Here is a 72,089-nt window from a genome sequence, read left to right as displayed (position 1 = left end):
TATTATTTTTCAAATAAAGAACTAAGAAACTCCTATGTTTTCCCCAGAAAATGCAAGGACAAACCGGTATCAATAACTATGTTAATCCCTCCCCCCTGCTACCTCTCCACCATGTACTAACATGCTTCATACTTCCTATTCCTACCCTTAAATGTGTGATGTAATTTTTGAATGGCCTAGTAAAAGGGATTTACAGTCGTTTTTTGAATATACGTTTTTGCATGCATGCATACGACAAATGATTATCCCTGGATTTGATAGCGTTTGCTTTATAGATTCGAATGAATGTGGCTTTTGCGGAAATTTGAGTATTGAAGTGTTATTTCATACGAAAACGTTGCTTTTTTGGCACTCCACATAATAACTCCACAGATATAAGAGATAGAAATAAGCTTACATAACAAAAATTGTGTATTTTTTTATGCCGAATAACATCTTAGAACATTTTAAAATTCTAAAAAATCACCCTGAAAAGTTATTTTGAAAAACGTAATTTTCAGGGGTGCATCATAGAAAACTCCACAAATGACTATTAAAATCAAAATATAGTCTCTACAGCAAAGTTATTTCTTATTATATTCCCTACAACTAGGCTGAATACAGTTTTTTATTATTTTCATAAATGACCAAACAAAAATTTGCTTCTCAGGTTTAGGGGGATTAATCACCAAACTAATACTTTAATAAGATGGGGAATATTTTACAGACAAACTTTGCTGAAGACACAATAACTCAAAAATCGTTTTTTTCATGGTCAAAACAATTTCGATCACGTTTTGCCTTTCTCAATATTCGCCTATTTAGAAACACTGTGCACCAGGGGAATTTCTTGTTTAGATTCGATTGTTTCGAATATAGTGGACGCATAGCTGTTCCAATCAATAGGCACACTAATTGAGATCGACTACAATACTAAATCCAACACGCTTGGCCGCGGTGGTGGAGTGGTCATAATCATATTGAAATTGTTGCGAAGATCATGCAGATAGATCGGTTATCAACGTGAAAACAATCCTATGGTACACCGTGGGAGTTGAAGTCTTTTAGAACCAGCTGAGGTGCGATATACACTAAAGTTTTTTTTTATGTGGGAGATACGTACCGCATAAAAAATCCGCATAAAAAAACTGCATAATTTTGAAAATCCGCATAAAAAAACACATAAGGTGTGAAATATTTTTCAATATTAAGAGCCATAGTACTCAAGGAAGAGCAAGGATTTGAAGAAAGAAAGTTTAGAGAAAAGCGAGGAGTAGGGTCATATGAGCAAGCTTAGAGTTTCCCGGCTACTTAAATCTTTTTCTTCTGCAACGCAGGAGTCAGGATCTATTGGCATTAAATGCAAATCACCTGAGTCTGCGGCATGTCCAGACAAGCGTAAAGTCACTTAATGACTTATGCTGTCGGAACCGTTACTCCCCGGAATCGCAAGACTAACCTCGGCATCTAACTGACCAGCATCGAGATAACGATATCGAGAGAAATTTCAACGTCGGGAAATTTCTCCGTCGGAGTAGACTAGGCCCACCGCCGGGGACTAGTAGAATAGATCGGGAAGTAGCTCCGGCAGATGCTCGGTGAGGCGCCTGTCAACTGGAAGTCACGCTCCACCCAGAATCGCAGGACCGACCTCGGCATCTGCTCGGGTAGAATCGGTTTCGGAAGATCTTCCACTGCCAGGGAACTCTTCGTCGGAGTAGGAAAGATCCACCGTCGGGGACTATTTCGAGTAGTCCGTAGCGAATCGCCGGCTTGAATCATCGGGGCGCCAGTGAACCGGACGCAATCCACCGGGAATCGCATTCTGCTGGACTGCATCTAAGGAAGAATAACGTGTCCGTCAACGGTTGCAGGAGACATTCTTTCGTCGGGGAACTCTCCGCCGAGGTAGTCTAGCTCCACTGTCGGGAACTACGCCGAGTAGCACCGAACGCGACAAACCAGTGAACCGGAAGCCACCCTCCAACCGAAATCGCCAGATCAACCACGGTATCCAACTGATCAACGTAGAGAGGAAGGCATGTAGAATATCATGCCGTGCAGGACTGACACGACCAGCTAGACCTGGAATCAAGTGAAGTGCATTCACGCCTCCCCCCAAAGTAGTCATTTCAAATGTAATCCGGGGGATCAGGCAAATGTCGGACTTTTTGGTGGAGTTTAGAGGAATAGGGTTCAGAGTTATCTTCTCTGTTCAGGGTCCCTCACTCTGGCACACGATGGACGAAATCGGTAGTATGGTCTAACTACTGAACGTGTGCCGGGTCGGCGTAAAAGCTTTATCACCAAGTAAAAAAAATACACGCTCAGAGATTTTTTCCGATCTCGCCGAACTGATTCAAATGGTATAAGAGATTCGGCTCTGCGGGCCTCGGATAAAAAGTCGAAATTCCGACCGATTGCATAAGTTTTATTATGAGAAAGGTAAAAAGGTATTCAGTCATTTTCTGTTTTTATTTTCACTGCATCAAGAATGCTTCTCATATCCTTAATCCAAAGACTAGTAATTTATAACCTAAATTAAAAATATGAACATTTTATGTCTTTTGTTTAAGCATGTGCATTCACGAGGATCTATCTTTCGATAAAGCTTCAGGTGATGCCCTAGAAATTAAACGGAAGCTGCATAAAAAGAATCGCATAACTTTGAAAATTCGCATAAAAAACCGCATAACTTTGAAAATCCGCATTAAAAAAAACCGCGTAACTTTGAAAATCCGCATAAAAAAACCTCATAACTTTGAAAATCCGCATAAAAAAGTCGCATAAAAAAACTGCATAAAAAAGACTTCAGTGTATAGTGGAACAATGTCTGCCATTGATTCAGACTTGTCAACTGACAACTTCAATATCTGGTACCGAGGATTAATTCGGCCCTGACGAATAATGTTGAAATTGTGGAAGATCTACGTCGGAAGTTAACTAAATATTTCGTGGTAAACCTAGGAAAATAATGAGAGTGGAATATAGGAACACTCTCAGTCCTTTACGAGGCAGCATTTGAACTTGTTCCCTCGATCGGATTGTCAGACTCTCGCTCTTTAGTGGACAAGGGAGCGTCGAAATTAGCCGTGGTTTCTACGTTTCTACATTGGGTAGCTGTATGGCCGAATTGTTCGCAATAACGGCAAGCCCTGAGTCACAAAAAGTCAAACAGGTAGACGAGCCCCGTTCAAAAGAACAAAGTTTGGAACAGTAGATCCGGCGAAAAGCTCGCCATGAGACTGATTAAAAATAAATTCCTATGCTCCTTGATTTACGCTGAACGCGTTGCTTGCAATGCGTTCTGGAAGGAGCCAACCCTATAGTTCGCAATTAAGGCCTCTGTTGGAGACTACACCATCAATTTTTACTTCCCAGGCGGGTACGTCGAAAAGATACTTCTTCGTACACAGCCGAATGTTGTTTGATTAGTTTACTCGATATATCGATGATCTTAAATAGGTTGTATTCGGATCGGAAGTATTTTTTTTATTTCAATTATAGAGGTGTTAACCTTAAGGTCATTCGCCTCTTCGGGTTAGAAAAATCTCTTAGGAAAAATTTCTAACCCTATGTGCGGGGTCGGGACTCGAACCCAGGTGCGCTGCGTACAAGGCAATCGATTTACCAATACGCTACGCCCACTCCCCTTGATCGGAAGTAGACCTTCCAGGGGCCTGTTGTATTAGCTGAATATAATTTGAATCGAAAAGCAAATTTATCGGCATTACTTTGCCGTTGTATAAATATTCGAATCGACCTCCATTGAGCCAGACGGACTGTCTCTTGTCGGAGATACCTTCCCATTAGTCAACAGTATCATGCGGGCTTCAGTACCCACGCAAAGAAGGTTTTATCGGAGGAAACAGAAAATTGATGCTACAAAATTTAAAACAATAGAGTTTTTGGTACTTGGCCGTGGAATATTTGTAGTATCAGTAATCAACAAACACATTTTCGCTGAGTCATCGATCACACAGCCCATTAACAAAAGGTATTTCCAAATAGCCACCTGGTATTATCAGGAAATTTTCACTTTCACTTACACTTACAATTCGGACATGTACTGAACTTTCGTCACCACGAGTAGAAATCACTCCGAATCTTACTACCCATTCGCAAAAAAAGTGTTTCGCCGGCGCTGTTTTTGTTTCAAATACTTAATATGACATCCCAGGTACCTTTAGAGTCTGGCAGATTCTTTAATAAGTTCAATTTAATGCTGTCGGCCCTAGGGCTTTATTCTTACACAATAAGAGGGCAAGTGAAAACTCCACCATCGATGTTTCGTTCGCGTTATCGTGAAAAGACGCAGCGCAGTAGATCTTCTATGCCGGGTCGGAATTCGGACAAACCTTCTTGACGAAATCGAATATACAACGGTTTGAAGGTTCCACGCTCTCGTTAGTAGGGGACGGTAGGGAGTTGTGAACATAGATTTGTCTTCGGGGTATAACTACCATAAACATCCGTCGATTATCAATAATTCAACTGGTATTTGTACAGAACACCTTAATACATCCACAAGCTAAACCAATTTAAAATAATCGTAATTGTGTTTAAGATATGGCAGATTACGTGAAATGCATGGAATCGGCATTTTTTATTTTGGTGGGTTGGTTGTGAACCATCGCAAAAAATGAAATATTCATCTTAGTTTTTTGTGCAAGAAAAGGCAATTGTCCAACGAATGTTTTACACCGAATTACGTAGAAAACGGCTGCAAAACTGGACACTGCATAGCACAAATACATATGAGTAAAAAAAACTTTTTACGTGGTATTTTTGATCGCCAATTACTCAAGCATGAAGAGCATAAGTTGATGCAACATTTGTCAATAGAACAATAGACAGTAGTCACTAAAGTTTTATCATTTAAAGATTAACGGGTATGGACGGTGTTCCCAATTCCCAACCGTCCACTAGTGTTTCGGTTTCGTAGGTGCCGAGCCGCCCCAAAAAGTGCTCATCTATGTTTCTCTCGTTAACCAGTCAACGAACCGGCGCTAGTAACTACGTTTCGTGGCTTACGCCAAACTCCTCATTGGCGTTTCTAACATTACGTACTGTCGATAGTCACACTTTCTTTTTTTACGTTTTAACGACGTTCAACAAGCTAGAGATTACTAAATAGGGAAAGTTATGAAAATTTAGAGTCATAGTACTCAAGTGAAAGCAAGGATGTGAAATATACAATTCGGAATACTAGAAGAGGCAAGGTCATTAGAAACAGGTTTAATATCTTACGGACTAATCTTTTGTCTTCTACTGGCAGGAGTCGAGTTTAGGTAGTGTTACTAAGAATCGGTCAAGTCCACCAACATGTCTCACGGCAAAGACAGACTTGTTCCTCTTTACCATGAAACCCGACTATTGTTGATAACTAGCGGGTAGCTCATCGTCCCAGAAGGTCTTATACGCGGCGGCCAGTTGATTGATATACATACTCTGTACTCCTTCGTAAAGGGTCAGCAATATCGTTTGCTAGACTCAAACTATTTACCACCACCCGAAGCTAATTAGTGCGAATTTTGGATATTTCTGTCAAAACCGAATATCGTTCCGCCAGAACGCGAGAAAACTGCAATAGATTCAAAAACTTTTAGTCTTTGACCCGAATGAAGATCACGTAAGGCCCAGTGTTGTTTCGACTTTAATTTCTCACCTCAAGTGAACTATTGTCATTTTTGTACGGGCTGAATGCAAGTTTATATGATAGACAATAATTGGATTTGTAATATTATAACGGCACTTAACTTGTGATTAACGGTTTCCAGACGGCTTACTAGAAAAAAACACTGCTTCACTGCTCACTTGCCGGATAATGTTAAATTCACAGAAACATAAAAGAACGGAAAATACTGAAACCTCGAAGAAGCGGAAAATGCGCAAGATAACTTTTGCAGCGGATTGGCACTATTCTTTTTATCGTTATACTGCAAGGACTGGAAAGATAGATCAATCGGTCCGAAAGTCACAGAACGAGAGACTTTTGGAAAATTTTAGTTAAAAGCATGTTGATCGACATTTCAAACACATTTAAAAATGAAAATATAGTTTCATTTGTCAACTTGTATGAAATTTAAGAACATGTTAAAAAAAATTCCATTGTGCAATTACATTTAAAATGTTTCTTTCCTCTTTATGATTTCGTTGACAAACTATAAACAAACTAAAAAATGTTTACGTAAAAAATGTCGAAACTTCTTTTTCAGTGTATATTCTTCCGTGCATAAGAATTCAATTCCTTGAACCTTTTTCTCGGATAGTTTTGCTGCATTTAATATGGCTATCCGGCAATTTTTTTTTTTTTTTGAAAACATGCTGTAAAAACTTCAGCGCTCTCAAAAAAATTGCTCTCGTTGATTGTGAAAAATGTGTTCCATATCGGTGAAACGTGTAAAGTTTCATCGGAATCGAAGATGTTCGTTCAGGATTTTGAAAATTTTCGAGCGTATCTTGGTGGAATCCCTCTTATCCAAAAATAATAATTGTTTACCTCAACGCAAGCCTGTGGCTAATGGTGTTCTCTTATCGGCCCCTCGAAAAAAAAAACCACCATCGAGCAAACTCAAGGCTGCCTTTAGTAGACTGTTTTAACTTTGCCGGGTGCGCTAATTAGCACTGCAAATGTTTCTACTGCTGTACGTCGCATCGGTAAGAGCAAAACATTTCCAAACAAATGAGAGCAGAACCAGTCGACCGTCGAGATCGCCGCCCAAGAAGCTTCCTTAGTCATATTGCGGATAAAGGGCTTCCGGGCGCCCGCGTCGCCCGACGGTTATAGCGCCGTTTGGTGCCCTCTATCTTGATGCTAGTTTCTCGTATGCTTTTATAGCTATATACCTAACCATACCGGCAGAGCCACCGAGTGTCATCGGGTTGAATAATTGCTTAACTAAAAGGTTATTTTAGTTATAAATTAAGCTGGCTGACGGTTCAACGGTTCGGTGAATATACAAATGTGAGAAAGCAGCGGGGGAACGGGGGGTTCAAAGTCTGGGAGGCACTGATTTTGAACGTATGTAAAAAGTTATGTATGCAATGTTTAACAGTGCAGTTGTAGGCTGACGTGGCGGTTCATAGTGTACGACATGATTTTTATAAGCCGGTCGTCGTAAATTCGAATTAAAATCAGGAAGGAAACAAATATCGCTAGCAGAGTCAGAACAGTATTTGAGAGGCTGAGGGCAAGAGTGGGTTACAAATTCACTCTGAGTAGATTTCGATTTACGTGTAATTAAGAGCAAAACCGGTTTAAACACCAGTAAGGACAAAAGTGGACTAAAAACCTTGAAGCTAAAATGGGTTGTATAAATATAATCTTTTTATCCTGAGATAAGAAATATTCAATTATACCATAAAAATAGATTCAGAATTGATTACCCAAAAAATTCCGAAAATCATCATTGATATTTTAAAAAGGATGTACTTTATATATCGCAAATTGTTCATTGACGTAACCAACCAATATGGCGACTTCCAACTACCACAAAGCAGGCGTAGACCATTATCAATATGGGTAACTTTTGGAAGATGGTGGTTATTTGTTGTGTGTCCAACAAACAAACACCTTTTACAGATCGACAAAAGTACCCGGGTACCCGCAAATTAAAATGCTCATAACTATGGCTTTCTTTTAGACACTTTCAGTTGTTTTGGCTTTGGGAAGGACCACCTTTTGATTCTGTCAAATTGAACCGGATGAAAGTACCTGGTTCATGGTAATCCGGATTTTCCAGAGTAATGATACGACGCACTCAGAGTTCGACATTGAATTAATTTCATCCAAATTTCAACAAAATATAAAGTTATAGCAAAGTGAAAGTGATGCAAATTGATTCCGTGCACCCTTTATATGCGCGAGATATGTTCGTGATGTTCGATGTTCGTTGTCAAATTAGTGCGGCGCTTATAAAAAAATCTCACTTCGCGGCGGTCGTAATGCGCAGCTTCAGATAGCCGCGTGACATCCGCCTATTCATTTCACGCTTGTTTTTGTTTTGATTGCGATGAGCTGCTTTGAACAATTGTTTTTGATTTAATGGCATACATTTTTGTTTCACATCATTATCGCAAATCTAATTAGTACTATTTGACGTTGTTTAGGATATATTTTCTTCCGTTATTTGACAAACAAGTACGAGATCCGTTTCACTGTCCAAAACTGAGTATAGCAATGACCGACATCCGACAGAAAGTTTTTCATCGGCATGCTTCCTGCAATACAGTGTATCATTACTTATATGGATACTACTATTCGGGCTTAACCAAAATACAGCTTGCTCAAATATATGCCAAACACCGAACCACCATTTCTAAATGGATACGCCTTTATGAAACGGATGTTTTTAGCAGAAAAGAACAAGAAAAGGTATATCTTCGATTTGGAACGACTGAAAGATCTTGGCTAGTTAATTTGTATAAAAATTGCCCTATCCTTTACGTGGATGAAGCCAAGGAAAGGTTTGAAAGAGTGTTTCATAAGCCAATCAGTACTGCTTCTGTGAGCCGAATTCTTCACGCAGAATGGTTCTCATGGAAAGTCTTGGAACGACGAGCCATACAGCTAAGACAGCAAGACGTTTATAAATTTTTTTCTAACATGTCCACTGTTTCATGAGATATACATAATCTGGCCTTTTTAGACGAGGTGTCGTGTGATAATCGAGCAATGCTTCGAAATAACGGATATGTACCAATTGGTGATATACTAGTATACAGAGGGGAGTTTACAAGACGTCCACGTAGTTCACTTTAGCCTTTTTATAGGCTTCAATGGAGTACTAGAAACATTTGCGACTGAAAACACCTTCACGCGAATAAAATTCTTTGAATGCGTACGAACATTTGCAACTTCCAGACAAGTAGAACGATATCCAGGAGAATATTCTGTTTGGGTGATGGACGGCGCTAGAATACACTGCCACCCTTCAATAATTAATTACTTACGTTCTTTGGGTATTGTTATTATTTTTCTTCCGGCATATGCTCCTTTTTATAATCCAATTGAATATCTGTTCGGCTACCTAAAAAAATATCTGAAACACGCTTACGTAGAAAAGAGTCGAAAAGATGTAACAATATGTGTAGCAGAAGGATTAAGACGTTTTCATAATTTTGATTGCACGAATATTTACAAAAACTACGTTACCCGGTGAATTGTTCGATCCAAGTAAAGGGCTGGGACAAAACATGAAAATTTTTGGTTTTAAAACATAGTATTTTAATTTCGTCTTGTATGATCATTTTTCTTTAAAACGTTATGTTAACAAATTACCAATAAAAAACAGTTGATTTCGGTATAACTTCGAAATTTTTTATAACACAAAACATTCGTGATCAACATCAATGCAATCTACAACAGATTGTGCCAGCTCTATTGAGAATTTGTTCTCCTTTGCGGCTACGGAGCTGCTCATTGCTCTCAACAATTCGCCGTATTCTTCTTGTTTCTGCTCCAACAACGAAATCCTATGCCCCATTATCGCAGTGATGTTTACCAGCTGCTGATGGTCTTTTTTTAAAGCTTCAAGTAGGGTTCGTCGCGGTTGCGGTAATTACCGCAACCGCGCGGTATTTACCGCACCCGCACCGCAAAATCTGCGGTGCGGTGAGACACTTTTTCCCGCAGATGCGGTGCGGGAAAGAGCTTTTACCGCGCGGTTTTACCGCAACCGAACCGCAAAAAAATAATTGATAAAGTGATAATTTTGATTATTCTAAATTGATAAACATACTGCTATAATGAAAGAAAATCTAGCTGTGTCCGAAATATGTTGATGCTATTATTTTTACGACATATTTTGGACTAGTTATTTTATACTTCTAAGTAAAACTTCACAAACTAACCATTTCAAATACATAAAATGCAAGATCGAAATAGAGACAAAATTATTAGATCATTCAAAAACAATAAATTTTTACTCTTAAATATAATTTAAAAGCGCATCACTTCTCTCAATTTCTGTTGGAAATCGTGGAGTTATGAATCGTTTTCGATATCAATTTTTCAACTGTGAATTTCCACTAATTTAAAGGAATTATAGATGAATTAATTATGCTGGGACTTAAACACAACCCAAAGAATATAATTATCTTCATCAAACCAAACGAATTTGGAGTAATTGGCAGTAAAGGATACAAATGTATGAAAGCGTCCAAAATAAGGCGGGGTCCAAATTAGGATGATTATTCTATTATTCGTTCATCAATATTGTGTTTCTATCTTCTCTGATTGCTGTGTATATTCAATGTGAATTTTTCTGCAGTCAATTTTATGGGATTCTTTCTCAAAAAGTATGCTACATAACTTTTTTTCGCGTACTTACATTCAAATTTACTATAATTTTCTACCATATAAAGTCCTAATATTTTTCAGTTAAGACTATTTTGTAGCTTTTTTTTGCCAAATACCACATAGTTTGACTCCCGTTCACTTCAATTGATGTTTTTGCCATTGGCTCTTTGGGAAAATATTATAGGAAAATACGTTAAATGCTAGAACTTTCGAACTAGCCTTTAGAAAATTACACTTCATACATTTTTGAAGGGAGAAATCTTAGTTTTTGAATGATAATACATCTGCTTTTTGAAGAATGCGGAAGTTAGAGTTTTGTGATATTTTGTCCGTAAAACCCCCTATTTTTAAAAATCATTTCTGCTGTATGCTACAAATCATACATTTTTTGCAGTTTTTTTAATATTCATTAATTCTGTACCGGTTGAGACCGGACTCCTGATTAGATGTAATGTATAGAGCAATTTTATTGATGAAATACAAAATGTTTTTATTTCACTGTATTGGAATATATGCGCTACTATATAGAAGTATTGGTATTTCGACTTTAATTTTTACATTTCTTATAAAAGAAATGTATAGAATTCGCTCAAACTTTCAAGATTTTTTCCGAGGCCCGGAGGGCCGAGTCTTATATACCATTCGACTCAGCTCGACGATTTGGGACAATGCCTGTGTGTGTGTGTGTGTGTCTGTGTGTGTGTATGTAACGGACAAATTCTCATTCGTGTTTCTCAGCAATGACTGAACCGATCTTATCCAAACCAATTTTAAATGAAAGAACTAAAAAACAGTATGAACGCTATTAATTTGTTTTTGATTCTGATGTTTAGTTTCCAAGATATGAATGTTTGAATGCGTAAAAATGGCATTTTTTGCAGTTTTTTTAAATTATCTGCCGAAATTGACAATATAGATTAACAATTTATATGTTTTTAGACAGCTTTAACGAATACCTTTCGAACAAGCTATAGATTGTTGAAATCGGACTATTATCAAAAGAGATATTTATAATTAAATGCGGACGAAAGATTTTTATCATTTCCCATTGCCAGAAATATGACCAAAAACATGTACTCTATTATTAACGCCAAAACGGCTTATTTTAGGTCAATAGTATCTTCGGAGAATTTAATGGAGGCAATATGCCCTTTCTTTCGGTATTATGCTTTTGCTGATTAATCCCCCTATGAGTGAGATATTTTCACAAATTTTCTTGGAAGTGATTATATCGAAATGATGTCTTCAGCAAATTTGTAGCTCATATTTTTGCGAATAACTTTACTGAAGTCCTTAAATATCTATTTTGAATACTTTAAAAGTTATGGCTTGTTGTTTGTTGATTACTCTTTGTCGCCTATTTATTTTTCAATATAGTAATAATCCATTGAAATAAGCTAAACATTATTTCGATAAAATGAATTTTGTATTTCATTTTACTATCTACAACCGCTAGAAATAATCACCGAACACTTCCAAGTTGTCTGGAAGGAACTTGATAACTTATCAATACAAAAATGTTCATTTGTGCGAACCTTCTGACTGCAATTTTTCTAACTTATAACCATCGGATCGATCTGAAACATATCGGAAAATGAAAAGCGAAATAAATAACTCCAAGCAACGGCGTAGCCAAGAGAAGGTTTCGGGATTTAACACCATACAACCAAGAGAGACATTTATGAAAAATGACGATTTCCATTCGACTCTAGCAGGTTCTGATCGATTTTGATGTGCATTTGATTTTTGTTGTATGACCAATTATATGTATAGGTCAAATGTTTAAAAACAGTAATTTAAGGTCAAGATAGCATCATTTTGAAACCAATTTCGGAGGTTTGGTATCTTCGATGAGTTTTACAAACGTTAAAAGGCGCATCATTTGATAAAATAATTTTGACGGTATGTCGTCCAAGAAGTATTTATGGTAAATTTTCTCAGGTTAATATTCATGACTACAATAAAGTCTCAACAAATTCGCTAAAGACACGAACTGTGCTACTATTTTCTGAAAAATTAATTCTGCATAATTTTAAAACTTCAAAAATTACGGTTTCGGAATTATGCCGTTTGGACAGTAAGATCGATTTTCACCAAACCGAATTTCTGGCTACGCCGCTGATTTCAAATAAGTAGAAACAAAGTCGTTCTACACTCGTTCAAAAGAAACTTCTTCGAATGCTGAATATCTATTATAACACATTGAAACCCCGATTTTATCAGCCAAATATGAACATATGTTTGATGGGCTCTAGCAGACGAACAAGACTGAATTTGAGTAAATCCTTTCTTGAGCATATTTTCCTTATCATGAAGATATGCGAAATATGCGAAAATAAAAAAGTTCATCATAATCAGAGATAGTTATCAGACTACATCAAGGGACGAGAAAAATATTGTAACAGCTTCAGTTTATTATAAAGAAAAAAATTACCCGATTTAGTCAATGTCCTCATTTTTTCTGCCTATAATACATCATGAGACTTATAAAAATGGGTCTATTGTATGTATTATTCACTGTGTTTCACATGAATAGGTACATTTCATTTTTGGGGATTTTTTTATTGCATCGAAGTACAACAATTTTTAGGTAGTTTTCAAGGGGTTATTTTATAGACTTCTTCCAAAATTTGGCGAACCTATTCCAATTCGTATACCAATTAATTGGTATACTTAAGGGTTTATATGTTGCAGATAGAGAAAATACTGAAATTTTCAGCTTTTTTCCTACACAATATTACGAAAGCTTATTAAACAATTTTTCCTAATAAGTTTGTGAAAATTATAAACTATTTGAAATTTTTTAATAGTTTTATTTTTTATTTAACCGTGATTTTTTAATAAATAATTACCATCGCTTCACAACGTAGTCTATTTTTCATGGCTTGCGGTGAGCACGATTTCTCGAATTGCTGGACTGAAAATTGTGGAATAGAAATTAATTTTTAGTATTCTTTACAGAGCCGCTGGTGCCCTAAGACGATTTCGCTAGATTTTCAGAGCACTGTGCACCCAGTGCATTAATGCAAGTGACGGAAGGTTATCGAAAAATTTCGTGAAAATGAAAATTGCAGTATTGATGATGATTTTCCCAAACGGTTCGTTTTCGTTAGGTTTTTATTTGTTCTTTGGCATTAGGATTAGCGATAATAATTCAAATCAAGGATACTACTGGGAAGTCACCTTTAGAAAAAGTCGATGTCGAAGTAAAATTTGGAACTATGCACGCATGCACTTCAGAGATAGCGTGATATCAGGAGCTGCGATATTTCATTTCAACGCTTTTTTGTGAAAAGGGCGATACTTACAAATGTAAACATATGGCTTTTTTCATACATGCGAATGAGGGCTTTGAAATGCAACAAATTAACCTAAAAATTTGGATTCTATGATATTGCTTTCTTAAACTACAGCAAAAAATACAACGGGCGAAACTGTATTTTTTGTTTGTTTATTTAAAGGTTCGCCCTCCACGCTCCATGCAAAAAAACAGGGCGATACTTTTTTTGCTACCAGTTTAGAGGCGAAACTGTTTTTTTTTCGTATTTTTTTAGGATTATCAAGCTGATACCAGCTGTAAATAGTAACAATGATCTCTATTGAAAAAAACACGGACGAAATCGGTGGTGTTGAACGGTAGTTATTGTAAAAAAACGTAAGGGCGATACTTTAATGCTGATAGGTGGGACCGAAAAAGTAAACAATCGCCAAAGAAGCGATAATATCATTTTGTCAATTTCAATAGCAAAAACAAATTTTAATTTAATAATTTCAAATACTTTATGAAGTTTTGGGTTTCGATCACTGAATCATGCAATCTAGGATGTAAAAAAAACACAATAGTTCTTAAATAGGAAATGAAACTAAGTCTGGAAATATTCACTGTTGATTTTCTTTGAATGGTATCACTGCTAGTATCGCCCTTTTCAAGAAAAAGTGTTGATTTCTTAGTTCTCAGTCGCGTTGGAAATTTGATTAAAGTATAAACTTCAAACCGACTCAAAAAAAAAATTCGATTTTTTGGCTCAGTACAATATATAACCCCTTTAGGAAAATTCAGTTTTCCCACCACAATATAGATATTTTATTAACAGAGCATTAACAATAATTCGTTGGTATGTCTATTTTATGGGCCATTTTTTCGCTTTCCCATTGATTTGGTTTGAGATTTTTAGCACTGATGTTGTCCTATGCTGATTTGAGCGATTCTCTGAGTCCTTCCACTATCCCATGTAGTATGTGTTATCAAAAACATCGCGAAGCATCAAGTTCTAAATGTTCTCAAACGATATAATATCCGAAGAGTGATAAGAGTTATAAGAAATGTCTCATCACACTGTTAGGTGGATTAAAAACGTTCTTTTTTGGTAAAATTCCTTTAAGAATGAAAGGTGGTTAACTACGTAAATGCGAAAATCATCCATTTCATTTTCATATGTCAAAAGCATTGAAAATATGAAAATTTAAAGAAAAAAATATGCAACTTCATTTCTTATTACATTTTTATTCCACATTTTTCAATTAACTGAAGGGTTGCTAAAATTAAAGTTTTCCTATTACTGCAGTAGAACGTTTTTGAATGTATAATGTTTGCCTTAAAATGTACGGAATTTTATTAATAGAAAAAGTAAAAGTTGATTTTTTTCATGAACTTTACATTCTGAAAAGTCTGTTAAAGTTAAATTTCGTGTGAATAAGAATAACATTTTATTATATATGGTTACACAAATATACAATTTTTCAACACTATTTTTAAAAATATAAAAATTTTACCGCATTTACCGCATTACCGCGCGGTGCGGTGCGGTAAATAAAGTGCGGTTGCGGTAAGCGGTGCGGTTTTATTATTTTTTTGCGGTTGCGGGGCGGACAATCCATTTACCGCCCACATCCGCACCGCGACGAACCCTAGCTTCAAGTATTCGACTATAAGCGTTGTTAACGGTGTTTGCCACTTGAAAATCAATCCTTGCCTTATTGAGTAATGTATCACTATGCACCGTATCAGAAGTAAATAAGCTAATGAGATGCTCCGGTGGCGTTTGATTTTGGAAATCGTCACGTGTATCTTGTGGCTTACTACAAATCCAACTCGCCCAGCATCCTCAGATCACATCATCAGCGCACAGGTATTTTCTATGTGGAGCCTTAAGCTCATCTTTCATTAAGTTCACTGAAGCGATCGATTCCGCACCTGCACGATTTCTTGCTAAAAGTCGAATAAGCTGACTTTCCATCATGTTCCATTGCTGTAAATTTGTTACTGAATTCGAATATTTGAAGACTACCACTGTTACTTCTTTTGTTAGTCAACTTTGTAGCATACTGTTGTCTACTTTCGAATGACGAAAGCTCCGTTTACTAGTTTTATCGTGAAACACTAAAAATTTATCTCGACCAGAAAACTCAGGTTGTGCATCATCCAATGAAATCTCAGGCTTAATATTTGGGATCCACGAGAAAACAATGGTCCGATAGATAAACTTCACGCAAAATTTTTCGCATAATTTCATCACTGGGGGCACACCCAGTGACAGAAACATCTCCACATCTGTGAAATGTTTTTTGGCTTTTGAATTTTTTCTCGTAAACCGTTGCACTGAATCTTAGAATCGCATCATCACCAACCTGAGCGTTCGTTCTATCAGAGAAATCGGCATCGAAAAGGTGGCTTTCATGCACCGGTGGAGAAGCAGTGCGTCGCTGTGATTATAAGAAATCAGAATTCAATGTAAAACTCATTAAATTATATCGATTGTTAGCGTACCTTTTTCTTTCTCCATTTGCCGGGTTTGTAGAACATTGCGACGAAGAATTTGAGTTTTCAAGCTCCGCTTCTGGATCCAAATCGCTTTTCAAATGAAGTATCTCATAATCTAGTTCTAACTCTTCCAAACTCTCCGATATTAAAGATTCAGTATCGAAATGATCCGAAATTTATTTTTCGATCATTTTTGCGATTTATGGTGTCGGATAGCTAAGATTTTTTCAATTTAATTTTTGCACTTCCGTCGCCAAAAAAAGGTAAACAAAGTTGAAGTAAGCCAAACGTTTTGGAGTCCCTCTATTTTCATGCAGTATGATAGCCAATTTTGTTCGCATGTTCGTCATACTCTCCCTTCAAGAGACCCAAATGCACCTAACCTGTCGTTGCGGCAATTTTTCGCCAAATCAAACGTCAACTGATTTCAATCGCATTTCGAGTTTTTATCTTGCAAGACCCAATATATGTTCGTTCAAAATTCCGAGTGGGTGATAACCCACTCGAATATTTTCGAGTGGGTTGTATTATCCATAGTACTAATGCCATCCGCCGGCTCTGGATAAGTAGAGACTGAACTAGATCCGTTGTATCCCTTGATATGAGCGTACTTGCTAAATATTGTTTTCGGCAAAATTGTTTGTTTTGATATTTACAACTTTTGGTTCGAGGACTCAATAAGAATAATTAGCTTTGATTGACAAACAGTACAAGTTTTAAATGTCATTGGACCAATCTTGCTCATTTCCGGTACCACGCACCAGTGATAATCCAATAAGCTATAGGCACCCTCTCATTACAGTCGTTCCCATTCTTCAATGACTCTAATCGAACCGGGTGTCTAAATTCCCACTCCATCAGCTGTTAGTGATACACATTAGTACTGGGACTATTATCGTAATTCTAGGTCCCCCTTATTTGGTTTACACGCACATAAATGACTCATGATAAACATAAAATCATGGGACACGCCGGAAAACTCACACAAAATTGATGAATGATTGTTGCTTTTCCTAGCGTGAGTCACACTCAAATATAAAACCTCCAGCACTCCGACAGTTGGGTTATGTTAAGACGATAATAAAAGAAAATTGTACCAATCTTCCTATTAGTGTTTTGTAATCCATTTATGTAGAATCATGTACAAGAAGGATTCGATGTTAAAGACAATTCAGTGTCTTGATCGGTACTAACGTTACAAGAAGTGATCAAATAATAATTTAGACCAATAGTGAATGTTCGTTCAAGTTAATCCCTTCATGCCCATGTTGTTTATAAACAACAACGTTTCAAAATAGCTGTAACTTTAAGTTTAGGAAAGATTTACTCATAGACACAGGTTGGGCAAATAACGGAGACTGTTATCTTTCATGTGAGCATTGACAGTTATAAGAACTATTCGCAGAACTGCAGTTATTGCAATTGATCTGAATGAATTCCACTATAGTAGTGATGCTAGGGATATTTCCAATTAACGGAGAAAAATGAAATTTTGATGTATTTTTGTTGTCATGCAATATTATTGAAAACTAATTAATGCTATCAATTTAGATTGTCCCTGATTATCTTTTCCACGTAATAGGACTATTATAGATATTTAAAAAAAAACTTCTGGCACTGCGAAAGAAGCACATATCTTGCTAAAACAGTTTTTATTAGAAAAACTCTAGAAAGAGAACTGCGGAGACTCCATTTTGGATCGATTGGATTCGCGTTTAGCTGTCAAAAAATGAATCCAATCGAACATTGCCTATCCTTATAACATTGGATGTGTTGCCATACAATGCCGGGGCATACGTTGCCAAAACTGCTGTTTTCTCTCTTCGCAGTTCTCTTACTAGAGTTTTTCTAGTTTTTATGTGTTTTTTACCTCAACCATCTTAAGGAAAATAGTATTCGCACCCTACAGTGACCGAAATTCCTATAAGCGCAAAGCAAATTTTCAGCCACAAGCTCGATTAAAAAATCAAACGACGTCAATAATTACTGTATGCGGTATGTATCTGTAATATATGATGTTTGAAGTAGTAAATATTTATTTTTATTTATCAATGCTTGGATTGAAGAAATAAAACATACTTTGTGCACAGAAATTCCTATAAGCGCAGCTTTAATTTTATTTAATATTAATGTAATAAAAACAATAAATCTCAACTTTAATATTTTGTTTGTTTTCCATTTTTCAGAATTGTTTCGTAAATTCGTTTCGGCATAGAATCCAACATATTTATTGGAATTTTTTGCCACTCCTCTCTGATAGCCAATTGAAGCTCTCTGACTGTTCCACACTGGCGTCCACCACTGTATACTCGTCTTGCCAGGATACCCCAAAGGTTCTCAATGGGATTCAGATCAGGACTTTTCAGGACTGAAAAATGAACTCATTGTTCATTACATCTTCAGTAAATGGTATTAAAACACTGTCTAATAAATCAACGTAGCTTTCAGAGTTCATTCTCGTAGAAATAGCTGCCATCGGTGTCTTTCCTTTGCGTGAAAATGCGGCCCACACCATTAGACTACCACCTCCGAAATTTCTGCCAAGTTTTACCTCCGAATTCTTCCGTAGATCGTGCTAATAATATGCACAGCTGTCGGGACCCTCGAGGTTGAATTTCTTTTCATCAGAAAATATTACGTTGTCCCATTCTGTCTTCCAAGACATACAATTTTTGGCGAAATCCAACCTTGCCTGAATGTGTGTTGGCGTCAGACTGGTTTTTTTGGTTTTTTTTTTGTGTACACCATATGTCCAGAGCCAGGTAACATTTGACAAACTCTTCTGTTTGTGATAAGAAGTTCCAGTTCTTCCTTTATTCCTGAAGAATTGAATTTTCCTGTCTCACCCAACTGAATAATTCGGTTGCGTTCCCGGTTGGTAATTTTGGAATTACCTCTATTTTTCTTCCGGATGCCGTATTTTTCACCTTTCATCAGGAAATTTCGTACTACGGTCTCACCTATACCGATCCTCTTCGCTACTACACGGTTGCTTAAGCCGACATCCTTTAGTTCAAGGATTAATCTCCGTTCAGTTTCATCTAAAAATGTCGCTTTAGGCATCTTGACACCTAAAAAACAATCCCGCCTCGGACACGTTGGTTATGTTCAGCAAGCACTCACTTACAACTGATACACAATATAATGACAGATTTTAAAGGTGTGTGTGAATACAACTCAATAAGTGTTTCCAAAATGGGGGTGTGCTTATAGGAATTTCTTGTTCAAATAAAGATATTCTGTCACAATAAATCGAAAAAGCAACCATACGAATTCAACAACACACAACTACAATGTCATGACTCATGTAATGTTTTGACAAAACAGCGATGTACTTATATGCAATCATTAGTTCAATATTATAGAAAATGAACGTGCGCTTATAGGAATTTCTGCCACTGTATAAGCACCTGAAACAAGTTGGGCATGAAGGGTTAAATGGACTCGGACGGTACGTATCCTTCACACATCTTGCAAGGGAACATTTCCGAATCATTGTATAACCTTTCTGATTCATGACAAAAGTAACAAGGAAATGCATTATAAACATTCAATGCCCAAAATGGAATCCTTTTGCCAGGAACTGTAGGCCTAGCCTCTAGACTATAGTGAGCAACGTTCTTCTGTTTTCTTTTTCGCTGTCGTGACTAACTGCAACCTCGGTCGGTCGTCGTGCAAGTGCGGGCATGTGTCTTCAAAAGTTGAAGCGTAATTTATCAATTTTTCGAAAAGACTCCCGGTTGGCGTGATTTTCTCGTCAAGGGGTGCGCCTTTTGACGACTTCCGCCTCATTTAAATACACCGCAAGGGGTTCGTTTGTTTGAGTTTTTCTTTTGGGCAAGAGGAAACAAGAAAATTGCTTCAACTTTTTTTTCATTGCAGCCGAATAAGTGTTTTTTTGGGCTTTCAGTTAAACTAGCAAAGAGAGATCATTTGCTGAAACTCTTTTCACTATTTGGCTTCCGGGCATTGAACTTATGTCGACCAAGACGAAGACGGTACGAATTGTAATTATGCGGAGATAAAAGTGTATAAGTTTGCTCGAGGATATTCCTCTTTCGAGATGTTCGTTGCGGCCAACGACACACAAAGGATACTCTCTGGACTGGATGAACTGTGTGGCCCAGTTTCAAGGGACAATTATCGTTAGTTTTTTTTCCGGTCATCTTTCTCTTGTTTCGTGGTACGGAACAACACCGCAATATAATGAAGTGTTGTAACGAAGCTATTCAGATAAACTTGATCCTTTAAAACGTGATGATTATTTTTTGCTTGAAAAATTGTTCTTGAAAACTCTAAAACTGCTCTTTGCATTTTAAATATTTATTGTTGTTTCTAAATTTGAGAACAATCAAGTCGAAACGATGCATTCTGTGCCCGTGCCGCATTCTTTCGTAATTGTCTTTCCACAAACGTGAGATTAAGAGGATAGTTTGAAAAGTTTTTGGCCGCAGGCAGAGATGTGGCTGGTATGGCCACAATGTCATCTTATTAATTGAGAAAAAATCTTCGTACGGCGCTGTGCAAAGTTGCAAACTTCTTTGTTCAATAGATTTGTGGGGGGAAAAGCATACGATTCTTTTTTATGTCACGACGACAATTCGACGGTTTGAACCTGTGCTGAAGATGTACTATTTATCTTACACTAAACAATCTATAAAGAGGCTTTATTTATTTACTTATTTATTTATTTATTTATGTATTTATTTATTTATTTATTTATTTATTTATTTATTTATTTATTTATTTATTTATTTATTTATTTATTTATTTATTTATTTATGAAGTTTAAAATATTGTTGTTGGTGATGCACTGGCAGTATTGTACCGACGGCTAGTCACAAGCAGTGTGCTGTTCGACGTTCCAGTGGCCTTTTTGGCCCAGTATTTGCTTCGGTTCTTGTCGTTTGCACACCTTCGCCTATAGGGGTTTTTCGATACTCTCCTTGCATATCAGTTCGTGAGCCGCATATGGTAGGGTGGTTGTGTATTGCTAGTGATGCACTCGTTTCCGTTGCCGTAGGCTTGCTATGATCAGAGGTGTCGGTCGTGAGGTGCTCTGTGTTAGATCACCCACAGGAGCATTAACAGTCCATGCTTGCCTAGAACTTCCACGTATGGCGAAGACCGGGATGACGTTCAACTGTCGCATTCTACCCTTATCAGTTTCACTGAAGTCTCATCTACCGCTCTTCCGTTTTAAGGACCCTACTTCTCTTTACCACCCTCTAGCATTCTGTGCAGAAATTGTCGTTCTGATTCTGAACCAGGCGGAGCATGTTCCCATCGGACCTGTCGACCTGGGTCCCGTATTGCTTGAGCTCTTCTACATGATGCTATCGGTCAGCGCGTATCGAAAAGCATTCAGCTGTTCATGGCTGACGGTATTCGTAGGGTACCCAACTGGAATGATGGCCATCTAGTTCGACTTTCGATTGAGCTCCACTCAGTTTTTTGTGTCGGTCTTGGATCCTGCCCCTTGATCTTTTTCGTTTGGCGTTTGATCTTTCACCCACTATTGTTCGGCGACTCCGTGTCCGTCGAACGCTATTACTTAGACAGTGCCTTCCCTATTGGGATTTTTACCAACACCAGCGCTTTAGCGGATTTGTGGCCTTTTCACAACAGTGGTAAGCGTGACCGCCACTCATTCCAGTTGGCCTGGGTTCAATTCCAGCCGAGGTCGTTGAAATTTTTCTGAGGTGAAAAAATCTGTGGTCACGTCTTCCTTCGGAAGGGAAGTACAACCGTTGGTCCCCGGTCCATGAAATTGGTGGATCGATATCTAGTCCAGGTAGTGGAATCACCTCTCTGACATCGGTAAAGAAGAAGTAGATCCAACTTCTATACTCTTACTAACAAAAATATTCTTCTCTCGTGATGCTTGTTGAGTGCGCAGTAGTATATACGACCTCGAGGAAAAGCAAGTATCGGGCTAACAATTCCCTCCCTTTCCTTTCGCGATATACGTTCGGGCCTGGCCGGCGCTGGTATTGATCAAAAACACTTTAGGATTACCAGGAGTTGCACATTGAAAGATGTTTCGCTACTCCCAAGCATAATTATCTACTGATTCCCTGTGCAACTTCAGCTAGTCCCGATCGATAACGGAGTAGCAGCCAGGGGTGGTCGCACAAGCTCAAGCTCAAGCTCACAACAGCCACCCATAGTATTTCTTCGCCGCTCCTTCGTTTCGTTTAAGTGACGAGTTCTTCCTATTACTCTTGTTTTATTCTTGGAGCTCTACGACCCACCGGTTGCTCCGCTGGATTGGTCTGCCAACTCCTTGGTCACTGTCCGATCCTCGTCTCTATCTGCAAAGTTGAGAATGGACGAAGTGCAGGACACAACATCCTCCAACGAGCCACTGTTCAGCAGCTCTCCAAGTTTGGAATCTGCACAATTCTTCTCCTCTTCAACCTCCATCGCCGCAATCTCCTCCAAACTTATGTTTACAGTGCTCTTAGTGTTTTCCCTTTTGTTCCCACGAATATCTAGGGAAAGAAAGTCAACCCTGTCAAAGCCCCGCTTGGCAAGGGAAGGGCAAAAATACTGTATCGGTGCGCTCTGGTACCTCAAAGGCTCCGTGCTTGGCTTCGAATTTGCCATCACTTCGGGTTCCAGTCCTAATTTTACAGTAGAGTTGGTGTTCGAAGTGTTTATGACCCCTCCTCCACGATTAATTCTTCGGCGTGGGTAGCGTAACACCTTGAATTGGAGCATAAATTTTACAACGGGTACGCCCGTTGACACCCTCTCATTCCGCTGCTATAGCAGAAGGCCCTAGTTGGTCAAATAAATACTAAACAAACAAAAAGAATAGATTAGGGATCATTCATAAATGGCGTAGCATTATATGGGGGAGGGGGAGTTTTGTATTTTGCAATTATGTGTGACGGCATGGGGTCATGTCATGCTACGTAGCTTTTTTGAAGGGGAATAACTAATATCGTTTTTCATTTTTTTTTAATTTTACGGGGACAAGGGGGGAGAGCTACCGACAATTACCAGGGGGTATTTAGAGGTTTATGACGAAATGCTACGATGGGGGAGGGGGATATTAAAAATCACTCAAAAATGCTACGTCATTTATGGATGGTCCCTTACTCAGTTCAAAGAAATGTCAGCTCGATTGGCATCACCGCCGGATACGCATCCCCTTACAACACCATCAAATTTAATAAATGGACTTTAGACAGGATTAATGTTATCTAGAATTTTAAACGGCTTTTTGCAGTCCTTAATGGATTAAAGCGACTTGCTTGTTTTTAAATCCCAACGTTTCGACTCTTTGTTTGCGCCTTCTTTAGGGAAGAAAAAACTGATTATCGTTCCTCGTTAATATCACTGACATGTAATTGGATGGTCAATATAGGGGGATTTCGCTTCTAGCACATACGTGCAATAAATATTCTTCGTCTATGATCGATCTTGTTTAGAGCAGACGTACAAGATGAGTGAAATATAGTTTACAGAACTTACAATAAGATAATAAGTAAAATAAGACGAAAAATATAGTTGCATAACCAAGGTGGTTCATGTCTAAAAATTTAGACGCAAATAGCTGACCACCGTCCATGCAGGCACCATACACTCTGACAAGCAAATTACACGGTGTGCTATAGAGGACAAGGCAGCCCCAACGGTGTTGACTGGAACTATGGTTAGCAGATAAGATGACCGATGTCGTCGACTTCGGGGTAGCTCTCGCACTAGCAGCTAATATGCGAACGAGAAAGATGCACATGCGGCGGATGTATATACCTATAATCAGACTGATAACAGGTGACCACAGATGGACCAATTCAGTCATGAGAAGCACTTGAAAGCATTATGCTCAAATATAGCAACGACAAACAACGACAACGGGTAATACGATATTCTGTTAGCAGTAAAGTAAATCCATAAATCTTATGACTCGCATGCAAAATTTTTGTTTTTTGCATAACTAGTTTTTTGAAGATTATTGTGATATCACGGTTGTATATCATAATGACCCTGCCAAAAAAATAAACTGAGACGAACTCTATGAACAGATTCCCGACGAAATCATTCTTTTTCACTACCGACTTTCTCCGTATGCAATACGCAATTTAATTTTGTCGATGTCAATCCAGCGAGTTTTTTGTAAAATTTTGTGGTAATAATGTGTATTTTTGTATAATAAAAAGCCCTGAAGAAGAGCCAAATCTCGGATCCAACGTTGGAGTAGGTTAAAAAATATCGACGCTATAGTGTTTACTGCGGAGCTGAAACATTTCCGTCTCGAGTAGATAATAAATATTGATTTGTATCAGATTACGTGGGAGGTAGGCGTAGCGTAGTTGGTAAATCGATTACCTTGTACGCAGCGCACCTGGGTTCGCGTCCAGACCCCGCACATAGGGTTAGAAATTTTTCATAAAAAACCCGAAGAGGCGAATGACCTTAAGGTCAAAAACCTCTATAATCAAAATTAAAAAATCAAATTATGTACGTGTAACCGTCTATCCTGATTTTGTATTGTATAATGACCAGTGACGCTATCTGTTGACGAATGGGTGAGAATATGAGCCTACAGAAAAGCGTATAAAATACCCGTTCTTCTTACACAGCCACAGTAAATATCGCCTGTATGAAGTGAAAGCGCTAAAATCAAACGTTGGTCTGGGATGCCACGTGTTTTGGTAAAATGTCTGTAAAAGAATGAATAATTAAAATGTCTGTGAAATTCTGTAGATAGGTAGAGATAGGTACATTAGAATATCGTTATAAAAGCAGATTGAAATAGAATAGTATGTTGAAGGAATGGTTCATATGCGAATACAGTTATTCTAGTTCATTTTTACTAAACACTACAGGCATATCTTTAAATCCGGCATCGCAGGCCTTGGTAAAACATTCCGCTCCGGAACTTGACCTTCAATATCAACAGAATTCGCAGTCAGTCCCAAGTTTACAGGGCAGGGTTAGTGCCACAATCTAAGATGTGAACAAGCATGTTATGCTTATTCTACACCAGTGCTAGATGTGCAGCAATTATTTATTTTATGTTCCAGGTGAGCATTGCACTAGATGATGTCCAAGATTAATAGGTAAGTATATTTTATATAGCGGCTTGCAAAAAAGGCACGCAACGGTATATTTATTTCACCATTGCTTTACCCAGATGGCCATATTAGAGTTATGAAGTATATCGGAGCGCTGCCTATTGGCGATTTGCGGCAAAACCAAAATTAGTCATGCGACACCTATGATTCAACTCATGAACTGGCAAAGTGATACAGTTTGCTTTTTTTCACCCGTAAGTGAGTCGTAGCTTACAACAAAATTTTCATTATCTTCTCGGAAAAAGCTTACCACAGCCAAAATATGAATGAAACGAGTAAGAAATTTAGTTTTATTTGCAATTATTCTGAAATTACAGTCATTTGCAAATTTTTGACTCATACATTTCTTCGAAATGTAATCGGGGTATTATTGTGGTTATAAAAAATCGTTCCATAAATAAAGTTCCAACTCGAAACCGAGACCCAATCAGTACCAATGTCAAACTCCTTCATATTTTGAACTACGTAGGAGATTCAGTGAAGACTATCGGAGAGAAGGATCGGCTGTGCATGCTACAAAGCTGACACTTTCCTATTAGCCGGATATATTCTTTCCTCGCCTGATCTGGAGAGTTTCATGAATTTACACCATCTCATGAAGATTTAGCTTAACTTAGGACGAATGGGAAATGCTGTTGCGGCGGCTACGGTGCTCAACAAATTACATTTCGAAACAGCGCGCATATAGCTCTGCGAATAATATTAGAAACCACTATGTTTTACACTCTTTTCGCAAGATTACTTATCATCATCTTATAAAATGATGGTTTTCCTTCATTTTCATAAACAATTATCAACAAATTGATCGGTAATTTGGTGTTTAAAAGTCATTTTTTACCAATGTTTACAGAAAATATATGCACTATGACAGAAAAGAATTAAATCAGCAACACTTTCCTTCCAGCGCTATCTGCGAGCGGTTTCAACGTAGAATCGCCAATTGCTTTTCCAAACTAACATCATTGGCTAGTGTGCGTGCAAAATCAATTAATTTATTTGCGTTTGTGCAACTTCCGCTGTGTTAATGCAAATTCCCTACAGGTAAAACCATTCTGCGATCCTGTCGAAGCAGTTACGGCACGCGACATAAAAAAGAGTAGCGATTATAATTTTATGTTCCATTTATGGTAAGCCAAATGCAAACTACTGTCCCCCGCATATTTTGCGCAGCACTCTGCATGCCTAGGAGAGATACCAAAAAATCGTCAAACAAATTTCACTTTATGGTAGTCATTTTTCTGTTACCCGTTGTTACCGTTGTGGATGGAGTCTGAAAATATCCCAGTTAATATAAATATATTCATCGAAACCACGGAAAAATCCCGCCGAGCACCATTGTCCTTCGCGTTCGTTCCATATATTAGCTCGAATTAATGGCGATTTTAAACTACCCGGCGCGAATGTTGCTGATGGGGTCTGGGCCTGCTGCTGCGGTGCGGTAGTTAGGGTAACAGTCGACAGATAGGTAACACGATCGAAGTCGAGTGTGCAATATGTCTTGGGTGTTAATTTTCGGCGACTATCATCAGCCGTCACCAGGCAAAAGCAGCAGCAGCAGCAGCAGGCAGGTCGTCACCGCAGTGGATCATGCCCTGGAGGTTCCTCTCGACTATGCTCCACTGTGCACCACGGGAGGGCCGTTGGGCGGACGCGAGGCGAGGGATTTAGGTCTGTGTCATAAATTTTGGGTTTTATAGTGCCAATAAAGCGAATAGCTAATTTTATTTATGCTTCCCAAGGGTTAACATATTTTTTATTTGAAATCTGTATTAGGTAACGTTTACCAATGAATCTATTGGGCTTTGGTTTTGGCACCCTTGATGAGTCAGGTGATTTGGAATTGGTCGGTTTAGGTTTGGTTCACACGGAAATAACTTTGATAGATTATATTTTATTAAACAATTGTATTGTGTAACAACGTTTTATTAAGCAATATTTTTTTGTTTCTTATCTTTCTGTAATTAATCGGTTTAGAATAATGACACTACATAACTTCACTACTACGTTGGATTCGAGCGTAGTATCAATGTACACATTAGGAATCTGGCGGAACAATTTTCGGCGCACACCCAGACAATATGTTCGATATCATGATAATAGTCGCCAAAAGTGCAAGTACCGCTATTCGCGAATCCAGTTACGTCAAAAATGAGCATCTAACGTGTTGTAATTGAACGTAAGCCGGGATATCACATAAATGAAAGTCCTACTCAAAACCATTGCTCTGAACTAAGGTTATGTTGATACCGTCAGAATAATAGAATGCAACCATCATTCTATTACTCTCCATTGCTCCACGTTATCTGCCAACTTTTAGCGTCCTTATACTCTGTGCTCCTCCGTAAGGTCCGTAGCCATCAATATCATTTGTCTGCTTCAAACTATTTACCACCACCCGAAACATATCAGGGCGAACTTTCGTTAATTCTGCCACGGTCGAATGTCGCTCCGTCAGAACTCGAGAAATCTGCAATAGATTCAATCAATTTTTGTCTTTGGTCCGGACAAACATCACGAAAGGCCCGTTGGAAGATGATGGGTACAATTTCAGACCGGTAGCTGATTTTATTTCGACATATCACCTTGAGGCAGATCATTTTTAGGGTAAATCATTTTTGAATGGGCCTATTGCCCAATGCAAGATGGTAAGTAATCAAGAATGTACAATAATTTCGATACTTAACTTGCAGGCCCGTACGCAGAAAATTCTCAAGGGGAGGGTTTCAATTTTTTTACGTTTCTTATAAATAAATGTTATAAAAACCCTCAAACTTTGAAGATTTTTGTCAAGGCCTGGAGGGCCCAATCTTGGGTACCAATCGACGCAGCTGAACAAATTAAGTAAATGTCTATTATCGTAAAAGGTTATTCAATAGATACCGCTGCTGTCTGGCTTGTGGTAGTGTCGGATTGATTTGTAGTAGTTAAGCCTATTGACTAAACCTAGGGTTACCATATGAGGCGAATAAAAAACCAGGACTGTCGAGGACTGCCTCCCCCGATACCTCACAATCGACTGTGCCTTCTCCACAGGGTTTCGGCAGTTTCAAAATTCTTGGGTCGGGCAGGCAGAGCTTCGACAGTAAAAAGTTCTGTGGCTCTACTAGAAAATTTTTCTAGCTCTACCAGAAAATTTTTCGTGGGAATTCGAACGCCGTCCTTTTTCGGATTTACCGCATCGATGAAAGCAACGGTGCTTTATTGTTCACACTGGTTTGGAACAACTGTTATTTTTGCTGGCGCGGTACATATAGACAGCAGACTGTATGTAGAAGCATTCGTTTGATTCACTCCACCGTTAACAAGCTGAGCGATTTTCATAATCACCAGCTCAATAGAGCACTCAATGAAGTTATTCTACGATAGTTATTGATGTTTCGCAATTTTCCTATTTATGAAATGGATTTCCACCAAGACACTAACAAAGGAACTCTAGAAGAAGCAGAGTCACCAAAACTTCGATGTGTCCTCTCAGAGGTACCAAAAGAAATTTTTCTGATCCCAGATTGAAAGACGATTTAAGCTAAGAAGAAACTCTAGTAATGATTGTTTCATCGACATTAATAGTGACCAGAGTTTGGTCCACAACTGAAATTGATTCGATTTGTTCGGTTGCCAAATTTTCTTGCAAACAGACTACAGCTCGAACTCCTCTTTCTCTTTTCAATTTCCATGTAAAAAGAGTAAGTTGTAAAAAGAAATAAAGTGGTACTACCGAGAGATTAATAAAGGCATCGGATGGTACAAGTGGGAGACTCGAGTGTATTAAGTTTTGTTTGTCGCACTCTGGAGCAGAATGAAAAAAGCGAAAACTCAATAATTTGAAATGAAACGTGTGTTCAATAAAAAAATGAGAATGATTTCAATACCTTTCCGTAATTAAAGTAAAGAGCGTAATTTTTTTTCTCTTCAAGAGAATTGCTCTCTTGATTCCCTAAAAATGGATGGCATGTTTCTTTTTGCTCGGGTGATGTCAGTTCAATCGAAGATGGCGTCGAAACAGCAAGCACTCCGCGAGCGTGTTGTACGGTTTTACGAAACACATTGCCATCGTGAAAAAAAAGTTTACGGTAGACCACTTTCGAGACGGAAACGTGCCCGTGAGTATAGTTTACCGGATCCTGGTAACTCTGAGCGTGGAGCGAACGGCCGGTAGCGGCCGTCCGGCGAAGATAATGACGAAAAAGAGGAAGAAGAAGAAGGAAGCGTTGAAAAAGCTGTTCGACAACAAGGACGGAGCGAGTTTACGTGACGCCGACCGAAAATATCCTTGCTCCCATATCTAGATTCACTGAACCCTCAAGATGCAGGACATCATCTGTCGGAAGAAGACAGTCCCCCGAGTACACGAACGAGCAGATAGCGATCGTGTAACCGCAGTGCCGGTGGATGACGAAGAACTATCGCGAGACGTCGTTCGTACTGGACGACGAAAGTTAATTTCCGCTCTCGAAGACCCACATTCCAGGAAATAACAGCCACCATTCCAACGACAAATCGGCCACACACCCGAAGTATAATATAAGTTTAAGCATAAATTTTTAAAAAAAGTTATGCTGTGCATCGCCATATCGGACAGAAGGTTTTCAAAACCGTGGTTCAAGCCGAGCGGTCTGGCCATCAATCAACAAGTGAACCAGGAGGAGTGTCTTGAGAAAATTCTTCTGCCGTTCTTAAACGATTATCATTCGGATGGGAAGTACATCTTCTGGCCGGACAAGGCATCTTCCTATTACGCCAAGAAGACGCTGGAGTATCTTGAGCAGAAAAAGATACCGTACGTGCTGAAAGGAAGGAACGCGACAAACTTGCTCCAGCGTCGTCCCATTGGGGATTCTTTCGGCTCCCTCAGTGATTTAGTGTACAAAAATAATTGGCGGGTCAAGGATACGAAGCAGTTGACCACCAGAATCCGGAAGATGGACGCCAGTGCCGTCCAGCGCTCTTGTGCAAGCATCGCGACTAAGTTGCGTCGTACGGCCCCTTCTCCAATGTTCATTAACGTTTTTTGAAGAATAAACATTATGTGTTTAATAATACATGCTGAATTCGTTGATTTTTTTTGTTTTTTAACTACATGACTGAAAAAATTCTCATTTTTTATTGAACACCCATTAGGCTTATAGGAGAAAAACCAGGATAAATCAAGCTATTTCCTCGATTTCCCAGGACACCAGGACAGTCAATGAAAAACCAGAACATGTCCTGGGAAACCAGGACGTATGGTTACCCTACTAAACCTAAATCTCTAGTATCTCGCAATCCTCATTCATCCAGGACAATTGTGTTACTACTTCAGTAGGGATTGTGCTCTTGCTTTTTTATTTTGTGTTAATCGTTCATTTTTTCCATTGCTTCATTTTTTTTGCTTGCTTGCATAATGATTTACATCTTTACAACCAACTTCGTATGGTTTCTTACCCTTCTTGGCACTACTCATTCCTATGTATCTGCTAGCTAGTGCTGAGAGTTCCTCGGCAGTGGTATTTCACCGATGCCCTTTTTAGCGAGCCATTTAGCTGTTAGCCGCTCCGAGCCATTTAGCTGTTAGCCGGAAAGATCAGCGTCGATAAAATTTCTCCAGACTACGATATCCAGAATTCCTCCGACTTCATGTTTATCCTGCTTAGTTACTGCTGACTAATATCGAAACTTGTCGAAACGTGAACCGGCCCAGCGAAGCCGACCAACTTGACTTACAGCCCTTTCCAGCCACCCCCGCAAGGTTTCTTTCTTGATTTTTTCAATGACTTGTTTCTAGAGTGACCGAACTCAAATGACATTTTGTGTCAACACAGCTCGCTGTATATTATTTTCCTAAACAGGAAGTTAATACATTTTTAAAAATAATTCAAAACCCTCATGGGAGGGGTTTGAACCCCTAAAACCCTCTCCTTGTGCACGGGCCTGTTAACTTGTATAACGCTATTCAGGCATCTCGCAAGACAGTGGCGAAGCAAGAAAATTGGGGGGGGGGGTGTTGGAATAGACCGTGGGTCTATCCTACTCCGAGGAAGAGTTCCCCTGCGAGACAAGTTTGAAAACAAGCCAACCAGCCAGGTGCCGAGGTCAGTCCGGCGGTTCCGGTGGAGTAGGACGTCCTGTTTGCTGGAGCCCCGGAGCGACTGATGGTGTCTCGTCGCGGTCTACTCAGTCTAGTTCCCGGCGATGAATCTGACTGTACACTGACGACGAAGAGTTCCCCAGCGAAAGATGTTCTCCCTATACCGATTCTTTTATGGTTTCAGTACCACAGCTTCTTGAGCCCTTTAGCTCCATGTCCGGTGCCATTTATCACCGCAACTCCTTTAAGCCCTTTAGTTCTCTTCTTGTGGCATTTAGCACTACTTCCTTGATGAGCCATTCAGCTACCCGACTCCGGTGTTGGTGAGCTTTTTGCAGTTGATCCCGTGGATCTCGATCGCGTCTATTGTCTCCGTCACTGACAGCTCCACTTCTCTCATCACCATTAGTGACACGTCGTCCGCGGAACGCACGATTTTTACTTTCCCGGACAGCCGCAGTTTTAAGACCCTATCGCACAACCCGTCCCAAAGAGTTGGACCGAGAATGTAGCCCTAAGGAACGCCCGTTGCGACTCGCATTGACTTTTGCCCTTCGTTTGTCTCGTACAGCAGTATGTACTCTATTCTGGAAGTAGCTCTTCAGGATCTTGCTCATTCTTCTGTGCAGCGCTGCGGCATTGGCCTATACGAGGTTGGATGACCCGGTGACTTCCGTGACTTTGGCAGCAACACCAGCTTCTGTACCTTCCACATTTTGGGGAAATTGCCATCATCTAAACACTTCTGCAGTAGCATCCTGAACATGGCCGGATATGGCAGGATCGCAGCGTTCAGCGCCACGTTTGGTATTCCATCCGGACGGGGAGGTTTTTTTGATTTCAGTCGCATCGACGTTTCTTTGAGCTCGTCATTAGTCGCTTACCACTCGGCTGTGTTAGCTCCTTCTTCTTCGTCGAACGGTGTCAGTGATCAAGTAGTGTAATCGTGATTCGGGAAGAGACCCTCAACGATTATCTTTAGCTTACCAGGCCATATTTCAGCTGGTGTCGACGGGCCCTCATCTTCGTCATGACGACTCAGCGTCCCCCAGAGATTGGCGTCTACTTCTCAGCACTACTACTTATGGCAAACTGGCTTGCTAAGCTTGATCTTTCGTTTTAAAGCGTCCCTACTTCTCGAAACGTCGCTTGCGCTACTCTCTCACACTCCGTTCTTGCTCTCTGAGCTCGCCTTCTGGCTCTAAGACAAGCATCCTGTAGCGTACTGAGCTACTCATTTACCCAGTAAGCTGCATGCCGTCTACTGAATGGCTCCAGTTTTCGTGCCATTGTAACGTTACAACCCATCACAATTCTTCTTGTTAGGTCAGCCGCATCAACGTATTTGATTCCACTGTCCGCCGAAGTGACTCAACAAAGAGGTTTTTGTTGAAGACCTTCGTCTTCCACTTTAGCTTGTCGGTCGTCCTCCTCCGTACTACAGCAGGGTTCCATTGGCCGATGCGGTAGCGAATCGCCTTGTGGTCGCTAGCGGGATACTTCTCGCACACTCCTCAGTCCATGTCCGCCGTCAGTGAAGGACTACAGAATGTGGCGGAATTTCTCTCGATACTGATGTCGTGAACCAATAAGCTCCCAGTTTGGTCACGATACAAGGAGCCGTTTAGTTTCCCGCTTCGCCGCGATCTACTCGTTGTAGTCTACCTGGCATCCACAACGAGCCGACTGGTAGGTGTCGAGGTCTGTCGCCAATTTTCACTACAAGGAAATAATATCAAAGGCAACTTTTGAAACTTTGAGAATATTATTTAAAATATTAGGTATAGTTTTGTTGAACATATTCAAATTTCTTCAAAATAATTCGAGGGGGTTTAACCGCAACTCCACGTTACTACGCCACTGTGTGTTTCAGTAGAAAAGCATGAGTGAATTATTATGAATTGCTAAATTAATTATTTTGTACTTTGTAGCTTATTAGTTAAATGCTTCTAGATGAATAAAACAGAAAGTAGTAGTCCTTAGTGGCCTGCTTGAGGAACCTTTTAAATTGTATGTGTGTATAATTTACCAAATTCGCCACTCTTCAAGCATGTCAGGAAACGCGTTTCCATAATATGAAATCCCATTTTCCAAATCGCGCTCTAGATATATTTTACTAAGGAAGCCGACCCCCTCCCCCCCCCACCAACGGACTGAAGCCGCCTATGAGCTTTACTACTTTTTGTGAGCAAACCTCTCATAAACCAAAATTTATAGTTGTTTAAAGATGATTTTGTTTATAAACAACATGGGAATGGACGGGTGATTTTTTCATTATTTTTCTTTCTACTTTTCAATAAACAATATACGGTCTCATCCCACTCAAGTTGGTTGTTTTGTCGAAAATACTCTCCAAAAGATCAATTGCCAATTGTTAATGCTGAAGCAGTCCTACAATATACAAAATCATCGGATGTGGCTGGCAACTAAACAAAAAAGTGCAAAATAAAAATATCTCATTTCTAGTGTGGTTTGGAAGCAGGTTTCAAGCAAGGTAATCAACTTTTGGTGTTTTTCGGTAAAAGGATAATAAGCATCGCTCTTCATTGCCAAATAGAAGCTTTGGAGGAAATTGCTTCCCCAAATGTGGAGAACCTTTTGATGATGACCATTTTGTATTCCTGCAAGACGGTGTCTCAGTCCACACAGCGAACATTGTACGAGTCTTGTTTAAATTGGAGAAATTGGACGACAAAAATAAGTTGCATCCCCACAGTGACCCCATGATTTAGCTTAGATTTTGACCAGTTCAAAAAGGCTATCCACACATTTTAGGAGGAAATGCCTAACAAATCCGTTTGTAATCTTGTACAAAAATATTAAAGAAGGCATTTTAACACATTTTGAACTTGTTGAGCACGGTGTAGATCTTACATTCATCCTTAATTTGGTTAGTGATAATAACTACTAAATCAGTATGCCCCCATTGATGTGCTGATTCTAGCCGAGTTAAACATAAAATTTCATCCAAGTTAAAGTAGTGTAGTGAGTATTACACTCATTCTCCAGAGCTCCCCGCGTGCATAGTGTCAACTGAGCGTGAAAGCGCACAGGATTAGAAATTACTATTTCCGACACACACACCGTAGAACATATTCGGGTAATAAAGGCATTTTCGTGTTAGTGGGTGTCATTATTTTCCGGCTGGAACAACCGTTTGCTAGAGCGATTGTTTGTCATGAGTGCTCTTCTCGTGCCAAGCTACATCCTGCGTTTGTTTAGTTTATGGCATACGTAGCGTGAATGCAAAGAACGCAAGCGAGACCGAGACCTTGCACAAAAGATATTTGGTTGAGGGAGACACACCATATGATGGCTGGATCAGGGGTATCGTTTTACGGGGAGATCCACACTGTAGCGAATGAGAAATTTCGTGGAATATACATTTTCAAACATTTTCGCTAACCAAACCATATGGTGCTGATGGTTTGTGAGTTTTCATAGATCAGATTCGTAGAATTAATGGTGCATTTAGAGTATTACTGATGAAATCACGTATCATACGAACCCCTGCTTTAACAAAACAGCGACGTTCAACGATGTCTGAATTTGGGAGTGTGTTCCAAGAATTGACAGGATGTTTCCATGTTTCACAAAAGTAAACAGTTAGCTAAATAGTATGTAGTTATATAAATTTGAGACACCGAGAGCTTCCGAAATGTCAGCTTAAAGTACACAGAAAAAAATATTTTGTAATTTTAAGTTGATTTTCGTGCACATATTTGGAACATGAATATAAATGTAAAATTAAGTTCCACCAAAAATCCACACGACTTGCGGTGCTTTCTTCAACGAATTTTATTATAATTTTACACGTGGATTGAAAATTACAGTTTCTTCAAACGGAAAACCAATGCACTTCAATGTATTTTTACACGCTTATTGCTGTAAAATGAATGACATGTAATATTACACGAATGAAAGTGTAAAATTGTATGCTTTTTGATGCTCCAATTGAGTGCATTGATTTTAACGTAATTTTCAATCAAAGTTTTGATTCAATCTTTGTATGTTTACATTCGTATTGATTTACATGTCGTTTAAATTTCATTAGTTTTTTGTGTGTAGGATCTGTACGATTAGATTAGGAATTCATTGAATTTTTATGTGGTAGCTGATTTGATTACTTATTTGTCATAAATGCGTATTTCGTTACTAAAGATGGAAATCGTATGGTCTACCTATAAGTTTAAGGTGCTCTCTAGTAAGCAAGGAGGAAAATCGCATCATGAACCGGAACCGAAAACTTTGAATTATTCTGCTTGTATAGCAAATGAAGTAAATCAATCTGGTGTCGCAAACGCATGCAAGCCGAAAATGTAACAACAAATAAAGGAGGAAATCAGTTTCGTTTTTCTTTTGAAATTCCCAACATGGATGGATGGATCGTCTGTTCCCCAGTGAGCAGTTTGGACTTAACAATAAAGAGGATATTTGTATTTGTATTTGTATTTGTATTTAAAATTTGTGTTCATCTGACACTAAGTCTTAATGAACTAAACTAAAAATAATTAACCTAATGTAACAGCAAACGGTGACGAAATTGTGATGAATTATAATTGAGGTCAAAGTGCTCGGCAAGCTCGTTGAAGCGACGAACCATCGCCAAAATCAGACTATTAGCAGCATAGTTGGTGTTTCGCATTTCGATGTGTAGTAATGTCCGAGGGCGAAGAACACGGGTTGGGGCGTAGAGGTTGATTTGTCCAAGGAGATCGGGAACATCATACTCAGCCAACAGAAGCTTTGATATGAAAATGGCCTGCGAAGTATGTCTACGTTCTTGCAAAGTATGTAGTCCTAATAGTCTGCAACGGTTCTCATATGGTGGCAGGTTCAACGGATCATTCCAAGGCAATTGACGTAAAGCATATCGTATAAATTTGCGCTGGACAGCTTCAATCCTTTCACTCCACGTTGCATGATAAGGGCACCAGACGATGTTTGCAAATTCCAACAGCGAGCGCACCAGTGAGCAATATAAAGCCTTGAAACACAGAGGATCCCGGAATTCACTAGAAATTTTGAACATAAAACCTAGAAGTCGATTTGCTTTGTCGATGGTCGCTGACAGGTGATTGGTATAAGTTGGCCTTTCATCGAGAATAACACCTAGATCTTTTACGTGGTCAACGCGTTGCAGCTGAGTTCCGGCAATGTTGTAGTTAAAATTAAGCATGTCTCTTGTACGATGAAAACTGATGACAAAACATTTCGTAACACAAAGGATCAACATGTTTCTTTGACACCAATTGTAAATGTATCAATGAGACACTGTAACTCACGGCAATCGGCTTCATTCCTTATCACAAATATCTTCAAGTCATCGGCGAAAAACAGTTTCCCTCCACGCATTAGAACAAAGACCGCATCATTCACGAACAATGAAAATAGTAATGGACCTAGTGTACTACCTTGGGGAACTCCGGAATTATTGCAAAAAGATTCAGACACGTTGTCGCCAATTTGCACGACGCACTCGCGGTGAACAAGGTAGGATCGAAGCCAGTGGCAGAAACTCGAGGTACATCCTAGTTTATCAAGCTTTGCAAGCAGTATCTCATGGTTGACTATGTCGAAAGCGGCCTTAAGATCTGTGTAGACCGTGTCCACCTGGAGTTTCCTGGATATGTTTTCAATGCAAAACGATGTGAAGCTAACTAAATTCGTCTCAACCGATCGACCAGGGAAGAATCCGTGCTGACAAGGGCTTATGTAATGTTTACTAGCAAAAAACAGCACCTCGTTGATAAGCGCTTCGAAGATTTTCGACTCAACTCTCAGCGAAGTGATTCCCCGGTAGTTCACGATGTTGCTTTTGTCGTTTTTCTTGTGAACCGGAAACATAACTGAAAACTTCCAATCATCGGGAAATTTTTGAAGTAGAATACTTCTAACGTTTCAATATGGGGTCCCGTTTCAAAAATTTCAGTTGAGAAATTTTCCCAGGTTTGAAATGCGAGTATCTTCCGTTCTACTGGACGAAATCGCAATATTTTTGCACTATCTGATCGGAAATTTGTGCACGTATATCGTATTAAATTTCGGAATTACTGCGACTACTATAAATAAACCAAAACAAGGATTTTCAGAAAATCCTTCGGAAACAGCGAGGAAAATGCGCAATTTGTCAGCATATCCCACGCAGAGCCGTCAAAAAGGAGCATGTAAGCGTTTCATTACATACGGGAATGTTATATATACAGGTCACGCGAGCTTGTTTTGTATCAGTGGGTGCTCGCTTACCACACGAGCAACATGCTCGTCCGGACGGTACAATGAGCGGTATCATGTTTGCGTTCCCGTACCAAGCGTCATCGCCAGGTTCTTCGTGATAAAATCCAGGGAATCACCAAATCTGCCAGTCGGCGTCTGGCTCGTCGTGGTGATGTAAAATGCATCTCCAATTTAATCTACGAATGCTGATGGTGTGCAGAAAAATGTCATCCGAGATGCCGTGACCTACACTGAACACGCCAAGCGCAAAACCGCAATGAATGTCGTCTATACTCTGAAGCGGCAGGGACGCACTTTGTATGGATTTGGAAGTTGAAAAGGTAGAACTCACTTGTATCATTATAAAAAGGCCCTTTTCAGGGCCACCAAAATCATTTCAAAGAATGAGTTTGCATTTTCTGTTTCATGGACTGTTTCTCCCTGGAGAGCTATTTGGGTTAAACCCTAAATTATGATTTATTTCAGTACGCAAATTGCAAATATGGTCAGAAACAAACTGGAGTGAAGTGAATTTTTACTAGGCGCATTCAAAAAAGGTTTCAATTCTCAAACATTTTACAAAGGTGCCGTATTACATTACTCTCTTTACCCTTAGTGTTCGATAATCTCCGTAGTGGAAACACAATTTCAATTTTGTTCTTTATCAAAAATATGTGGTCGACCAACCAAGGGGTGGAGCTACGACGAACACAAATTGAGGACAACACAAAAAAGGACGAGCTTACGTTGTGCTGTAGTCAGGTATAAAAACTCAGCATGCTGTTGCTTACGCTCAGTTCGTTTCCAGCATCAGCATGCAGCAGTTCGTTTGCAGCATGTTCCGCAAAATTCAAACCGCCGTCCATTTGCTGCTGTCACAGAAGAGTTGGCCAAGCACGCCGTCTTCGATGGCACCAAAACTGTTACCATATACACCAGCACCAAGTAAATTTCGAAAACTGCCCAAAGAAAAGGCCCTTTTCAGGGCCATCAATTTATCGACAAAGAATGAAATTGAAGTTTTGTTATTACAAGCATCAGCTTGTCAAGAGCGTTGGATGGTAAGTGAGCCACTTGTGAACAATACCGTCGCTTTCACGAGAATGGCACAAAATGAAAAGTTATTTGTGACAGTTTAGTGTAATGATTCAATTTACAAAAATCGAACGTTTCAATACAGGGGCTCCGTTTCAAAATTTTCGGCCAGAATGCTGCCTGTTTTTTCAAACGTGAAAATCTGCTGTTGTATTGAATGAAAACCTTCGATTTTTGCGCTGATTGGAAATAGTTGTGACTAATTCTGTAGAATGTACAATTACTGAAAATAACGGATTTTGTGAAAGCAGTGGTTGGTGCATACAATTCGATTCCAAGCCAGACTAGTTTTCGTTGGAAGGTCCACCTCTGACAATAGAAGTAAACTTTTTTACTATGAATTCAACTACAACTTCCTTGAAAACAGCACAGCTAAAAAACTTTTGGGAAAAACGCGCAAACCTAAATTTTTCACTATAATGGAAACTGCCTGTGCCCAGCCGCACAGCATCATCAAGATTGATAGTAATTCAAGCCGGGAGGAAAGAGGTTGTAAGGCAATGGAAAACGAAAATTTCATTTATATCTTACTGGAATATAATTGGCTGGTCCTGAAAAGAACTTGTTGGTTTGTGGTTTATTTTGGGTCACAATTTAGGCCTGCTCGATTGCTGATAGCTGTGAATTTCTCGCAGGGCGACAGTTTCTGTTCAGTAGTGATGAGGCTTCCTAACGCCAACCGTGACTGGGGCACTTTTACGCGGCCTTCGTTGCTTACTGCTTGCGGGGAGGCTTTCCTCCGGTGGACTTACGAGCGGTATGTTTGGTACGGGCCATTTATCAACAAAGAATCGAATTAAAGTTTTGTTATTACAAGCATCCGAAAGTAGCTTGCCAAGAGCGTTCGATGGCAAGTGAGCTACTTGTGAACAATATCGTCGATTTCACGTAGAATGACACAAAAGAAAAAGTTATCTTTTGTTTGTTTGTTTACAGTTTCGTGTTTACTAGGCGCATTCAAAAAAGGTTTCAATTCTCAAACATTTTACCAAGGTGCCGTATTACATTACTCTTTTTACCCTGAGTGTTCGATAACCTCCGTATTGGAAACACAATTTCAATTTTGTTCTTTATCAAAAATATGTGGTCGACCAACGAAGGGGTGGAGCTACGACGAACACATATTGAGGACAACACAAAAAAGGACGAGCTTACATTGTGCTGTAGTCAGGTATAAAAACTCAGCATGCTGTTGTTCACGATCAGTTCGTTTGCAGCATCAGCATGCAGCAGTTCGTTTGCAGCATTTCCCGCAAAATTCAAACCACCGTCCATTTGCTGCTGTCAGAAGAGTTGGCCAAGCACGCCGTCTTCGATGGCACCAAAACTGTTACCATATACACCAGCACCAAGTAAATTTCGAAAACTGCCCAAAGAAAAGGCCCTTTTCAGGGCCATCAATTTATCGACAAAGAATCGAATTGAAATTTTATTACAAGCATCAGAAAGTGGCTTGCCAAGAGCGTTGGATGGTAAGTGAGCCACTTGTGAACAATATCGTCGCTTTCAAGTAGAATGGCACAAAATAAAAAAGTTATTTGTGTGATTTGTAGACAGGTTAGTGTAATGATTCAATTTACAAAAATCGAACGTTTTCTAACATTTCGATATAGGTGCTCCGTTTCAAAATTTTCGGCCAGAATGTTGCCTGTTTTTCTAAAAGTGAAAATCTGCTATTGTACTGAATGAATATCTTCGATTTTTGCGCTGATTGAAAATAGTTGTGACTAGTTGTGTAGAATGTTCAATTATTGAAAATAACAGATTTTGTGAAAGCAGTGGTTGGTCCATACAATTCGATTCCAAGCGAGCCAGACTAGTTTTCGTTGGAAGGTCCATCTCTGACAACAGAAATAAACTATTTTATTTTGAATTCAACTACAACTTCCTTGAAAACAGCACAGCTAAAAAACTTTAGGGAAAAACGCGTAAACCTAAATTTTCCACTATAATAAAAACTAGTGCCCCCGCCGCACAGCATCATCAAGATTGATAGTTATTCAAGCCGGGTGGAAAGGGGGTGGGAGGTTTTAAGGCAATGGAAAATTTCATTTATAATAATAATACTTTATAATTGGCTGGTCCTGAAAACAACTTGTTTGTTTGTGGTTTATTTTGGGTCACAATTTAGGCCCGCTCGATTTCTGATAGCTGTGAATTTTTCGCAGGGCGACTGTTTCTGTTCGGTAGCGATGAGGCTTCTTAACGCTAACCGTGACTGGGGCACTTTTACATGGCCTTCGTTGCCAACCAGCCCCTGTCAAGGACGACGTCTCTGTACAGCCAGCATCACTGCCATGAAAGGCAAAACATTGATTTTGAGCCGAATGATTAGAAGCTGTATTTAGTTACAAAATGTCGATTAAATTAAATTATTAAATCATCCCACAAGATGCAAAACGTCGTGTGAAATGCTTGAATATCGAGCATAGTGCCGAACATAATTCTTTGTTTGGGGCTTTATAGCTATAACGCCCCATATATGTCGGTCGCTGTCAAACTCCATATGATGGTATAGGGTTGCCAGGGAGTTGTTGCCAACTGCTTGCGGGGAGCCTTTCCTCCGGTGGACTTACGGTTTGTTTGGTACAGGTCATGTAGCGAAAAATGCTGATCTGCTACTTCTCTAATGCTGGTAGTAGGACGACGGTCAAACGCTCGTTTGCGTGCCTTCATTCATAAAAGTTCAACAATATTTTCAAAGAATGTTGCAAATTGTCAACTTGATAATTCCAAAAATACTCCAAATAAACTATGAATGTGCTAAAGTCGACAAAATCGCATAGAAATTGCTTATTCCAGAGCAGAATTTACCGGTCTAAAGTGTATTCTACTTCACTCCGGTTATGTCTCTGACATTACCCACCCATCTTTTTCTGCTGAAGCGACATATTGAAAAGGTGCGTCAGTGGGATCGCTAAGATATCGGAACATTTTTTCAGAACAGCAGACGGCATAGCACTTTGTCCTGGAGCATAAGACGATTTTGTTTTCCGTATTGCAGAGAGAACCGATTGTACTGAAATAGTGAATACATCCATATCCACTGCCCCAATGGGAACATCACGGGTCGCGTTTTCGAGCTCGACGGCAGATGGCACATCAGTCGTGAAGACACTTGAAAAGTAGCTGGCAAATAGGGAGCATTTTTCCGCCGTTGTAGTCGCTACTTCGCCATTGTAGACCATCCTAGACGGAAGACCCGTTTCCTTTCTCTTCGTTTTAACAAAAGCCCAGAATCCCTTCGGATTTCGTCGTAAGTTTTGTTGGATGCGGTTCACATATCCTTTGTACAGCAATTTATTGTAACAGCGGTACTCATTACTGGCGAGTGCGAAAAAGCGCTTGAGAATAGGGCATCGACGATTTGTGTACGCACGTAGGGCTTTGGCGCGGGTGCGTTTCAGATTCCGAAGCATGGCGTTAGACCATGGAGGCTTCTTGGGAGGTTGATATTCTGGCACGAATTTTTCAACACAGTCAATGAGTAATCGGTTATAGAGATCGACTGCAGCATTTACATCAACTTGATCAAGTAGTACACTCCAGTCAATCAGCGATAGGGTGCGACGTAGTGCTGCTAAATCAGTTTTGCGAAAATTACGACGATTCACAGCTAAAGCTTCTTCATATTGTGGTGAACTAATTATGGAAATGGATATTTCCAATGCGGGATGATAGTTATCCAAAGGAACGATAACACTGGAAGCTTCACTCACTGAACACTCAGGCAAAGCATTCTCATTGACGAACACAAGGTCAAGAAAACGGGATTGATGGTTGGAAATCGTGCTTACTTGATTTAGTCCGTGAAAAGCCATCCCGTCCAGAAGTAAGCGGCTGGCAGGATTTGTTGTCGAGGAGAACGGGTTAGGGTAAGCGTATCCACGTCCAGAAGAAACCCACATCAGTCCTGGTTGGTTGAAATCACCAAGAACTATTATCACATCATTTGCATCTGCCTGCGAAGAAGCATGTTCTATAGAGTCGAGATGGAGCTGCGTAATAGTGCAGTCAAGTCGCTTTTCTGGAGGAATGTAAACAGCTCCAATAAAATAGCTCTTCGTCTGCGTAGTAATCTTCGTCCAAACAACTTCAATGCTTGATGAACTATCTACACCAAATTCACAGGAGGCTAGTGCAGAAGAAACAGCGATCAAAACTCCCCCGCCGCGACCATGAACACTGTTATGTGCGCTTCGATCCGCACGATAAACCGCATAAGAATCCCCGAAGAGCTGCATCGATGTAATACGATCATCAAGCCAAGTTTCCGTCAGAACATAAATATCGTAGTCGCCGTCAAGTACAAGTCGTCGATTTTCGTCCTTAGCCCTCTGACGTTTTGGTAGTATAGCCGTAAATCGTCAGTGCCACGTGGCAATCGTGCCGACATGCTGAAGGGGCGTGATGTACCCGATGGCATGCTAGAAACCAAAAGGTTTTCAGGAAGCGGATCGTCATTTACAGGAAAATACTCGCCTGGGAAGGGAGTTCGGAAGACCCCCTCACGACCTCCGAACGCAGGGCCGGGACGACTGAGCTGGTCGCTGGCTGGTAGCACGACTGCGTCGGAGCGCTCGGGGGCTTCCGTAGTACGGTATAACAGGCGTCCCGGTGATGGCAGCGCAACATGAATTTGTTTGTGTAGTCTCGGCGATGGCGGCGAAATTATTCTTCGTCCAAACAACAGCAAATCGTCGGAACGAGTTGTACCCGATGTCATGCTAGAAACCAGAAGGTTTACAGGAAGCGGATCGTCATTTAAAGCAAAATACTCGCCTGGGAAGGGAGTTCGGAAGACCCCCTCACGACCTCCGAACGCAGGGCCGGGACGACTGAGCTGGTCGCTGGCTGGTAGCACGACTGCGTCGGAGCGCTCGGGGGCTTCCGTAGTACGGTATAACAGGCGTCCCGGTGATGGCAGCGCAACTTGAATTTGTTTGTGCAGTCTCGGCGATGGCGGCGAAATTATTCTTCGTTCAAACAACGGCAAATTGTCGGACATGCGTCCCGATGGTGGTTGAATTATTCCGTCATAGCTGATTGAACTGATGATGGTGAAGCAGGCTGATGAGTATCGGCCTGAACTGGCGACTGATCTGGCTGCGGATAGAGGGGTTTCCAAAAATTTCCAGCTGATACGGTGCGATTGCTCTTGAATTCGCGAAAAAGAATTCCTTCGGGCCATGTTGAAGCAGATAGGGCTCGCGCCTTGAGCTCAGGTTTGATTCCAACTTTAAACGAGATGAAATTCATTGTGCTTACGTCACGATCCTTTGCAACAAGTCTAACGACTTCCACGTCATCGGTGATAAGACGCTGTTTCGCCAAAATGGAAATTTGGTCAACAGAAACATCGCGTGCAATATGTGAAAGGTAAAGCCAAAACTTCGGTGTACGATCAGCTACTGTTATCGTGCCAAGAGATGGCGAAACAGGCATACCAGTACCACGTAATAAAGATGATACATTAGATTTAGCCCCATCTTTATTCGGGAAAAGACGGCGAGTTTTGTTACGACTGGCTTCGGCAAATGGACGTTGAGTAGTCTTCGGTGTCAATGAATTAGAATTTATAAGGGCCGTAAAATTCGAACGAATCTCCAACTTCAACTCAGTTAGTATTTCACCCTTAAGTTGTTCGACAATTTGGTTGTGTGCACCTAACACCTCTTCCTGTCCAACCTCATAGGCAGCTCTTACAGCTTGTCGATGACGCTTATCGGACATCAGATTAGTGCAGGATTTGCATAGCCAAAATATCTGCTTATTATTTAAAACATCGTCAAAGCAGTTTTCGGCAATCCCGTTGCATTTGGGATGAAAAGTAGCATTGCAAAATCCACGACAGGAGATGTGCGTTCCCGCAATATCATTTGCACACGAGTGGCATAGCAGCGTATTCATTTTCATTCAATCACACCACACACCACACAAAGCCGAACTGTTGTGATTGCACGATTCTACGAACAATGCCGCTCCACAAGCTACTGCTGTCTCGTAAATGAGCGGGTTGATAGGGCAGCAATAAAATTGATTTTCACGGTAAATTAAATTGGTTCTTAACGGATAATACTATCTTCGATTGACCTTCGTCACCTCACGGGATCGTAGCACAAATAACAAGCGTAAACTAAACACGTAACACGTTAAAAATCAAAAAGAATATGGGAGCGTTGTTTACTCAACTCAACACAACTTAACACTTTGTCTAAGACTATCTTGTTTAAGTGAAAGTAGGTAAGGATAACTGCGAGTAAGATGAACATTGCGTTTCTAAACAAACTGTAAATTTAATAAAATTATTGTGATACCATAACATTTCTCATAATTTTCAAATGCTTCTGGAAGATACTGCTATAACCAAATACGCGAACTTTCGAAGTTTCGAGCAAAATTGACTATTAAAAAAAGAAACTTTATTTAATCAATCAGAATTTAGAAACATTTTCCAAAATTTAGTGTTATGTTGAGTAAAACGGCCACAATGGGATACGGAAAAAGAGATCCAAATCTTATACGAATACAAAGCAGAATTCCATATCAGATTGCATAACTTTGGGAGGGTTTTTGGCTTTGGCTGCGACTTGGATGTATACTGGCATTGAACTATTTCCCATAGTTGTCTAGCCAGCATGGAACAACTGTGTTTCTTCAAAAACGTCTTTTTAGCAAATATTTCTTGACTTAGAAATATCTTGTACCAGTTAACACGAAAATTTCACGTTTCGGTCCACATGTGAAAATTGTCTGCAAAACCAAGTAATTTTTAGAAAACTTTGACTCAATAAGTTTATCTTAAATCTTTCACGGTAGCGGTGTGAAACACTTGACCTGGAAGTTGCTTGAAATCAGCCATGACGTATGTTTCATCGACCATAACGACACAATCAAATTTGGTTAACAATGTTGTGTACAATATACGCACACTTGGTTTAGGTACCTAAATTTTGTTTCCGATGGACCAAATGGCCTGTACCAGTAAAGACTAGATCATATCAGTGTTCTTGGATACTAGGATCGCTTTTGACTTAGTTTCTATTGACGTTCTTTCAGAGAAGTTGCACTATAATGCGAAAGTTATTTTAACAATGTTGTATTTTGTTCCGTCGGTTTTTTTTTCGAAATTTCAGCGAAATTTGATCCACAACATTGATGTTGTTTGGCGAGTGCTACAAATTATTGAGCATTTAGATACACTGAGAATTAAATTCAGGTACATTAATTACAAAACTCATTTAGTTGTTGCTGTAATTCGATGAGAAATGAGTTGATCTGTCATAGATAAATTTTCATCCTAGTGGAAGGAAACGTGATTGAAGTTCAAAGAGAACAGCAAGGGTTCGAGATTGCTACCCAGGGGCACATCTGAAATTTTTTTGAAGTAATATTAATTGCTATTCTCTAATTTGACAGATGGGGTACAGCGAACAAGATAAGACTGGAGCCACTTAGCGAAGTTGAATGAAGTACCCAGTTTTTCTATCTTCTCCATGCGGTGCAAGTCATCGACATGATCCAACCCAGCTTTAAAATAGTTTTCAGTGAGTTGTGAAGTCCAGCAAAATCGAATTTAAAAAGTTGTACTTCTTATTTTCAAGCATTTCGTCAAAAATAAACTGTCGGTGACATGTCTGCTCAAATATAAGGGTAAGGGGAGGGGATGCTGCGAATCTATTTCAAAGAGCGACTCATCTGCTTGATATACCCAAAACGAATCTTTGAGAGCGGAATTGATTCTGTTTTTTTCGCTCTCGAACTGGGAGCGAAAAGCTCCCAAACGATGCATTAGTATTCAACCAACCTCATACTTGTGCAATACAATATCGTACCCCATAGCTACACGCTATTGGCTCATGCAGTGCAGGGATGACTTGAATAACACATACCATCGTCTCCATGCTGTCCCATTTGTGATCGTTGCTGCAATGATGCGAAGTTTATATAGCTCATTCGAACGACTACTCATTATGTGTCGTTATGGCCTAAGGTGTAAAGTAGGCGTTTTAACGAGAAGGTGTTTGTCGGTTCCAGTCCTGATGCTACCCGTTATTTTTTTTTTCTAGTAAGGCTTAGTTCCTAACACATACATACAAACGAAATAATAATAACAGCGGGGTAATGCTACAAAGCAAAATGCGCCAATGACGATATGACGATGCTGAAATACCGACGCGACGGCGGGGAGGCAAACGATATTATCTCACTCATCGTTAGTGTGAAGTATGTATATATGTATATATATATATATATATATATATATATATATATATATATATATATATATATATATATATATATATATATATATATATATATATATATATATATATATATATATATATATATATATATATATATATATATATATATATATATATATATATATATATATATATATATATATATACCCCCTTAAATCTTACTTAGTTGCCATAAAAAAGGCCCTATAAATCGATAACCTTTAGTCCTACAAGCTCAAGTTCTTCAACAAAATTGTACACTATGAGTATTTCTAAAACTTTTCGAAGACACCAACTTTCTATCTCGTCAGTATAAAAAGTTATTTTTTTGTTCGATCATAGTAAGCCATGCCTAATTTCAATTGTTACCAGATTGTGGGGAATATTCATACAAACAATTCCTCCAAAGACACCCTGTGAATATATTCGATGGTTTGGCCTCTAGTGAATTAAGTTCACGTTTTTGACGTTTCCGACCACTGTGCATGGGTCTTTTATATATTTACAAGATGTAAAAAATAAAAATTACAATACATTTTATTTTGAGCCTGTAAGATTCCGTGCGCGCAACTTGCTATTGCGAGCGGAGAACTTTTTTCGCGTCGGGAAGATGTTCGTTCTCTCGCCAATTTCGGGGTTATCCATGTCTCTCTCGTTGTCGTTTACGCCCGTATCAGCATCTGATTACCGCCTTGATACTCGCGATCAGATGTTCTTCCTGGCTTCTTGCCCTTGCGGGTCACGAATGTGAACGCTCCATCCTTGGTGGTAGTTTCTTCACTGGTAGTATTAGTTGTTAAGTTTGAAGTACTTGACGCAGCTTTTACAGTTGTCATTATTGCCTGAACAACAGCCACAAATTTGGCAACCGTTTGCGGTTCAGGTGAAGATATTGGAGCTTGGGTGTTGGCATTTTTTTCTGCAGGTGAGCTTTCCTCAGCGGTTTCTGGGCAGGGTTATCCGTAGTGTGCCGTTTGTTCACAGAACTGGCACGTATTCGTTTGTCCTTGATATGTACAAAGAGTTCGCTTTGTAATAGTATCACCCCCTTTTGTTTTGTGCTGCAGAGTAAGGTAGGAGGGAATGGGTTGGTCTACCCGCATTCTCACCACAAAGACACCATTTGAAATACCTGGGAAGTAGTTTCTCCATGTGTCCTCCGTAATAGATTCTACTGCTCCGAAATTCGACATGAATTTTTTAATTACCACTTTGCAAGTAAGTGGATTTTTTAGTTTAGTTTTATTTACGTGACTTTAAATTGGAAAATTCATTCGTCACGTTAAAGTAAGTGGAGATAAATCATGTAATTTAACTTCAATATTTCCATTATCCATGTATGTATCCATGTATTCAATATTTCCATTATCCAGTATCCATCTTGATTTCAACGTTGTCACAAACAAGCACGTGTTGCAAGTTGTTCTGCGAAATAAATCTTTTCGCCTGGGCGTTGAAGTTGAAGGTTATCAGCACCGCATGCCTGACGTGTTCAAGCTGTATGGAGATGACATCCGAAAACCGAAGCTGCATTTTCACCTTCAGCAGATGTTCCACATCACGAATACTTGGTCTTATGCGAAAAGACCTGAAGTCAATCGCCACTGTGTTAAGCCGAATAATCACGTTTTGTTGATGAGACTCAGTTATCTTGAAGAAAATCACCCAAGAATACAAATAACGGTATCCTTTGTTCTCCAAAAAATGTACACAAGTAACTGTTTTTTTCGTTCGCTTTGCACTGGCTCGGACAGAAGCAGGAGCACACTGAGTATCGTGACCGCTGTCTTTGATGGTTGAAAATAGACTGGAATAGGAAGTTAATATGTCTTTGAATAAAGTATGTGTTATCTGTGTAGTCCGCAGGGATATACACGACGCCTACACATGTGTTAGTACCATGGTTATTGATGTTTATCCAGAGTTGTTATTGTTTTATCTCTTTCGTTTAGATGCTAACCGATTAGAAACAGCGATGAGCACACCACCACAATCAGCAACCAGTATGTCACGATTGTTACGATAGACATAGACATCGAATGACATCGTGTTCTGCATTGGATATCGACACAGATCTTTCAATAGGGCCAAAGTCGCAATGTACTCAAATGGAGAAAAATCAGTTTCAATATACGGCGATGCTTTTCTAAATGTAGTTTTTATTGTAGGTATAAATTACTTTATGGCCATGTTTTTCCGGAAGCATCTATGGTTAAACCTTATGACAATATAACAAAGAATTTAATTCCTATGTGCTTTTAGTGGGTAGAAACTAAAAAAATGCTTACGCCCAATTTGCATCCCAGTCGTGATTTCGCCCTTCAGCAACCACCATTTGCGGAAGGGCTAAACGGTGTACATAATTTTCATAAGGGCGCGGTAAAAGGGCTAAACTGACTCTGTCTTGCTGGGTAGGGCTGGGTAAATGGGCGAGCTTGACAGTATACTTTTTAATAGGGCTCAGCAAATGGGCGCATAGAAACCCAATGTAAATGATAGGGCGCGTGCATCTTTTCTTCGAATTTCATGAAAATATCGAAATATTCGAATGTTTATGTGCAACAACTATCGCGTAGACATGATCCTAGTAGATATTGCTTATCATTTATATAATAGAACCGCCGTTTAAAGAATAATTTTGTGAATAATAACCGTACGCCCGGTTCTGTCAAAAAATGTAAGTTTAGCCTATATATTCCATATGAGAAGAAGGGCCTAAGTCGAAATCTCGAAGAAAATGCATGTTTCGCCGTTTTGTTTTCTTTAATTATAAATCGAACTAAAAACCATTTTAACTAATTTTCACCTCAATCTTGTAGTATTTTTGTCGCATAATGTCATAATAGCAAAAAACGCAGTTTGTTTACATTTGCGATTTAAGCCCTAATGAAAGATCTATGTCGATATAGCTATGAACAGCTCATCGATCTGTGTGTGTATTTTTGTCACGTTATGGAAACGGGAATTCATATCAAAAGAGGCACTATCTATATGTAGTAATAGATGTGGCTTTGGTTCATTAGGAGGTTAATAACAGTCTGTTATCTTTCTCCGGACAAAACCAGCCTAGAAACCGTGTGGTATCCGGCAAGTTGAAGCATCTCACCCAAGAATTGATCGATCGAATTCCTGCTCCCATGTAGTAACAGGCGACTGAAAATAGAAGCCCTCAAGTAAAGGTGCCGAGAACTTAATTTCTGATTGGACCAAAATATACCAGTCGCGCAGGGAGTCTCATGGGTCCTGCCCTTGCTGTGCTAAGCCAATCCCTGTCACAATTTAAGTTTATTACTTCGCAAATCGAGAGATACAGGTGGTGATCGTGTATCAGGCAACGTGTTTGGTATATTCTAGTTGCTCTACAATAAGTGCTGATGATGAAATCTGTAGTGCTGTCATCGAGTATGGTTAGATTAATTAATCGTCAGCATAAACGTCCAGCAACTATGAATCTATCCCGCCTTATGTAGGAAGGAAAAGGTTTCATAGCTTTCGTTCAAGAACTGCATTTTTTTAAAGAAAACTTCTATGTTGAAAGCTACTTAACCCCGTCTTTGTAGCTTTCAACAAAAATGGCATGCCAAATCCACGTGAAATACCTCATGCATGCATACTTGCGACATGTGGACGCATGTCTTATATCCGACTTCACAACTCACGATATTTATACTGTCACGGTCGATATGACTGTTAATAACATAAACGAGAAATACGTCTATTTTTCGGCATATTGGCCGTATAATGAACCATCACCTTCTGATAGTTTCAAAGGGTTGTTTACTGTGACAGAAATGGGTTTCCACTTATAATCGGCTGATGCAAATGCGAACCATATAATTTGGGGCAAATCAGATAACAATTTGAGAGGCACCGTATTGATGTAATACTCAAGTAGTACAAATTTGCGCAATGTTAATGTAGGAAATTATCGTTATCTAATTACAAGTATATCGTCTGGGACTGCTACGAAGAGGGCTTGGCGACTAGGTTTCATGGGCATCTTTCGACGATTGAATCTACAAGTGAATTGGATGAGGTCGTGCATAAAATAAACTCACTCACAGTAGCATCATACCAAGAAACTTGCTCGTTATGCGTGCTTCTAGAGAAACTCCTTGGTGGAATACCGAATTTTTTTAGCGCCAAAAAGACATATAGAATAGATTGGAATCGCAGACGCAGGGAAAGGGAATTTGAAGTCCATCTGTGTGACCAAGTCAGCTGCCAGATACTGATGAAATGAATTCGAAACCTTACTCATGACTTATTTCGTAATTTTTCATATAGTGCGGTTAAATCTGGTGAAATACTCTAAATGCTGGATTAGACAAATATTAATATGTATGTCTGGACGATGCATGAAAATCTGGAAGAATCCAGATAAATAAGAAATGATGGCGTCCCTGGGCAAGAAAACGGATCTGCACCGTTTCGGATTAGTTGAGTCTGGATCAGAACCATTTTTGCTCAAATTTAAGAAGCGAAAGCATGGCATGAGGGAACCCATTTGAATTGGAATACAGAAAATACAAATCTATTTTAATTAATAGTTATATACATGCATGTTGCATTGTTCAATTGGAAGTTATTTGAACTTGAAGAGCAGCTCATGAAAGAAAGAATGATGAATTTTATTAATCATTCAACGAATATACAAATATGGCTGCATCTACAGTCCCGCAGCCAGGATTTTGTTTCGGGAGGGACTGTAAAATTATTGCATAAATCTTTAATACTGATTTGATTAAATTTTAAGAAGTAGCTTATGAGAATAAATGCGAATGTAAGACAATAGAAACCAAAAATCCTACAAAGAAGGTTCTTCGTCACAAGAAAGGCTATAGTACAACGACAGATTATTGATGATAATTTTGATTTTTATTATTTATTTACAAATTACTATTTACTCTCGTTACAACAACGGATATTCACGGATATTCGGATGCTAACCGAATATGACAATCCCTGATGGAGCTAGTAAATGCATAGTATTCAAAACTACACGTTTGGAATGTGTATAAGACTCTAAATCGAAATGAGTAGAAAAATATTGTTAGAATGTTCAACAAAAAGAACGTGACCGGTATCTTCAGTGGTTCGAAATAACCTTTTCCTCAATATTTCCTAAATAATTGGCTCAAACCAAACAAAATACAAACTTGTTAAGAGTCACCGAAAAACTTGTTTTTTCTTAAGCTTATTTTTTAAACATTTCGGGAAGGGAGTGGCTTTGGCCCCCTAGCCCCCCTCTGGCTACATGCCTGTGCTTCTACAATGGTTTCTTTCCATAATTTTCAATTCAATACTACGCAAACTATTTAATGCAAGAGAGAGAAAGAGAGAGAGAGAGAGAGAGAGAGAAAGAGAATTTTCCATGTACTGTGATGAGTTGCCGAAAAAGAAAAGCCATCGCGAACATAACCTATGCAAAACTAAACAAGTATTCATAAATTCCGAAAATTAATTTTTTTATAGCCGAACCAGTTTAAAGTTAATAAATACATGAGCAAAATTTATGCTGTTCATTATCGCAAATAATTCATCAAGATTTAATTACAATTGTAACCGAAAAATAACCAATAGGCTCGAAATGACCTACAGACTTCCCATGAACATCGACAAGTTTGTACCTGTGTGCAAAATTCCGTGCACGCGTTCAACCTCTAATATGTTTCGTCTCGATGTACAGGATCGCCTCGAACGTCAGCATCCGTGTACGTACACCGGGTGCGTACACGAGAACGACACGCACAAGACGAAAAGAATAAACTCTCACCCTCTAGTGAGGGTGAGAAAGAGAAACCAGGTGCCACGAACCTATGTGTACGCACACCCAGTTAAGCTCAGCCGAAAATGGACCGGAGTTCTGGCTGGTTCCAGTTCTAGTTAGAATCAGTTGTGTCACTGGAGCCGGAATACGGACTGGAACCAGCCAGAATTCCAGTTCAATTCCGGCTAAACTTTAGTTTAATATGAGCACAGAACCGGAGCGGACATTGTGTACGACGTTTATTTGGGAAGTTTGGTTAAAATTTTTACAACTAATGTGCATTATGCCTAACGTACATTATGCCAATCGTTCATGATGCCTAACGTATTTTATATCAAAGTACTTATGCCTAACGTGTGTATGCCTAACGTATTTACACCTAACGTCGAGCACCTCTTTAAAAAAGTCGTAGAACAACATATTTTAAACAAATTGGCTGGTGACATGCAAGCTCTATGTTTCATACTTTTCATTCCACAAGAAATCTTTGCGTCAAAGGAATTAGAACAATAAGTGCCGTTTCTTCCATATTATCTTTTTTTAACACACTTGCATCACCAAAAAGGCAATAACTTTTTTTTCTATCTTGCAATATTAATTACAAAAATCTATTTTTGATCAAATGTGCTTAAAACTTTCTAACGAAAGAAGCTAAACGGTCCAAATTTTGAAATAAACTATTCTTCAAAATATCCAACTGAAATTCTAAAACCATCTTCACAAAAACTAAAACTGCACCGAGCTTTTTTAATAACTTGTTAAATAAAAATACAAGACATAGAGCTTGAGTGTCTTCGACAAAGTTTTTCTGCAAGACTGTAAAACTTTTTAGACAAAGTTTCAAAAGAATATTTTTGGATGTTTACAAAATTAATACAATCCAACCCACTATTTACATTATTAGAAATGAACGTACTTTACATATGTTTTTCTACCATTTAATTCCACTATGTTTCACAGTGAAATTAAATGGTAGAAAAACATATGTAAAGTATTTTTACATTTCTTACAAAATAAATGTATAGGATTCGCTCAAACTTTGAAAACTTTTTCCGAGGCCCGGAGGGCCGAGTTTCATATACCAATCGACTCAGCTCGACAAATTGAGACAATGTCTGTATGTGTGTATGTATGTATGTACAAAATGTCATGTAATTATCTCAGCAGGCCTAACGCTCCCATTTGACACTATTATTTTTGTTTTTCAATATGTTGTTTACTTTCTGAGATATGGGTAATTTTGTCAAAACAGGGCTGGTTTGAAGCGAATAACATTCGCACAAGACAACTATATCATGTGAAATAAACAGAAACAAAAAGCTTATAAAAATACCTTTCCAACAAGCTATAGATTGTCAAAATCCGTTCACGATCGGCGGAGATATTAAACATTTTGTATTTTCGTTCTTCGCTTACCAATTTCCACTAACTAAAGCCAAGGCCGTTCCATACAGAGTATTGCTTTGCTGGTTTTTTAGGGTCAAAACTAAACCGATTTTGAATATCCGGGTATGCAAACACATCTGCGTGATTCAAGGATTTTGATTCCGAAAACATTTTGTGAATTTACTTAATAATCAATTACCTATTTCTCAAAAATTAGTAAGCATGTTCATTTCAAAGACAAAATAATGTGTAAATTCACTTCAATGTGCAAATTTGTCCAGAGTTTTTTAATTTCGATTATAGAGGTTTTAACCTTAAGGTCATTTGCTTCTTCGGGTTAGAAAAATCTCTTATGAAAAATTTCTAACCCTATGTGCGGGGTCGGGACTCGAACCCAGGTGCGCTGCGTACAAGGCAATCGATTTACCAAGTACGCTACATCCACCCTCATTGTCCAGAGTTGATGAATTTACCCGTTGGATTGAGCAATGCGTTCACTCGTGAGATAAACGTTGGATGGTATATGAATACATCAAGTAATCCTCCTAGTAGTGAGAAAATAGATTTCTAATATAATTCATATTCATATTATACTCGTAGCATCACCAAGAGCAACTGTATTTTTGAATAACAAAATTGTAGTGGAAATTTATCAGTTACATTATTGAAAATAAAGATTTAAAGAATCAAAATTTCGCACTATAAAAAAAATAATGTCACAGCTCTAACCATCATTTACCATTCCTCACAACTGACACTTAGTTGTACTGAAAACCCCAATATACATTTTTCATAATCAATGTGACTAAAAGCATATTTATTTGCGAAAAAATACGACATGTAATTTCAAGAATGTTCGTGTCTCAAAGCAGTCCAGGGGCACTTTCAATACTAACTGGCTTTTCGATGAATTTAAGTACTTATTCTGGTAGTTTGAACCATTTCTTTGCAATGGTATTGCTTTGTATAAGACTTATTAACCCATATCTCCAGAACGAGAGTTCCGAACGAAACAATTCGCAAGTAATAACGATGGGTGGAAAAAGACTGCATTGTAATCGACTGCATGTATGACTTTTATGCCATCGACAATAATATAATTGCCAACATAGCCTGGACACTTGACACTCTTTTCTAGATATTTCAATGCGAATGAATACTATTTACAGGTGGCCTTTTCTCAGTTTACTATTTCTAATTACGCGTTAAAATACTGGACCTGAAAATTCCGTTCTATACAAAATCATTTTTCAGATGCCTGTAACCAAAAAGATATCTTTTAATTCCAAAACAAATTCCTGATTTCTAGATTTTCTGATGACTAATTAAGGACCATCAATAAAGTAGAAACACCAGATAATCCTAAAAATTCCGTCAAGAAAAAAAGAACGAAAACGTGCTCTTTGCAATGGGATTTTCACAAACATTTCAGAATATTCTGAAACAATGGTTTTGGAATTCGTTTTATTCATTTACATCATTTAAACAACTTTCTTAAAATATTATTATATATTCTCATTTTTTTCCAGCTCATTCCATTAATGTATTATATTCAATTGGTTTATTTTTTGCATTTAAAATATTTGACTAATAAGAAATATATGATCATTTCATTTTAAAGATTTTTTTCATTTTGCATTGTTTTTATTTATTTTGTTTATGTGACCTAATTTTATTTATTGTATTCATTTAATTCTTTGTATGCATTCCGATCAGTTTATCATCTTATGTATCTTAGTCCAATTATTCATTTAATTTATTTTATTCACTTTTTTCTGATATTTTTCCGGTTCACACTTTTATTCATTTTAATAATCCGACTAATTTTGTTCAGTCATTCACTTTATTCATTTCGTCTAGAACATTAATTAGATACAATATAATTTCTTCTATTAATTCTATTACTTTTTAATATCGCTGATTTTTTCATTTAAATAATTTAACTGCTTAAAAACAAACAAAATGATAAAAAGATAGAAAACATTTTTATTGTGATAAAAATTCTTTATTTTGTTTATATTATTCATTCCATTCATTTTATTGATTTTATTAACTCTCTGTTTATCCTGTTATTTATGAACAACATTTTCATTTAGCTTTACTGCCTATGCTCGCAAATCAGTCCCATAAAGATAGAAAACGGGACAAATATGCGTTCATGGGCAGTATAACTTTGGGCTTGGACAAGGTTTCTTCACAAAAAAAGTAAAACTAATAATTGTGACAATCACCGTTTATTTGAGAGCTAATAGTTGCAAGAAAGATCCGTAGAACTCAAGTTATTGAAATTGTTTTGATTGGATTTCACTAGAGCAGTGCTGCCAGAGACATTTTCAGTTATCGGTGAAAAATTATATTTTGATATATCTTCGTTTTCTTCAAATATTTTTGAAAACTGATAAAATCTTATCTGTCTTATCTGCCCAAACTATTCAAAACTTTGCAGAAGATGTGTATTAAGGATTAGTATGTAAAAAATCAGCAGCTTCTAACACTGCTAGAGAAGCATCTATCTTGATCAAAACAGGTTTTTCGTGTTTCTTTACTCTAACACTTTTAATAAAAACGGCTTTGGTACCCTATATATGCGACAAAATAATTAGGTATGAAAGAGTTAATTTAATCCATATTATTCATATTAGGGTAAGGTGGGGCAAATCCGACCGTTGGGTAAACCCGACTCCCTCTGTTATCGAAAATCGAAAGCACTAAGCGAACTAATATCAATGTTGTCGTGTAGAGCATCGAAAATAATTATAATGGTGGTATGACAGCATTTTACTAGTCTACATTGAGATGCTCAAACCTTATTGTTGTTTTTACAACTTTTGATTTGATTTTTGTGTATCATTGACTACAGGATATTTCTTATTGTTAAAGTGAAAGCATAAAAAGTGTAAGTGGATTTAAATTCTTTGATTAAAGGTCTACAAAGTGCATAAATGAATTTAGTCCAACTTTTTCATCATTTTTTTAATTACATCGTAATGAAAAATGACGCGGTGGGGCAAATCCGATCTCTAAATAGTAGGGTAAATCCGACCGCTTTTTTGCTAAGAAAATGATTATTTATAAAATTGGAATATATTTTTATTGTTATTTTTTATTATTTTTTCACAATGGTTTATAATTACAAACGAAAGATACAAAAACGTGATGAATATAGTATTCGTCTAGTAATTGCTTCGAGAAAAATGGGAATATCTTTACGCACTACTGCTCGTGATTTGGACATTCCAAGATTGACATTGAATTCCATTTTCTTCAAGCTACAATTCAATAACATAACATTCATTGATTTATTTTCAATGATAAATCCATATAATTTGGGTAGTATCTATACTAAATCAACCAAAAACATAGGCTGTCGGGTTTACTCCACCATTTTTGAAAACTGCAAGAATGAACGTTTTCGTAAAACACTAAAACATCTCAAAGTTTTCCCAAGATAGGAATAAAATACTATACATTGAACGTTGTCCAGAAGTCTAACCTTTAATTTGGTATATAAAACGACTTGATCCGATGTAAAATGAGCATTTCACAGCCAAAACCATTTACTAGGTCGGATTTGCCCCACCTTACTCTATTTATTTTATTATTCCAATTTTTTATGGTTTTATTCATATTATTTATTTCAATCACTTTATTATATGGTTAGTTTTTCCTAGTTCACATATTTTATTCAGTTTCTTAATTTTATCAATTCGGTTTTGCCAGTCCTTTATGTTATTGTATGATAGCTTGTTATCCTGAAACAATTTAATTTTCTCTCTTAATTTCATTACGGTTTTAATATCGTCTAATTTTAATTTGAGCTAATTTGATTTATTTATTTTGTTAATTTGATTTATGTTAATCATTCTATCCATTTTATGAATAACTTTTTTATTTTAAATTTTGTTTTGTTTTATTATTTTTCTATAATTTATTCAGTTTATTCGAAGCGTTATTCGTGCACATCTCACATCTAGTTGCTTGTAAATTTAGCGTGTGATCGGCAAGCTAATGAATAATACAACAGTGATATGTGTAAGAAATATCTCATCTCACTGATAGGTGGATTAAATCGGTTTTTTATTATTTATTTTTGCAGATTTTATTTTTTGTTATCATGTCCTTAAGACGACTTTCACAGTTTTTTAAGACACACTTTTTTTCTTCTATCACATCAATAGTCTAGCTTCTATTATTTTAAAAAATATATGTGCTTTGCATTTAAAATTCAATTTTCTTAAATCAATGCAGCGAAAGTTAAAACAACATCGTTTTCGCAATTATACCTCGAATCATGACCTTATATGGTATTAAAGCAGAATTATCTTTCGTTAACTTCAATCAATGATATTGGAGTTCAAAAAAAAACATTTTATGCGAAAAAGTGTTCAAAAAGGTAATAGTTAGATATTAGATCACTTGAAACAAATTATCCGATCTAAAATAATCTTGAAGCTCTCTGACGATTACTTCAGTTTCAAATCAATCCCGCGAAAGTTTTTCTAATAAACCCTCTAAACCTTAATTTTAAAAATTAAATAAAAAGTTTGAGAGATGGAGTTTGCGTGTGTTCAGCAAACTTTGCTACAGTCGTTGTATAACTGAAGGTAGTATGTATCTCTCTAGAATGTCTAAAAAGGGGCCTACAATCAACTAAAACTCCTAAGTGGTTAAGTTTGAGTAAAAAGTTAAAATTCCTGCTAAATTTGTCTTCTGGACCACTATGCACTGTGCCAGATCGATTTGTAAGACCATTAGAAAAATATACTAATATTTAGTTAATTAGACATGTAATCTAAAAAACAGTCCATTTGGGGGCCCTTACACGCGTTATAAAAGTGTCATTACAAAGTAATGACATCACTGAAATTGTATGGGAATTCCATCATTACTCGCCTTACACGTTCATTAAACGTGGCATTAGAAATTTTTAATAATTACATTCGTACTATTTACAAACATATAATAATTGATCTTTTATGTAGTGCTCAAAAATTTAAACTTTCTCCGGTTTCCAATTCGACCTGCCCTAGCAAAACATGACGCGCCGACACAACTGTTCGTTTGATTGTTTAGCCGCACTGCAGAGCTTCAGGCAGCTGCCGTGCGAGTATTCTCTATGCGGTCATCATACATTGATCAAAAACATCTAAATTACGTCCACTTCCTGCGATCTCCATCACATTCCCCCGGCAGCAAATCATGGTGGCGAGCAAATCCTTTCTCACACATAATCCAATCTCACGCTTGATTGGAAATGCAGACCAAACTAGCCGAATGGTCGCACACTGTCTGGAGTGTACCCTTCGTTTTGATTGCCTCTTTTCTAATCAACCATCATCGGGTGCCGCTGGCCACGCTCGTAGGCAACCGGACACATCTTGTCAGGCGGTTCGGTGAAAAAGGGCAGACAGTGTTATAAATAGTTGTGATGCTGCCGATGAACAGCTTCCAAGTGTTATAGAGCGAGAGAGAGAGAGAGAAAAAAAAAATCTTCACAATCACAGCCCAAATAAAAAAGTCAAACCTTTCTGAAAATAGCACTTCGTGTCAATCCGTCCTGGAGCAGCTGTAAATCATTTGGCGTATAAAATTGGTCACCGGTCGCTGCAGTATTTTATCTTTACGACAAACCATATCTAAGCGGAGTTGTAACTTTAAAGCAACAACAATTAAGTGATGATCGCATCACCTTGCTTGATTGGCTTAAAGTTCAAAAAAAGAACTATTGGACCATATTTTTCATCGTTTATATGATGAATGAAATGCAATATTTTTAATGCTATTCAGATAGATTATACAACAGGTCGGAAAATTGGAACCTAGAAAAACCTCGAAAATAATAAAAGCCAATCATACTCCGCGGGACCTAATATATGTAAGAACCATATTATTTTTTATGTTTTTATTAAAAAATAGAAGCGTTGTACATTTTGGACTCTTTCTTTCGAATACACAAAGTGCCAATCTTTTGTTATACATTATTAAAGTATTCCATGCACTCTAAATATACCAGAGTGGTGAAAATTTCACGTATCATTTGCTCACGTGCTGCCAAACGCTTCATAACAGGAAATTGAATCCATGTCATTTCGCAGTTTCGTGTGAGACACTACCTCCTGCTTCACCCTCGTCTTACCACACGGCTGTGAACTCCAGTGGAGAACCGATCAAGTTCAATGACTTTTTAAACGATTTCCCATCTTTCTCCGAAAGGCACTCCGAATTCCGGAAAATAGTTTAAATATTTCCACCTCATCTACGCATCAAGCTGCTAGTTCAATGCACGCCGTCGTGAAATGTCGGTTCCTACTAAGGAAACCCGAAAACCGGGCACCGTAAACGGAGGTGTGTAAATGTAAATAACTTCAGATGCCTCTTGCACTTCAATCACGTGCTAACAAATGACTTTGAGTTATGCCTCACCATAAGCGGGTAAATCTGAACGGTAAGACTGCGCTTTTCCCCCTTCCAACGGCTGCTTGTCCGGAAAGTCACGTCTGCTGCTGCACACTGATTGACTTACATCTCCGGCAGCCAGTCTGGGGCACAGACGAACCCTGGCCCACTAATGCAGGACGGAGAACACGTGATGGCGGATGGGCTGCAGTGGAAGTAAAGTATTTTCGTTAGCGACGCTGTTCGGTTGCTAGGCCGAAAATAGAAAATCTAGGTTCCTCCAGCCACCCAGCATGAAGGACCAGACTACTCAGAAAGCAGTCAATACTGACGGGGAGAATTAATATAAACAAACATTGACTAAATCGGTGTCCTATGTCGTCGGAACGGAAAGGTAACTTTAGACCTTCCTAGGTTTATGATTATTTTCGTCCATTTTGGGGGAAGCTTCAAATGACGAACTGTTGATTCATATGAGCCACATGGTGGTGTTCTCTTTGTTAATGCTGTTTTCATTAGAGATTTATGCATTACTACACACCAGTCGCTAGTCAGTAATCAATTGTAATGGTTTAAATTACCTAATGTTAAAATGTAGAATAATGGCGAATTAGTGTTACATATTTAAGAAATTTACTCTCCTAACCCGAAATTATTCTGGCTATAACCAATATGGTACAACCGTAAAAAAAATAATAATAATTGTTGGAAAGCTATGTTTAGTCTAACCGCATTCAAAACAACAAAGTGAAAATGAACTTTGACCATATTTCAGCTGTTATCTCATCGATTTCTGACCTTTTTACACCACAAAAAGATCAGAGAAATATATGAAAGGTTCAACTGAATTCATCGATTTTTATGTGTTTCATTAATGTTTCTTTCGCTATCAGCTCGATTACCGGCGCTGCTAAACATAAACTAGCTGTGATAATCCTGTGATAAATTCTAAGTTAAATTCATTTTTGTTATTTTATCGCACATTCTAGCTTCAATTTCACTAAGCCGTACTACTAGTTATAAGAATTCTACAACCGTACCTCTAATTGTAAAGATTTACAACACCGTGTTTTAACTTTAAGCTTTTAAAAAATTATTCATAAGCTGCACTAACCTGATGCGAACTAATCTTTGTTAATCAACCGCCTCCTTCATCGTGTGTATTTTCCAACCCACTACTCGTTTGACAGCTCTCTGCTGTAAATTAGTGACGGAGGCGCATTCGCAGTTTGCGTAACACTCCCCCCACAGTACACAGGATTCTGGTTCCTACGTACTCTCTGTTGCGCCGAGTTCCAACACCGCCATCTTGACCGCTGGACGTTTGTACATATATGTTGAACCGTGTCTTCATCGTACCGCTGCGAACTTGGCCGTCCTTCAATGTCACATCCACGACACGTCTTTTGGGTCCCGAGTTCCTTGGAATATCAGGATCAACGATCACCATAACATCCCCCCTCCGAAATGCCATTTCGTTCAGCGGATTATCGAAGATAAGTACTCCTGTTGCCACCACTTCCAGAAAGCTTTCGATGTTCGCCGCGTGTTTGACAGCGTAGCGGGTCGGTTACCATACGATAACAGTGGTTTAGAGCCACTGGATGAGCCTAACAGAAAGTAGTTGTAGGCTTAAGGACTTCACTTTCTTCGTCCTCTATTGTCGTTTATGGTATTCTCTATTTCCAGTAGAGTGTTCCGTAGAACTTCGTCTGTCAATAGTCATAGAAGCTTCATGTTGTTCAAGATGTTCTTCACAGATTGCACCAATCTCCTCCAGCTTCCATCCATGTACAGATTACTCGGCCAGAACGACCACTCAGTGTTTGGAGTCACGAACTCTTTCATGATCCTTCTCCTGATTCATGGAGCGAACTGCTTCGTTCAGATCTCGATTGGCACCAACAAAGCTCATACTTCGATCGCCAAAAAGCTCTAACCTCGCAATGAAGTTCCTCAGTGCCATGATACAGGAACTGGACTTAAACGTATGGGCCATTTCTTTGTATACAGCGGGTACCACCAAGCATGTGATGAGTACACCTCTTCTTAGTACATCTGCCAACGACCACCTACATCGGACCGAAAGAATCGAGAATGGCTGGGAATACTTTACTAGTCTCGCTGACGGATGATCTACCATGACGGGCGGTTGCGAACGAGCTCTAGACTTCCTGCAAGTCTGGCAATCTTGTCGAATCTTGTAACAAAATCTTCGCATCTTAGGGATTAGATATTTCTAACATAATTCGTTGACGACATGGTTTAGATGATGATAGCGCTCTGGATAGAAACGTACAACAAGTATGGTTAATAGGCGCTTCTTCGGTAGCAAAATGGTACGGGCAGCGGTCGGCTGGATGAATTTACAACTAGCAGATTTTCCAAGCATGCGCAGAATTCCTTTTTTGTCGAGAAATGGCGATATCTTGTATATCAAGCTTGTTTTGGGGAATAGGGGCAGCTTTCACTACGGCAACATTCTTGAAACCCGATAACAATTTCCTTACTGTATTCGTCTAGCTGTGCTTACTTGTAAAGACAGTGTTCAGCATCCAGTAGCTCTTGCTGATTGAAGGTTCCAGTTGTAGGAGTACGATACTGTAATTTCGCCTGAGTTTTCTTAAAAAACTGGAGCATATACGCAACGACATTTACGAGTTTACGCCAGTTAGAGTATTGGCGAAAATTATGATGGAGACACGGACTGCAGGGATGTTTACCGATACATTCATTTGGATTGTCGTTGTGGCTTGGCTGGACACGCTTGTCGCGGTTGCCACAAAAACATCGATGGTGAAGGGTCAGGAATCCTTTGCCACTTCGTCCCGTCATCGGCTACATTAAGTTTTGTCGGGATCCAGAACCACTCGGATAGGTCGGTGTTTTCTAAATTGTTTCCGACCCATTTGCAGTACTTCCTGTTACCTGAGCGTAACTAACAAAGGACATCTCAGGACAGTTTTTGCAGCAACAAAGACACATTCTGTCGAGTCTTCTTCTTCGTAGCGAAAGTAAGCGACCGCTGCGTATCCATTCTCGCTAGAAACAACAAAATATGCAGCTGTTATTATTGATTTCCATGGACGACGTTGTTATCGTTCGGTAGCACCCCGGAACGGAAACTTTCTCCACATTGTTCAACACGCTGTGCCACGTTCTCCTCTTCGAAAGTTATTGACAGGTTATCGGCTCATCCCAACCAACGCCAGAGCGCAAAATTTCGTGAAAAACACTTCGAGGAACATCAGCGCATTTGGCAGAAGTCCGAGCGGACCGTACACCGACATGAGGGTTCGTAGTACTTCACGCTTCGTAGGGGCTTCCACTCCGGAAAGCAACTGTTGTCTGCATCATTTCGGGATTTTAAAGGTAAACGTATCGCTGATTGTGTTCCACCGCATACCCAGTACTTTCTCGGTTGCCAACTCGCTAGATTTCTTCAAAACCTTCTGGAAATATGTACCGCCACCCATGGCATCTACCGCCTTTTTAGAGTTGGACAACCATCCTCGGATCTCCTCGGATACTACGTAAGACGTCCGGAAGTGGCGTAACTTGATCAGGCCCTTTCAGCAAGAACGAGTTCAAGGAAATGCGTCCCACCTTGGCTGCAGTACCCCACACAATCTTAAGCTTCCCAGGACTGCTAGGATTGACAACCGGAAAGATTGGCAGATACCACGAGCGTTCCTTGCGCATAACTTCTTCTTGTGCCGAAATCTTACGAATATATTCCTTTTGCCTTGTAGTCCATAATTTTCTCGTGATGAGATTTCGACAATTCAGGCTTCAGAGCCAGGCGCTTGTCAATACACTGCTGGCTCTTCGAGGCCATATTTTTAAAGTCTGGTAGCCGAACATCGTCATACTGCCACCGGTTTCGCATCCTTTCTCCAGTCTCTTTGTGGCTGATTGCAGCAACATCATCGCTCGTTCGTCTTCTTTTGACATCAATGACTTACCGGCAGGTTGAAGTCCGAGGCTATCCAGTGCGAAATAGCTTTTAACGGTTCAGTGCAGCGCCTCGCACTGGCAAATCTGGTAGTGGGACATGTTGGGAGATCATGAGTCATCCACATGCTTCCCACCGGATTTCCCACAACGAGCCTGATTGCTAAAATGAGCAGCTGTGTGTCTGATTTTTTTGCAATTAGTGCAGTTCATGACACGTGGCATAAAAAATGTTTGCATAGATAGAGCAGTCCAGTACCTTCACTGGCTGAAACATGGACCTTTGAAACACGCAAATCCTGGTATCGGCAGATCCACGCAATTCAAACTCGAATCAGAGACACCCTCGTCAATTTCAACCCGATTAGCAGCTATATGTACTATATACTACTTCGTAAACGTCCATAATCAGCAATATAATTTACCTGCTTCAAAGTACATACCACTACCGAAAGCTTATCAGGGCGCATTTTCGAGATTTCTGTCACGGCCAAATATCGTTCCGCAGAACTCCAGAAACTTGCAATAAATTCAGACACTTTTTGTCAGAATTCTGGAAAAAGATCACCTAAGACCCGGTAGAAGAGTATGGATATAACTTGAGCCAGGGAGTCGATTTTATTTCTACATCCATCTCGACTTGAGGCGAATCATTGTCAAGGGAAGTCCTTTCTGCACATGCTTATTACCCAGTGCACGTTAGTAGGGGAACCAAGAATGGGAATGTAATATAATAGCGGTACTTATTACCTATAGCTGTAGCCAGGCAGCTCACAGGATGAGAAACACTGCTACTCCTCTGCGGGTTGAATAACAAACAATTAACGCGCTCTCACAAAGGAAGTAAAAATTCCAAAAGCTCTAAGAAGCGCAGAACGCTCAGAGGACTTTGGAAGCGGATTAGCTAGCTTTTCTTTGTAGTACACGGACTGGAAAAACAACGTCTACACGCTTCGAGCGTCCCTGTACGAATGGTGGTAATTTAGTACATGTTTATTATATGGCAATGATTCACAACCCGGGGTCCGCGGACCTCTAGGGGACCGTGACGTCATTGCTGGGGGTCCGGGAAGAAAAATATATTTTCCGAGTGCATATTCAAATTTCATGTCTTATTTCCTAACAACTTGCAAATAACATATTGATAGCATACAAAAGCAATGTTTATCCGTGAGAGTCCGCAGTAACCCAGGGTGTTATAAGGGGTCCGTGGTACGAAAAAGGTTGAGAACCGCTGTCCTAGAATATTTACGAAAGTTCAATTGCGTGAAAAACTTAGTCGAAGACAGTCTAAATTCTGTCTGAAGATAACTAAATCGGGCCATTAAGGATATCGTATCCAGTGTTACAAAATGGCAGCTGAAAGGAGTGTCGTATTCCTTCTTTTTATAGAGGTTTTAACCTTAGGGTCATTAGCTCTTTTCGAGTTTGAAAAATCTCTTTTTGACAAATCTCTAACCTTATGTGCGGGGTTCAGAATGGAACCCAGATGAGCTGCGTACAAGGCAATCGATTTACCAACTACACTATGCCAGCCCCTTACCTTCTTCTTGTTTTTACACGGAAAATTTGTTTTTCATAATTTCAACGAAAACAGAAGTATTTTTTAATTTAAACTGGTTGATATTTGGGCGAATAGAATTTTGTTGAAAATGTGGCGTGGCGAAACGCATAGCAGATATTTCGAAAAACTTGAACTGTAAAAAATTTACGATGAGAGATAAATTTATTTATTTATTTAGAAAAAATTGAGAAAATCGAGTAATTAATGTTATATACATGGTGAATAAATTGAATCATAGCATTTAAGTATAAGTCTGCTCTGGTACGGTTCGTAATGTATGGAGAACGGAAATGACAATGCCTGTGTTCTGAGCAAGAAACCGTTCATCAATGAGAAGAAGAATGAATTGATTTTTTTTTATTTACTAAACAACATTGAAACATTTTATCGGAACATTGGAAAGACTGTAGACTTTGTCTACGAGTCCAAATTCAACATCTTTGACTCAAATGACTGTTGTTTCGAGTGGAGAAAATCGAACTCAGACCTGGACGTAAAAGTCTTATAACAGTAGCTAAACGCAGGGACAGTGGAGGTATTGCATGGAGTATTATATGTCCACTAGAAGTGCAAGAAATTTGGTCTTCATTGATGGAATGATGGATCAGAATGTGAATTTTAATATGAATATCTTAAAATAAATTTTAAAGCAAAGCTTCCGTAAAATAGTACTTTTACTAAGAAATGGTGGATATTGGAAATTCAATCAGGAGGGGAACCTAAAGCATAAAGTGTGCAAAAAACGATTAGAGTAAATTTATAATTGTTTAAACGTTATGGATTCTCCACTGCGGACCCCGTTTATTAGCTGATTAGATAAATAAATGGAGTATTTGGATAAAAAGTGCGAAACTATCCGGATTATATTGAGAATGATCCTAGAAACTATTATTTAGAAGAATGGGATAAAATTCAAGTTAAATACACACAAAAACTAGTGGTCAGCATTCCAATACGATTAAAAACTGTAATGACAAACAAAAGCTACCAATTTTTTGAATATTTATTATAGAAATTTCGATTGATTGTTAAAAAAATATGTGTACTGTACGAACATGAGATTGAGTGTATATTTGACTATCTTTAGAATTATGTTTATTTTTGTAAAAATGAGCATTTGTTGTACAAAGATAATTATTTTATCTTCCCTATGCTGTCTAGTAAACTATTTCTACATAAATAAAATGTCTCGTAAACTAATTTTTTACTTCTAAAATGCATGTAAGCATTCCGCATAGCAGTGTACGAAAATGAGATTGTGTCACTGTTCCAGCAGATATGTTAGAAAAACTGCTTTTCGCGTACTTTCGCCTTACTCTACGAAAAACTTGTAATCAGCTGAAATGTCTGAATCGAGAAGAAAAACTTCATTCATTTTTAGAATGGCTTTTAACTATTGAAACATACTATTCCATTATGGAAAAATTTCGTGGTAGTAGCAATGTTTGACATTTTTCTATATTTTAGTATATAAATTTTCAGGAAAAAGCTGCGAAAACAATTAGACCACAGTCTAGGACAGATAAAGTTGTTCACAATTAAAAAAAAAAGTCTAAGAGGATGCTATCAATCGCCTCGACGAGTTGAGGTAAAAACCAATAATAGTTGTTCGTAACGAATAAATTTAAAATATCCTAAGACCTAGAACCATTTCCTTGGCAATATCGATCATCGACGTTCTCTTTGTTACTATCCGAGTGCCATCATTGGGTCTCGGTTTATGCTACATCAATCATTCCAGAAATCAGAGATCTAAAGCTTCAGACAACCGCAACTTCCTGAGATTGTCGCATCAGCCGAACGTTTGTCATCTCCGGGGGGAAATCTGATACTCTTTGAAGCATTTCGCTGCCATTGGCTCTCACTGTGAGGACCCACCTTGAACCAAACTTGTGTCATTTGTCACCAGTGGTCTATTACTTTTCAATTGTCATCCGAACAAAAACTTTGACAGCCTTTATCGTTTTCAGTTCGACAACAGATTTGAATCAAACTATAAACTTAACTCCCCCGAGCAGCAAGCACAACTAAATAATCCCGAGGAAGAGGCACACGAACAGAAGTATAATTGTGTAAAGCAATGAACATTCAGACTGAAAGAATTCTGAACCAGCAGGGGACATTTCGCTGTTGGTGCAATATGGCACCGTTATTCAGTGATTCTTCTCACGCGAAACATTCCCTGCCGCTGCCACGGACAGTTACCCAATACTGCACTGTGCCGAGGAGAAATGTCTTCCACTTATCGGTTATCACGTTACAAAGTAATAACTGCTCGGAAAGGAAAAAAGATTTAACAACATGCCATCAACTTTGCATGTTCATCTTCGAGTGCCCTTTCTTGAGAGGTTCTTCTCTTAGGTTACCGAGTCTGTGAGTACGGATGTCGGTACTTGACCGAGTTAGAAGCGAGAATTACCGCGTATCCTTTTATGTGCTGATGAAACATAATTTTCCTAAGTAATGCAATGTGTGTATGGATTGATGGGTGTGTGGAAGTGACATTCTAGGCAGGGTCATATTCTTTAAGTACTGTTCCGAAACATTTCGTCTGAGGGGTGTGTGAAGCTACTTTTTTACCTAACAGATGAGATTAATCATTTCCTTATTCATTCAAAAGGGAGTGTAATCTCCGGAAATCACACCCCTAGTTCATAAGTTCGTGTCGTTTTTATAGCATTACTTACTAATCGATTTATAAACTTACTGAGTAGGTGTAATTGCCTACGGGTCCGCCACCCCCCCCCCTTTTGGCCCTTCATACAGCGGTATGCTGAATGCAGAATGATATCGAAATTTGATGGTATTGTTAAGTGGAGACGCTTGCAGAGAAAGACTCAAGCTAGGATGGTGGCTACCTAAGGGCACTCTAGGAATGTATAACAAATTTGCATCAAATTAATAAAAATGCATTTAATTTCCTTTTTTACATCAACTTTGGACTCCCTTGCAGAAAAGTTTGTTTAACAAACGTCCCATGCTGATCCACTTTGCTCAATGCTTTGTTGAATGTAGGGCTAGTTTTTTTGTAGGGTTTTGACGTCTTAAAAGAAACGCAAAATACATTATGAACTTCTATTTTGATGGAAGGAAATGCATTTAATTTCGATGATTTTTAAAAATGCAGCACAAGTAATCTGCCCCTAGGTGGCTACCCACATACACATACTAATCGATTTATAAACTAATGTATGATATATGAAGCGCGAGACGATACATTTCCCACGAACCATGGTCGATTGAAAAATTCGTAAGTAAACTATTGCCCACTTCAAATTTTACATGGTATTTAAAAAGAAGTTTTAACCACTTCTTCCAATAAAAAACAAAATAAAAATCATGCCGAAGTTTGAAAAAAATCTATTTTTATAACATTTCAATAATTAAAGAATACGATTAAGTTTCAACATACTTCACTTGCAAGCTGTTTTTTTAAGGGGGAACACTATATTTGATTGCCAAGCCGGAAAAATTGTTTTATGTAAAAAAAAATTGGTGGCAGACTCTGCATGGAATGCAGGGTCGATGAAAAATTGGATTACATGGACCTAATACGATTTTCTCCCTTTTTAAGGTCACTTTATTTGATTCCAAACGCCAATTTGCATTAAAGTTTTTCTAGGGTTCCGCATAACGATAGCACATTATTTTTCTGTTGAGCGCAACTCTTGCGAATTCGGAAAATTTAGGCCATTGGATATGATTTGCACGTTGTTTGACCAATAATCCGTTTTTTTGTGTTTTAACGTAAGTGACACTAACTTATTTTAAGATTTTTGATGGTGTCTAACGAGTAAAATAGATCGAAATATGGAAAACATTACCCAGATGTACGATTCGAATCTACAACCTTTAGGTATCCGGCCTAATGCACTAACCCTCATGATTGACCTGAGCTATGATGACGTTCCAGGAAGACAAACAGAAAGATATGTCTGGCCAAAACAGCACGGAACAACTGTGTATCTTTAAAAAAAAAAGCAACAAAGTATTCGTTAGCATTAACATGTACCAGTTATAACTAAAATTTTGTTTTTCGACCACATGTACAAATTACCTGCGAAACCAAGTATTTTTTGGGATATATTCATAACCTTTTCTGCTTAGACTGTTTTTACGCCTTTACTTTTCCGATAATCGTGTCAATCTCTTGTCGTAGGAATTGCTCGATATCCACCTTGGCGTATAGCTCGTCGACCATTGCAACGCAATCAAATATGATCGACAACGTTGTGTATAACTTGAGCACTCTTGATTTAGACGCGCCGTTTTGCTTCTCATCTTCATTGGGTGTCGCTGATACCTCGTACGTTGACAGCCCGGCTCGTTCCTAGGCTCTTTGCAGTATTGTGTATGATATCCCTAATTTGTTGCCTAACTCTAATGGAAAGGTTAGGATTGTGTTTGATTTCGGTTTCCTCCTGATCGTGTTTTCCTAACAGTCGTCAGACGTTTCCCGAACACTTACGTGCCTTCTTTATATTTAAAAAAAATCAAAAATGAAAAACATTTTCAGAAAGTACAAATCTCTGAGAATTTTTTTCAAAATTTTCTAATAGATCCAAGCAATATATCGAAAGTTACAGTGCCTCGTCTACCAAGAGGTGACTTAAAACATGAAACTCGATTTTCCCAACATGTTGTTTTTCCAAAAAGGATTTCTCAGTATTTACGATTGTCGAAAACTATTCCGATTGTTTCATTTTTTTCTCAATTATTTGTAATCCATTTTCTCCTATCTTAATGCTTTCTTCATTATGCATAAAAACAATCATGCAGAAAAAACAAAATATTTATTTAACTAATCGTTAAGGTACGAGAAATACTCCTGAACTACTGATTTTTTTTTTAAATTCTAGGATTTTAGTTGCCTACACAAACTCTCCCACTCATGTTTGTCACCAGCGAAGGACTACCAAAGGTTACGTAGATGGCCATCTCAGCGAGAAGTACTACTGGCGCCCTCTTTACATAGCCTAACATACATCTTTGCTTGAGCTACCCAAGAATTAAAATAGCCTCCAGTGACTGCCGGGTCTCTTATCAGAATTTTGTTAACCATTTCTTGACCAACTTTTTTCTATCGCATGTAGAGTTCCAAAACTAATTTTCTTTGTAACTATTGGCGTCATAAAACACGAAAAAAACTTTTTTTTAAAAAAGATAGGTGCTTCTTTCACAGTGCTAGAAGCTGCTAAATATTTATCTTCCGATCTAGTCCAATTGCATGAAAAAGATAGTTGAAGACAGTCTAAATTAGAAAGTTCTATCAGTTTTCAATAATATTGCCAGGCCACGAAAATATTCCAAAATTTCAATTTCACCATTACCAGAAACTATCCATGGCAGCACTGCTTCAGCGAACCCAATCAGTGTACGTGTAATCACTTATGTTCTACTGGTAATAGTTATAACTATTAGTGCTCAAATGAATGATGCCATATTTGTCGTCGTAACATATATGTGTATTACAAGAAAAAAAAGTACTTTTAGTTTACGACTAAAAAAATGCATATTTGGTAACACCGTCGTTAAAAACTAGCATTTTTTCTAGATTCATTGAACAAATCCTTCAAAAACCAGATATAATCCGAAGAAAAACTATTTTTTAAACAATTTGTTAAAATTAGTGTTGGAGTGTTCCCATGCACCAAGGGGTGGTTCAAACGAGTCAATAATTTAGGTTATTACATATTGGTTTTGGTATTTTTGGCCACTTTGTGCGAAATAACCAATACATAAGTTTTGCTATGATCGAATTAGCACTATAATCAGACATTCTAGTTGAAATTTGAATTTTTTCAAAGCATCCGGATAATACGATAATTGAGTCCGAGCTGTAGTTGATTGAGATCCCGATCAGAAAACCACATCAAGAATATATACTAGAATAGATCAAATACTGTTGATATATGTCGTTTAGAACGAATTAAGATTAAATTAAAATTATATCATGTTTTGAGTTGTGAATAATGACACCAAATAATATAACATATTTATATCAACCATATCGTGTCTTTTGAACATAGTAAGAATGATAAAGTAATATCTTTCCAAGACGTCTTGGCAAAGCTTTAACGATGCCCCCGAGATGAATCCTCCCAAGGACTTGCTCCAAATCGCATTACTAGTGCTTGTCTGGTCGTAGATTAGAATGTGAACACGTAAGAGAATGTACTTCAACCCATAACTCCGGAACCGAAAGTCGGTAATAAATGAAATGCAAGAACAGCCTATGGAAACGTTGTATCTTTCATTTGAGACTA

At 38.6% G+C, this 72,089-nt stretch overlaps 1 protein-coding gene and 1 pseudogene across 1 annotated transcript; one reads left to right on the top strand and one right to left on the bottom strand.

Annotated features, from left to right (window-relative positions):
* The first annotated feature begins 8,161 nt into the window (after positions 1-8,161).
* LOC131676508 (uncharacterized) lies at positions 8,162-9,204 on the top strand (annotated as a pseudogene).
* Positions 9,205-22,286: 13,082 nt separating this feature from the next.
* On the bottom strand, positions 22,287-43,698 carry LOC131676004 (uncharacterized). The gene is made up of 3 exons (XM_058955130.1): positions 42,986-43,698; positions 42,850-42,934; positions 22,287-22,751 (listed from the first exon to the last, which is right to left on the bottom strand). The coding sequence occupies exons 1-3, from the start codon at positions 43,696-43,698 to the stop codon at positions 22,287-22,289; spliced, it is 1,263 nt and encodes a 420-aa protein (XP_058811113.1).
* Between the last annotated feature and the right edge of the window lie 28,391 nt (positions 43,699-72,089).

Source organism: Topomyia yanbarensis, chromosome 1 (assembly GCF_030247195.1).
Source record: "Topomyia yanbarensis strain Yona2022 chromosome 1, ASM3024719v1, whole genome shotgun sequence".
NCBI lineage: Eukaryota > Metazoa > Arthropoda > Insecta > Diptera > Culicidae > Topomyia > Topomyia yanbarensis.
The sequence above is the reverse complement of the archived record's forward strand: the minus strand, read 5'-3'. Positions and strand labels throughout refer to the sequence as shown.

Bases quoted from the DNA above. Each gene is read 5' to 3' on its own strand.
- LOC131676004 (XM_058955130.1), bottom strand. From the start codon at position 43,698: ATGGCCCGAAGGAATTCTTTTTCGCGAATTCAAGAGCAATCGCACCGT. The intron at 42,935-42,985 runs GTATTTTCCTGT...TTTGGTTTCTAG, and splicing joins CGAACTCCCTTCCCAGGCGA to CATGCCATCGGGTACATCAC. The intron at 22,752-42,849 runs GTCAGAGGGCTA...CTCCAATTCAAG, and splicing joins TACGGCTATACTACCAAAAC to GTGTTACGCTACCCACGCCG.